The sequence below is a fragment of the Pyxicephalus adspersus genome, chromosome 3, assembly GCF_032062135.1.
Source record: "Pyxicephalus adspersus chromosome 3, UCB_Pads_2.0, whole genome shotgun sequence".
In the NCBI taxonomy this organism is placed as follows: Eukaryota; Metazoa; Chordata; class Amphibia; order Anura; family Pyxicephalidae; genus Pyxicephalus; species Pyxicephalus adspersus.
This window is the reverse complement of record NC_092860.1, coordinates 119,262,677-119,321,917: the sequence shown is the minus strand read 5'-3', so window position 1 is coordinate 119,321,917 and position 59,241 is coordinate 119,262,677. Positions and strand designations below refer to the sequence as shown.

Genomic DNA, 59,241 nt, shown 5'->3' with positions numbered 1-59,241 from the left:
TATATATATATATATATATATATATATATATATATATATAATCTATATCTGTTTAACTTTAGAGGTACCTTTTAGATCTACCAACAATTTTTGTTGTCTAAATGAAGTACACCTATCTTTTACGATAAAATGGCACATTTTTAAAGATCATAGAAATCCATATTCTGTCAGTTTAATTTATCTTTTGCTTTTTGTAGATAGGTATAAAAAAAAAAATAACATAACTGAAAATGCAAATTTTTGAGAGTATAAGCAATGACATTTGTGTAGTACATCTGTGAAGTTAGTGAAAAGATTAATGGGGAGTGTGTGTCACATTACCACTTTTTTGTCAGTGGCAGCCACCCGATAAGCTAAATAACAACTGTACCCAGCCATGACAGCCAGGGCAGTCTCTACTTCCTCACAACATATCATTAATAAGCAGTAGCAGAAGTTAATTTGTTGCTTAATCAGCATGGGAATTTAAATTCTGGGGCACAAACATCTATTTCGCCATATCTATCATCTGGGATAGTAGTGATTTTAATGTGGCATACTCAAGTGAAAAATTCCTAAATCATTTCAGTTTGTAATGTTCTTATAGGAAATAACACAAATAATATAACATCTGATGTCCTGAACTGAGAAACAGAAAACACAGAATAGGTACACCTTGCAGCTTTATAAATAGAAACATTGCAAGAGCAGTGTTACAAATGATGTCAGGTCCTATTTTAAGTTAGAGCATTGGAAACACTATTATAATTCCCACAAAAGGGGTAAAGTGTTGTGCTACAGTAATACAGCACAAACCAAGCTAAAGCTAAACGCTTGCTACATACTTCCATCAATTCTTGTGCTTGAGACTTAGGCAACCATATCAAGTAATTAGTTTAATTGTGATACTGAAGTTAAATGAAATGCAAACTATTTTTAAAACTGTTCTAAAGCACATACATGTCCACATTTCATACCAGTAAAAGTTCCTATAACTACATAGCCCCTTTAATGGCAGGGGCAAAAAATTGTAGGCCTAAGAAAGTATACAACACAATGTGAACCATAGTGCTGCATCAATTGTTGGGTATCAAGAAAGATGAATATTCATAAAGGCCATAGTATACCATGGCACTTTTTTTGACATTTTTGAACATCAGAATATTTTGTGCCTCATAACTGTAAAAGAAGTTCATGCTGCCGGACTTCCCTCTGCAATATACAAGCCTGAATGGGTATAAGGTAACATACTGTATAATGGGAACATTATATAAAGGCCTGTTTGGTTATATGTTTTAGGTATTCTTATGAAAGGTTTATCATCTATAACTGTTTATTTCGCCCGCCCACAATATAGGGTAAGGTAATCACTCTAGTTCCTATTTTTATGGCCACAAAAGCAGAGTTTGGGTTTATTCAGTATATTTTATTGCTCTATTTATAGGTTTTATTAATGCATATCCCGGGGGTGTGTGTTTTCTAAACATCCTCTTTTTGATGTGTTTCTTTAAGGCCAGAATGTTGGTATCTGCAGGTAAGTGATTTTTAGGTATGTAATGTTACATGTATATAGGATTTTGTTAATTGTGATAAAATTGCCTGCTTTCAACATATAATGTAATTTTGCACTAAAACCTAAGTTTGTTATATATTTTTCCAGCTGTACAGCCTGTGTTTCCATTCTCTTTACTATGTAGATAGGTAAGAAATGTGAGGTTACTTTTATTGAGAAGCATGTGTCATTGACAGTGGGTCCTAATCTGAATATTATCTGTATGATGAAATATCTTCAATTAGGATCACCAATGCAGATCCAGCTATGCCAAACTGGGATAGGAATTTGGAATTAGAGCAACATGAGTTCTGATCAAAAAATACTATACATATTATTGACAAGTTTAGTAGGGCTAAGCCACAATGGCCACCAGACATTAACAGTTGTTTAGTCTGACAGCTGGATTGGCTGAACCCTACTATACCAGTCAATGGCATATAGTGGTGTCCGATGAGAACTCAGATTGCTCAGAATTCTGATCCAAGTTTAGAAACCTAAGTACTAACAGGCCTATTATACCCATCAAACACTCCTGGTATAGACCAGCAGCCGGATTGGCTGAGCAGTACAATACCTGAGTAGAACAGCTGGAGACTGACAAGTATAGTATGGCTAATTAAAAAAAATGCACATTTTTAATTCAACTGAATTTTTCAATTCCATGCACTCCTATTTACCAGCCAAACATCTCTTAATAATACTAATCCAGGGACTAATGATCCTCTGTCTTCAGCCCACTCCTCCCTATCTAACAGTGCATCATTTTGTAACTTGATTCACTTTTATTTAAGGCCATATAACTTTACATTACAAAGATTTTAAGAGTTAAAAACAATTTGCTGCAGTAAACATCCTAACTGAAAACTGTAATGAAATGTACTTTTTATTGCTAACATAAAAGCATCCAAATGTAAAATGTGAGCAGTGACATTTTCAAAAGGTTTAAAAATGTCTTAAGTATAATATCCTATAGAAACAAGCACCTTCCTGTATATTATTATTTTTATTTGACTATAAAAAATACACCCATTCTACATTAGCACATCATCAAACACATTTTTCTAAATTTATATTGCTTAGTGTATGCCTGGTTTATAGTACAAAGTTAAATGACCCAGATAACTGCATTAAGTGCAGCAAAGTGTGGCTGCTCATGTCATGTGACCTCTGCGCTAGTCCGACATCTGGGAACTGACTTCCAACTCCCAAAAGGGAAAATACTTTGATAATGCAAAATGCCTTTGTTATTAGTTAAATATCTGGAACTGGCACTAAATCAGAAGGAAAATTACACTTTCTAGATATTCTTTAGAGATGAAACACCAAGGGGATATTTTTGTACCCTCAGCCTAGTGAGATCAAGCAATTAATTTCCCAGAGATAGGCTGATTTTCTGAAGTAGCTGAGTTTAAAAAATACCCGGAGAAGAGTGTTATCTTTTTAGATTTTATCAATATTAGGTATTCTAATTTTCCAAAGCAGATTGTACATTTTTTTATTTTTTTTTATTTTTACTAGAACACAATCTGTTGTATTTTGGAACACAGCAAAGAATTTATGATTCTTGCTACTTACTTCGGCTGCACCATCTATTACTCTTGCACACAATTTATGTCTGTGCTCCCTATTGTTCATTGTGCTGTTTCAAAGATCGCCAAACAGGAGATTAATATACTTTGTAACCAATAAACTTTATCCCACATTAAATTTTTTTTTTTTTTACCATAGAAGTATATAAGTAATATTTACTGTACACACACATATTTCTTGTCTTTTCAATTCTCTTTGTGAGCATGTTTTATCAATAGAGAAAGCAGAAATACTTCTAATAAGATGTTATTTCTGAAGATAAATCTCACCTGGAGATGTGTTACAAAAATCCTGACTAGTTCTGTGCCTGCTTACAATAAACTTTCAAGGCAAGGCACAATGCCCTTGAAAACTTCTGTATTTACCTTGATTGTGTCGGATAAATCAAGTACCCAAAGCACTCCAAATACAGGCAGACATATGTAGGAAGTCAGAAATTCTGTAGAGCAGTATTGGCATAAATATTCTTATATACAGTGGCAAAATGCACATATTTATCGTTTATTCAGACACTCATAGTGAGTGGACAAAATGTCCATCTAAGACAATTCATTTCTTGAGATGGTTAAATCAGGAATTCTTACTTTGGATGGTGGAACCTATGGAACATTGCAATACAGGTAGTCCCCAGGTTAAGGACATCCAACATACGAATGCCTCCTAGATACGAACGGGGCTCCAGTGCAGGACAGAGGCTTGAAGGGGGGCGGTTTGGATGTCTTTCAGTAGAATTATTTTGCTAAACACAGCTGAGGTTGTGGGTGATCTTAGAGGACTGAGCTTTTCTGCAACGTCTTGTAACTCTTTAACCTCCCTAGCGGTAACCCCAAGTGTGACTCAGGATAGAAAAAAGTGGCTAAAAGCGGTAACCCCGAGTCACACTCTGGTAGGTAATCCTATGGGAGGTAATAGTAGATACAGCCTTACCTTATCCACCCGCATCCCGCATCGTCCATCGCCTCTAACTCTATCTTCTTCCTTCCTCTTCCGGGGTCTTCTGCACACAAATTTATTTAATTTTATTTTTTGATCATATTTTCATATTTCAATCATGATTTTGTGTTTCAAACTTTATTATACTCCTACTATTATATTATACTGTAAAATAAATTTTTATGAAAAACATTGTACCGCTTTTAGACATAAAACTGGAAAGAAATGAACCGCTAGGGAGGTTAATGACCAAGACAAACTTTGCTGCTGTTTCTTTTTGCATTTCAAAGTACAACTTGCTACAGAAGTGAATGAATGTCTAGACTCCAGTCTAGATTTTATTTTTTGTTGCTTTGTTTGTGATTAGCTCACAGTGAGGATTTTATAAAGTAACTGACACCACACTGCCTAATAATATGTTGAGACAAACATCTGTCCTAATGGCATTTATTAATTTATTATTATATACCTGGTCAGACTTACATACAAATTCAACTTAAGAACAAACCTACGGTCCCTATCTCATATGTAACCCGGGGACTACTTGTAAACAGAATGATTCCACTGAATTAGTGGGATGAGGGGTGACATTAAAAAGGTTGGCAAAGACAACAGCTAGCTGTTAACTATATATAAATCCTGTTTATCAATAGTAATAATAATAATTGCTCAATGTTGTGATTGGCCTCCTCAATAGAAAATGTTGCCACTGCAACATTTATGTGAACCAACAGTGGAAAAAGCCAGGGACTTTTTATTTTTTCAGACAACTGGACTTATTACTGGGGCTGACAAGCAACTTGTCCTAAGATAAATACTCCCCTATGCTTTATGTCAGTTAGACATTATACTTACAATACCTCAATATTCATAACATTACCTCCTCTCTTTTGTTACAGCAATGTGATAATTGGAGGGGCGAGGGCTATTACCCAAGTATGCCAGAACAAAACACTAATGTGAGGATAGGGGGCTGCATTTTGATAGAGAGAAAGACATTTCTAGATCATACATCATCAAATTATTGGGTTCAGATCTATTGAGATACAAAGGTGTAAGAGTTCAACTGGACTTTAGGGAGAAAGCACTAATCGAGTAAAGTTTTGCAGGTTACACCAAAAGCTCTTGGAAAGCAGAGAACGTGGCGGAAAAACAAAACTGATGGAAAGCAAAAAAAAATTGCAGAAGGGAAAAACCTACTGAATATGCCCAAGTGTAAACCAATTTTTATTGCCTAAAAATGTCATAAGAAAGGATGTTGGTTTATACTCGGGTAACATCTGATGGCACATCTTAGAACTGTACTTCTCTCTAATTTGATAGATCAGTGCTGGCAAAGACAAGCTTTTGCAACAAACTTTCCTCAGGACACATCACCATCTACCTGTGGCCAACAATATCGGACAAAAGTTATTTTAATAACCAGTGATCCATTATAACCAACTCAAATGTACACAATACTTTACCCTGTAAAAAAAAAAAAAGATAGAGAAAAAGTTTTAAAAATAACTCACCATTAGTGTATTTATTCACATTCATTGCCATTTCTGTTAATTACTGTTTTAAATGTGAGCATTGACAACTGCCCTAGGTTTATACTCGAGTCAGTGTAGTTTACCTAACTTTTTCAGATACAAGTAGGTATCTCAGTTTATATTCGGGTCATCTTGTAGTTGAGCATAATCATTATATTGTTTTCATAAAACTAGAACCCCATTAATAATTGATGGAAATTGTAAGTAATCTCTTATTATTAATATTTCATTTTAACAGTAAAAACATAAAGCAATTTTGTCAGGGACATTTATCTGCTTTAATATTAAATAGCCAATGCAGCTTATAAAAATAAGGTACTAATATCACAAAACAAAAGGCCACATATTTACAGATCAAAGGGGGAAAGGCATAAATGTTCATTATTGCTTTGCTGCCTCATCTTAAATATCCCACTCCTCTGGCTGTCTATGGAGAGAACAGGTGAATCACTCCTCTGCAGCATATATTTGCAGCAATTACTCCTTTAGAGCCTGTTGTAAAATTCATTTTATCTGTACACGTTATCCTTTCAGTATTTTATACACATGGGAATATCTGAACATCTGAATTCATTCTGTGTAAACAAACGTATTCAGTCTATCAGGAAACATGAAAAACAATCATCTGAACTTGACAGGGGAAAAACAGAGACAAGAAGGAACAGCTGTAAACCCATCATATCTGTTAAAATTGTCTTTTAAAGTGTGATTCAACATGTGTGTTTAGCTTAGAGAATTCCATCCAGTTCTGTTCACATCATTTAGATTTTAATGCTAGATACAAAAATGTTCCAGGAGTCACTAGGACTGTAGTAGCATCATTCACCAGAAAAGGGACATAGGAGCAGCAATAATAGTAACAATAATAATCATAAAATGACAAACAATTACATTGCTTTTAACCTATGTTATTTTCCTTTTTATGTCTTTCAAATAACATTGAAAGTGTTTTGTTATATCTGTGCATTATATTATATGATATCCGCTGTGTAGCCTGTTATCAGTTACATTGTCTAAGTTCCATGAAATAAACACTACCCTATTTAATGGAGAAAAGGAGAGGATAACTTGTTACAAACTAAAAACTTTTCTTACTTGGGTGATAATACAGCACCTACATACCTACAGTCGGGTGAGTGAATATTGGTCCTCTAAAACTGGAAATGGTTTACTGGATCACCAGGTAAAAAAGAAATGTAATTAGGCCACACACCTAAGAACAAGTAAAGTGTAATATAATAAATTATTGTTCTTGTATTAAGATACACTTTAAGTATACATAGCTTCCATCTTTGTTGGGTGCATATACATACATGCACACACACAATGACAGACAAGTGCACAAAGACACACATTGTGAAACTGATATATTTGACTACAGTTCCTTTTAAAATTTTATTTATTCTATACCAATATATTCTTCAGCACTTTACAAAAAGCATTCAACCCTTAACTACACCTGCCTAGTGTAGTGTATGACAATGGTAATTAAATAATAAACATGGCTTCCTATATTTTCCAGCCAGGAAAGACTCTTATTGAATCATTTTCTGCACAAACAGGGATCGGTCATGCAATTGTAACAACATAACAGAACTGTGCAGTTTATTGTAGAACTGTGTTCGTTACCTACATTGAAATGATAACATATTCTTAACCTGCAAGTTCAAAATCTTTAAATATGCCCCTACTGATCTCTGTAGTTAGGGCCATTGTAAAACAATTCATCCTCAAGATTGACAAAGAAGGCAGTAAATGCCTTAATTTAGATTTCTTTTTTGCACTGTTTAGCATTATTTTTACCTGCTCTGTGTCTTTACTTGATAAGCAGACTTGAAGAGGGAGCTGAGCTACAGAGAGATGGCAAAAGTTAAACTAAATACCTGCTTGTAATTTTACTGATGAAATACTCCACAGTGGCTGACACTACAAAAGTCAGTGAGCACTTGCTTTAAATTGTATTTATTACTTTTAAAAATTGTGTACATATTTGAATGTCTTTAGCCTGACCACAGATCTACCAAAGTGTAGCTAAAAACAAAACTAAAAACTTTCTGTTTTTTATTGGTGTTGGAGCTTCTGCTTGGGAGATTCACCTTGTGTATTTGTCTTAGTGACAATTGTCACCAGGGCAGAAAGTATTTGCCAAAACCTTACAGTTGTCTCTGGAATAGGAGGTGAGGGAAAATCTTTTAATAAGCATACCTGTTAAAATTGTGGGACAGACAGTAATGAAAAATGTCCCGAATGGGACACAGACAGCAAAACAAAAATATTTCAACACATTTTTAAAAGAAAAAACACTTTCCTTAGTTAAACCAATATGCTGAAATTGAAGCAAATTTATAACATTATTTCAGCTATAAAGAGACCCCTTTTTAATAGACATATGCTTTTTTCGGTACCACAGTGGACTTTCAAACCTGTGACCCTTTCTGCCACACTTACTGCAGTTTCCATAGATATTACAGTTCATAGATATTGTGATTTCATACCCTTGATTTTCATCTCATTGTACGCAGGTGTGGAGATTGCATTAACTGATGATCTTTGTTCCCAATATGTAGTGCTTGGATTTTAGATAATTCAAAAGTTCTTTTAAGCTCTTGAAAACTACTAAGTGTTGGATAAGGTTCTCTAAGCATCCTGCTTCCTGAGTTCCTGAGAGGTACATTTCTCCATAAATTGATCTCTAATTATTTCTTCTCTTATTGTAAGATACACACAGAACTTTGCCAAAATGTTCTGTCTCACAATTGTATTTTTTTCCAACTCCTTGTAAAGCTTGTCTCAACACATCCCTTTACAAAGTATTTTTCTATAGTTCAAACTACTCTTGTTTAAAGGACAAGCTCACTATTTTTAAAGAGATAATCTGCCCAGCCCTCACCCTAGTCCCTTCATAATCGTGTCACAACTCCCTCACCCACCCCCTGCAAATTCTGACTGCCCCTTACAAAGGCTCTAAAGCATTTTGCACACTCTAGTACAAGTGTCAGCAAACTTCGGCCTTTAGCCCAGATACGGCCTAACGCCCCTGGTCGAACCGACCAGATTGGCCAGGGGGGGTTAGGAACTGCCGGAGCAGCCAGAGCTTCGGTGCCGCCTCCTTGCTGTTGCTCCCCTATTTATCGCAGCTGGCGTTGATACTTCCGCCGGGGCGGAAAATAGGAAAGGCTTCCTGAAGGGAAATCGCAATGCATACGGAGGAGAGGGATTTCACTTCAGGGTGCGTTCCCTGGTGGTGGGCAGAGCCATTAGGGCGGGACACAGAGTCCGGCCTAATGTACCCCCGCCCACCCCATAAATGGCCTAGTGGGCATAAAAGTTTGCCTACCCCCTGCTCTAGTACATTTATCAATTGCAGTGCCCCCTTAGTGCTGACAGGTTAAGGATTCAGTTGCTGCCCCATCTAGCATCATATCCTCCATACATTAGAATCTTATGCTTACTTTACTACACTTCACCTACTTCACTTACTACCACACCCCACCATCCTCACACAGGGACTTAACTTAAGCCCTCACTCATTACAAATTACTATTTACTGGGATCCTAAGCGCTGCAATCCAGCTTTGTTTACATTACCGTACCTTACGTCTTCTCTCTTTCCCATATCTGCACAGTACAGCCCCATACACTTCTGTAAGGTTCACCTACTCTCACCCACCTTATCAAGAAATACCCATAGAAGAGAAGACTTGTAGCAGGTGAATGCAAAAAAATGGGATCACAGCCCTTTGGATCACAGAAGGTAGGTACCTGTGGAGAGGGAGATGGTTTAGGTTAGGGCATTGTAAAAGAAGTTAGAGGATAAGTGCATGTTGTATAAAAAGTGCAGTTATCCTTCAAGTGAACCAGGTTGTATTAGTCTCATTAGTTTAGTTTTTTATGGGCAATGAACATTTTTGCATGTGCCTTTAGGCCCATTTTAATAGGCTATTAGATTACAGATAAATATCTTATCATGTGACAATTTAATGCTTGGCAAAGTGTTAGGCTGGGTGTAAATACAAGGCATAATTCAGAAGGCAAAATTCTCCTGAGAAACTTCCTAATTAAATCAATCACCAACTTACAGAGTAATTTGCTTAAACAGGATTTCTCTGCTGTTACACTTCACGTGTCCAAACTAGTTATCTGATCAGCAAGTTCAGTCACAACACTATAAATGGATTAGCACCTTTTTTCAGGAAACATCAACCCATTATGCTAATGCTTTATACAAAATAACATTATTAACAGTGCTGCATTAATTGAATTTGGAATTTTAATTCCATTGTTATTTTAATGCATCACTAATGCTTGTTGATGCATGTTAGCAAGCTACTCACAAAACATATCTTAATGAATTTGTCTCTCTTACTTTTTAATGTATTTATAGTGTATTGACAAATCACACAGAATGTTATATGATATATCCAACCATTTAGAGCAAAACCCTGCCGAAGCTGTATTCAACTCCAGTAAGTCTAACTCCAGGGTAAAAAAACGTACCCGTGCAGTGTGGTTACCCCCACACAGCAATAGTTAAATGAATGTTTAAGTCTAGGCAGGATGTGAAATTCACTTTTACTGACCTTACTAAACCTGCAGGCCTAACTTCTGTTTGCCCGGTCCCCCCCAGCCTCTTCTTTGAGGCATATCTTGCAAGTATGTCTTCATTACAATGCAGGGCAAGTATTGAGGGTTCATCCACAATTTATGATAAAGCTGGCAAATTTGGGCTCTCATAGATGGTATTAATATTATTCTTTATAATGCTTCTAAAAATCTTACTTTCTCCAGAATTCTACTCCACACTGGAAGCACAGCCTTCCTATCTTAATGACTTAATAGCCAAGCACCTACACCACTCTTCCCATATACCACCAACCAGGCCTCCTTCTACAGCTCCAGAGCCAGGCAAAGCATCATTACAGCCCAGCCACCATATTCCAAAAATCATGCAAGTGAAAGGTGTTATTGCAAAAAATAAAAGGTGGAGAAAGATCCAGGAGGCAGAAGGAGCTGGATGAAATGCAATAATTTCCTTATTAGCTGCATGAGTGGCAAATGGCTTGCTCCAATGTGCTTGCCTCAGGAGAAAAGGGGCATCCCTATTACTTGAGGAGCTATGTTTATATTTGCTTCAGGCTACTATGTGTGTATAAAGCACATCTCTTTGCTAGTTTCATTTGTGAGTAAACACTTTGTGCTATTTACCTTCTATCCCTGATATTGTTTTGCCCATTAATTTTGTTTTTCAAAGGTATCCCACCAATATCACTCTCCTAAAATCAGCACTTCCAGCTCAGTTTGTTAGTTACTAGAGACTTTGCTTAGTTCCACCATCTTCTTTGCATTTACATGCCCTCAGTTCTGACCCATAGCCCTATGATCCTGCACATGTGCACAAAGTATATAAAGTTTCTATTGCTGATACTTTAGCGTGCATGTAAAATTGTGCTAAGCCTGTGTCACATGTGCAGCCGACCCATCAGTTATACGCAGTACTGGGAATAGTTTCCACAACAGCAAGCCTTAAAATAGGAGGAGACACAAGCCATTTTCCAAGACCGAGGAGGGAAATGGATGAATTAATGCAAAAAGGCGATCCAAATTGTATATTGTATAATTGTATTTTTTTTAGTCCCCAAGTTAAGGACATCCAACATACAGACTACTTTTAGATAGGAACGGGGCTTCCCTGCTCGTGTGCCTGAGGTTGTGGGTGATCTTGAGGACAGAGCTCTTCTGCTTCACCTTGTAACTCTTTAATGATCAAGACAAACTCTGCAGTTGTTTCTTTTTTAATATCAAAGCACAACTTGCTCCAGAAGCTCCATCATTTTTTTTTTTGCTTTGTTTTTTTGCTTTGTTTGTGATAAACTCACAGTGAGGATTTTAAACAGTATGTTTAATAATGTATTCTTATTATTCTTATATGTCAATTTTGCACCCAGCAGTTTGAGATTTTCAACAAATACCAAGGACAGTTTCTGGGGGAGTCTAACTGCATGTTTTTGGTAGATGACCTCTAATAAACTACTGACTCCAGCTGATCAGAGTAAATACAATGATCAAACTATGATTTGTAACTTATTCTACTGCTTTTCTGCCAATCAACCTCAATCAGCAGCATTCATAGGTACTCCATACACATTACATTGTCAGAATCCAGCTGATAAGAGCCAGAATATCTATGAATACCTCTACTTAAAATCTCAAACACCCTCAAGAACACTATTCTTTGACAGCCTGCTGCTGTTAAAATAAAACAGCAATTCTCTACAAATCCACTTTGCATATCTGTTTTGTTCCCTGTGCAACGCTCACAGCTAACCGTATTGCAGGAGCCCTCTCTGTATATACGTATGTGTTTATATAAAGGCTAGGCAAATCGCTCAACTGGTGCACATCAGTGTAATCTGCCTTCTGAGCAGTTTTGTAAACAGCAGAACAACTGCAGCAAAGAGATGATAACGAAACATTAAAAAAAAATCCAATAAAACCAACTGGATAGCTAGATAATACAGCAAGATAATGTAGACAGCTATTGCAATATACCAGTTGGAAATCTAAGTCATTTACCAGTGACCAAACAAAATGATACACAGAACAGCAGCCACCAACCTCAGCATGTAATCAAGACAGTTCTATTATACGCAAAGCTTCTTTTCACCGCAGCAACTTGTATTTATTAACTTGAAGTGTATTTGAAACTTAATGCCAAATTGTTTTATTGCAAGAAGGTTAAAGAAAATTAAGGTTAGAACTATTAAAAAAGAAGTAATACATTAAAAGATATCTGCCACGAAAAGAACATCTAAAGGGGTTACCAATACTGACCTCTAAAAAAATGACCATTTTACCTGACTGTAATTCTGATCCTCTGTATAGGATGTTTAAGTGACTGGTAAACAGACACCTAATTTGCATTCTCATTCCAAGTAACTGATTTACAAAGCATGGTGGTCAGATGATCATCACTGCAACCAGAAAACAAGCATTGTTGTAGAAGTGGGGTAATCAAACTTTTTTGGCTACTAGGCCGTTTTAGGAGGTCAAGAAGGCACACTAGGCCAGACTCTCACTCTCTCGAGTCCTGCGCTGATGGCTCCATCCCCCACCAGGAACGCCCCTGAAAGGAAATCCTTCTCCTCCACAATGCATACAGAAGATAGGGAATGACCCTGAAAGGAAATCCCTCTCCTCTGCAATGCATACGGAGGAGAGGGAATGTTCCTGAAAGGAAATCCCTCTCCTCCCCAATGCATACGGAGGAGAGGGAATTTCCCCTTACCCCGGCGGTGGAAGTGTTAACACTGGCCCTGGTAAATAGGGAAGGGAGGCATACCAAGAAGGCTCAAGAGCCGGATGCAGCTCTGGAGCTGCAGGTTGCCGACCCCTGCGGGCCAGGATTAGGCCAGATGGACTAGGGGGTGTTAGGCCCGAACGGACTACTGGCTAGGCCTTATCTGGCCTAAAGACCAGAGTTTGCCTACCCCTGTCGTAGAAGATGGTCAAGATGGCAACTTCTGTATCTCCATCATAGTAGATGTGTTTGAAAGTGTATGTAAAGGACATATGAAAATGATAAAGCCCCTGTCAGATTATTTTCTGTTTGCCATTGGGGGGAATCATCTTTACTTCCTGCCCAAGTGATACAGAGTGGTGGGGGGGATCATTTAAAAGTAAGGTGATGTCACCAGGACTAGTGTCCCCATTGCAAGTGTTCCCATTGCAAGACTTCTTCTCCACTTCTTCACCACTGACAAATGTAACATTTTAGATTCCTAATCATTTGGGTCATTTGGGCTCCTCTGGGTATTTACCCCATTTGCTCAGTGTATCATATTAAGAAAAGGCAGAGGGCAGCTCCTAGAACATTTTCCTTTCTGCTGCTGCTGATAAGCTTGGTGTCATAAAGGCAGACAAAACCATGACTGCATATCATTTTATGAAGTACTCAATATAAAGACATACTCCAGTACACAAGTAACATTGCCCTGTACTTAATATTACATCCATATATAAAAAAAAGTATAAAACAAAATTAAGGGGGCGTGGCCGGCCGATGGCGGAGTAGAAAGCAGAAACGCACTGCTCCGTGCTCCGCGAGGAGGAAAAGCCGTTTCATTAGCACACAGGTGCCTCTCTAGCACACCCGATGGGCCCTAAGACAAAGGGGGGGCAGAAGAGCCGACCCGGTGGGGAAACCCCGGGATCCAGCAGTATCCCGGGCTTGTTTTCTGCAAGCCTCAGGGCCGCGAGTACACAGGCCGCAAAGCCGCGGCCTCAATTTCCGGAGGGAGCCCGATCGCGGGCCGATGCGGTCCGGAACAGCCCCACATCCACAGGACACTCACCTGAGCAGGTTAGAGTGCAAGCCTTGGACATGGGGACACGATCACCAGGTAGGGTAACTGGTTCCCCTGACCACACATCATTGCCTCCCAGTTCAGTATCTCCTATGGGGGAATCCTCCAAGGCCTTATTCTCCCCGGGATCAGAGGAAGATGAATGGAAAGCCCACTTGAGGGCGCTCCCAACATGCTCAGATCTTGATCACAGTATTGGGAGACTTGAAGCAAGCTGCAAAGCGGAATTTCTTCATATTCAACAGACCTTACAACAGGTCTCTAGTACTACTAGTGCTCTTCAGGGCACATGTGCGGAGCTTTCTTCTCAAATGGCGGCCCATGAGGCTATTTTAGAGTGCCAGGCGGCTCAAATTAGAATGTTGTACCTAATGCAGGATGACATGGAGAATCGCAATAGGCGCAACAATATACGTATCCGTGGATTGCCGGAAACAGTACCTAATTCTGAGTTATGCTGCGTACACAATGCTGCGTACACCATTTTTGCTCAGCTATTGGCGATTCCCCCGGATGTGGACATTGAAATTGATAGAGTGCACAGAACTTTAGGTCCTAAGGGAAGAGATCCACAACGTCCACAGGATGTGATATGTCGGGTTCATTTTTATAGAACCAAAGAGGACATTATGAGAAAAGCCAGGGCTACCAATACTATTGAATATGCTGGGGCTCAAATACAACTGATGCCGGATTTATCCAAACATACCCTGGACCTTCGAAGAGCTATCAGACCTTTGCTAGATGTGCTCCGTGATCGGAATATTCCATACCGCTGGAGGTACCCATTCCACCTTATTGCTAGATTGGGCGGTAAGAATCATTTCCTCAGAGGCCCAGAGGACTTACCACAGTTCTTATGGAATCTACAGCTTCCTGAAGTACAAATATCGCCGTGGCCCGAAGTACCACTGTCCTTACCTTTTGGATTCTTTAATCATCCAGATCAACGTCCAACAGCACCCTCTACCACTTCTTCGCCTGGAAGGCAGCAAGGTTCTAGATCAGGGACTGATTCTTCTAATCTCATGTCAACTCCACATCTTTGAATGACCTCCATACTTCAACTACTGCATGGTTGCAAGCCCCGCAGCCCATTTGAGATGGTCTCAGTCGTACAGTGATGAACTCTCCTTTAACATGCCTTGAACACCCGAATGGTGGACCCCCTATTTGGACATGTCTGTTCTCTGCTTTGTACTTGAGGTGGCCTTTATCTCTTGTCTTTTTAAATTGTTATCCTCACGAAGGCCTACGGCCGGGTCAGCCCACTGGTAATGTATGGAGTTTTTTCATAATCCTTATCTGAGACGGGTTACCAGTTTCCTGCTTTTATTATGATCTTTGGTTTAGATCAGAGGGCCTGCTATATTTGTTATAACCTGATAGTCTCATTAGTCTTATAGATCTGCTAGATTTGTTCTAGATCTGCCTGGAGCCCTATGGGTTTGATATAATTTTGGCTTTTCTTCCGTTTGGGTACGGATTTGAAAGTTATAGGTTGTTCTCCTATTGACCTGCCACATTCCCCCACATAGGAGAACCGCCGGTTTAGGCGGCACTTACGGTGTTACCGTTTAATTTAGATTTCCCCCTAGTCGCCTGGGATTCGGCCCGCCCCAGCTGACTGTTACTTCCCTCCCTTCCCTAAGTTATACCTACTTAAATCTCTCATTCCGACTGGCCTACTAAAGTAGTTTTACACGCTCACAGGTACTAACTAGCGAGTGGTACACTGTTTATATTTGCATCCGCTGGATTATCCAGTTGTAGACCTGCGAAGTACTTTCAGTTGCCCCTATGTCCACTACCCGCTCCCCCACTTCGCAAGGCTTGAAAGTCCGTACCCTCAATGCCAAAGGCCTTAATGGCCCCAATAAACGCTCCCAACTTTTGTATAATCAGCATAAAGCCAGGGTCCATATTTTAATGCTTCAGGAAACACATTTTCATTCCCAAAGGATTCCAGTATTACGCAACCGCTATTATACTACATGGATCCATAGTGCCAATCCTGAAGTTAAAACGAAGGGCGTGTCCATAGCTTTCCATAAATCAATTCCGACTCAGATATTGGACACCTGCATTGACGCTGGGACGCTTTGTGTTAGCAAAGATCTCCTTATGGGATAGGACTTATACGGTTGCCTCATTCTATTCCCCTAATCAACAGCCGACTTTAGCAGCGGTTCAGTTTTTAACCAAGCTTAGCACATTTGCAGAAGGTGCTGTGATACTTGGTGGAGATTTTAACCTCCCTCTTGACCCTAGGGTTGACACATCTACGGGTCATTCCTCTATCTCCTACTCCAAATTGAATGGGCTAAAGGCCAAATTAAATGAGCTACAGTTGATTGATGTCTGGTGGCTCCTGCACCCTGGCGACAAGGACTACACTTTTTATTCCAACCCCCACCATACTTACTCTCGCATTGACTATATTTTTATCAGCCATAGATTACTGGACTGGAAACCAGAAGCTCGTATTGAAAGCTGCCCTTGGTCAGACCACGCCTCAGTTTCCATCACTCTCCAGATCCCTGTTGGGGGGTTCGGAGGGTGGACTTGGAAATGTAATGATTCTCTTTTTAGGGACTCNGTCTGCGCAGGAGCAGTGTTGGATACCATAAGAAATTTTTTAAAAGATCACGAGTCTGACGAGACACCTTTACCTTTTCAATGGGAGGCTCTTAAAGCAGTGCTCCGGGGGGTTTTAATCCAGCAAGGTTCTAGACTTAAGAAAATCAGATCACAAGAGATTATACGTACGCTTGATAACATTAAGGAGTTGGAAAGGTTGCATAAAAGCAATATGTCCTCGGATGTATTTATTGAATTAACTTCCGCAAGAAGACATTTACTTGAACTCTATGATTTAGCACACCAAAAGTTTAGGGATAAATATCGCAAATCCTTTTATCTATATGGGGGGAAATGTGGTCGTCTCTTGGCGAGGGGGCTTCATCCCAGGCCGGCGGCTACCTCTATTCCACACGTACGGAACCATACAGGTGTTCCTACCTCCTTCCCGCAGGAAATATTGTCGGTGTTTCAAAAATATTATGCTGAGTTATATAATATTCAAGCCTCACCGCACTCTTCCATTTCCCTCCAAGATTATGTAGCTTCCACTGGATTGCCGGAATTAGACCCGGCAGTCTCAGCTAGCTTGGAATCTGAATTTACGGAAACCGAAGTGTCTGCGGTGATTAAGAATACTCCTGCGGGAAAGAGCCCAGGTCCAGATGGGTTTACGCCCAAATTTTATAAATTATATGTTGAGGCTTTGGCCCCGTTCATGACTAGGGTGTTTTCATCTATATCCAGTGAGAATATTTTCTCTGCTCAAAGTCTGGAGGTGCATATCACCGTCCTTCCCAAGCCAGGTAAGGACCATTCAGTGTGCTCAAACTATAGACCAATCTCTTTAATTAATGTAGATGCCAAACTCTTCTCTAAATTAATAGCCAATCGATTATCTCTATATTTACCGGATCTGATCCATATGGATAAGGTCGGTTTTATTCATGGAAGGGAGGCCAGAGACAATACACTTAAAACACTGCTAATTACTTTTGTGCCAAACTATCTAAGATTCCGGTATGTTTACTGTCGGTAGATGCAGAGAAAGCTTTTGACAGGGTAAACTGGGCATTTATGTACCAGGCATTATGCCAGATAGGATTAGGCCCCTTGATGGTGGCTAGAATAGCTGCACTGTACTCTGCCCCTACAGCCCGGGTGAGGGTTAATGGGGGCCTGTTGGAGCCGTTTTCTATTGTTAACGGTACTAGACAGGGTTGTCCATTGTCCCCCCTCTTATATGCTATAGTGATGGAACACCTAGCGGTGGCTCTGAGGGCAAATGAGAATATACAAGGGATAAAGATTGGACAACACCATTTTAAGCTGTCCCTATTTGCTGATGATCTCCTAATGTATATATCATCTCCACAAACTTCTATGCCGGCGATCTTAGAGGAGTTTGAAAAATTTGGGATGTTGAGTAATTTTAAAGTGAGTTTCGACAAATCTGAGATATTCAATATATCACTCTTTCCTCCCCAGGTTCAATACATTAAGACCCATACGCAGTTTAGGCTTTGTACCGAGAAGCTCAAATACCTAGGGGTCTTTATAACGGCTGATCCAGATAAACTGTTTAGCTATAATTATGAACATGAGCTGGATAAATTAAAAGTGGAGTTAGGGAGGTATAATCTCTTACCTCTATCTTGGTTCGCTAGGATCAATGCTCTTAAAATGGATATTTTACCTAAACTACTCTATGTCTTCCAGACGATTCCGATCTATCTATTCTTTTAGATAGATCGGCCTTCTTAGGTAAAATACAGCAGTTGTGCAGAAAGTTCTTGTGGACCTCGAAGCGCCCCAGAATAGCTCTTAAATATCTTACTAGACCTAAAACATTGGACGGGGCAGGAGTCCCCGATATCAGATGCTACTACAGAGCGGCCTTGTTGACCCGGGTGGTAGGTTTCATAACAAGGACCGGAAGAGCTGGGTCGGGTTGGAGTACATTTTATCTCCTGTTGACCTCCGCTCCTTATTGTGGATAGACAGGTCTAGGCTCCACACACTCTGTTCGCTCCCAAGGGTTATCCTTGATCTTTTAAGGGAGTGGGACGTTTTAGTTAGGGGGGGCCATGTGTCCTCTAAAACAGGGCCGATGACCCCCCTGTTTGATAATCCCTCATTTGATCCCGCAATGCATGTAGACAAATTTTTATCCTGGATGGCTGAGGAACATAGGCAGATATGTAGTGTATTACAGAATGGAAGGGTTCCGTCCCTCTCCTCCTTGGGCGCCGAGGTGCAGCAGATGCCGAATGCTTGGTTTTTATATCTCCAATTATCCTCTTTTGTGGCTCAGTTTCTAGCCTCTTATCCTACACAAAGGAACCTAACGGCATTTAAATTATTACTATGTTCTGAAAATAGGCCGACCCATGTTATCTCTCAGGTGTACGAGATATTAATCGGGTTATCTGCTACCAGGGTTTCCACCTTTACGAGTTATTGGGAGAAAGAATTGGGTGTAATTATCTCACCTCTGGAGTGGGAAAAGGCGTTTGTGCTGACTCATAAAATGGCTCTCCCTTGTAAGGCCCAAGAGACTAATTATAAAATTATTTCCATGTGGTATTTATGTCCCACAGATGTTCATCGGATCTCTTCCTCAATTTCTGGCAAGTGCTGGAGATGTGACTCTCACAGGGGTACGTTGTTACATATTTGGTGGGATTGCTCTGGCATTCGCAGGTTATGGGATCAAATAGCAGATATTTATAATAACGTGACAGGCTCTAATTTAAAGCTCACTCCTCAAATGTCCTTACTGTCCATTCTTCCTGGGTCCTTTAAGGAGTGTAAGAGGGATGTGCTTCGTCATTTCCTCACAGCGGCTAGAACAATTATACCTCGTAAATGGAAACAACCTCAGGCACCCACCACGAGAGATTGGTTGGTGGAAATGGAAAAAATTCAATATATGGAAAGATTAATAGCTGAGGATGAGGATAAGCTGGAGCAATACAAGCTGACATGGTTGGCTTGGGACTGGTTTAAGGAATCGCCTCAATTTAAATCAATGTGGTAATAAGCCTTGCGGAGTGTTGGAGCTGTAAATTTTGTTGGGAATAGGTTACACTGTACTTTAGACTTGTTTCTATGAAAGGCCAGTCGGATACTCCCCTCCCCTGCCCCTTGCCCTGCCCCATATCTGTCCCGGGGCTAAATGTTTTGCCTTAGTTTTTAGTTGGAATCAATGCTGGCATTCCCGGTTGCTACTGGAGCGGGATTTGAGAAGGGTCTGAAAGTCCCTGAAGGGTATTAGAGGTATTGATTTCCTGATATTTGATTGGGTTTCTATTTCAGGCAATACAAGAGGTTAAGTTATGGGATGTTCCCCTCCATGTTATTCTCTACCTTCCTTTTTTGCTTTGTTCACTTTTGCGGAGGATCCCACTTTACTTTTATTTTTGCTATGTTATAGTTAATTGTCATATGTTTTGTATTGGTATTTTACAATTGAGAGCCGTGAGGCTCTAGGTTTATGTCTGTGTTATTTTCTGTACAAGTTATGCTTTGTCTTAATACTCAATAAAAAAGGATTGTAACAAAAACAAAATTAAATTGACTTTTTGTCATAGTTTTGCAATACTTATACTGCAGAGCTCAGATTGGGAGAATGGAAATAGAACAATAAGTTGTTCAGAAATGTACATGTGCTGATAAAGAGCATACAGATAGGAAGAGAAAACAGAGTGACGGAGAAAAGAATTTGATCAATATTTTCTTTTCTTTTTACTGTCCAATCACAAGCCAAGAGGGAGAAAAGACCCATGGAAGGCCTTTGCTAACAGGCTTTTACTTTCTGTCGATGGCATTTGAGAACTTTAGAGATCATTCAGAGGTTAATGACTTCGCCTGCACAATTCGAGATCGGGTGACGTAGCCAGAAAAAAGAAGAAGACAGACGAAGATGGCAGCGTCCTGCGCTTCCTCAGCATCAGGAGGAAGGAGCATTCCAGGATGACGTGGGATTCAATCGAGGACATCTTCAGTGGGATTAAAGAAAACAATTTAGTTTTATTTAGTTTTATGCAGAATTAAACGTGAGTGACTTTTTTTTTCTTTTTTTCTGCTTTAACTGCTGGAGCCATAGCAGAGGAGAACTAGCATAAACTAGCATATAAAAACCTCTTTTTATATATTATATCTATTTTGGCTCATTTACATTATACAAGGAGCCAAATGCTTACAGGAGCAATACAAACACATGGAGACTGCAGTGTCAATACCTACATAAGCTGTTTTAGTACATATTCATTATAAAAGTAAAGCAAAGTAAATGCTGAGTGACTGCATGTCGTATTGTTTAGATGTTTGCAAAAACCAATAAAACTAAATTGTTTTCTTCGAGAATAAATAATTGTTGATTATACAAGACAGCAGAAGATCTTTTGACGAACAAACAAGTACTTTAAGAATTCTACCTGCCCACTTAAAGCCAGTATTAACAACAACAGTAAGGGTTGGACAAGAGCAAATTAGCAATATAAATTATACCTTTTAGATAAATAAGCACTGTGATAACGTAATGAGGGTCCACTCATTTCTCACTCCATTGGGGGTTGCTGGCATTTTCACATGGTCTAAAGCTACATCCAGACTGCAATATTTGTTGTTGGAAATTAACTATTAATGACCAATTGTTCGATAATTGTTAACAAAAAAAGGGGTCGGGCCAACGACACTGATGAACGAGGAATGACGCTGGAAATGAACCACCATCTTGGCGGATCCGTTTGGGCGGCAATAGTTTTTTGCTATCTATTGTGTGTATGGTTGTGTAGTTATTGTGGATAGTTCTACGGTACACTTTCTCAAAGACATGTCACTTCTTGCATCGCTAAAACGATCATATCTAGTGTGTGTACATTATTGGTGGATTATATTTGAAGGATCGTATTATTACAGCATATACAGAATCTTGCACTATACGATTGTTCACAATAATCCTGAATAATTGTTGATCTGTTGTTGGTCGTTTGTTTTCTAACAACAATTATTGCATGTGTGTACCTAGTCTTATTCTAAGTTCAGAATCTCCTGCCATCTTGATTGTCCAGGATGGAATGACATAACTCACATGCCCATGCTGGTTATGCCAGGTTTATACACTGAGCTGTACTTGTACAACTCACTGTACATTACAGAAAGATTTGAGAACAAGCAGGTAGGTTTGTTTTATTGTAGAACGAACATGGCCTGACCTTTCTGTAATAAACTACCTGTCTGGTCATAATTTTAATTTTTAATGTATTTGTTCTCTTTCAAGCTGAACTATAGTATTTAATTAACCCAGTTATACAAATTAACAAGATTATTTCATGTTTTCTATTGTCTGATAAGTGCAATACTTTACACCACTGTAAATTTTTTGTCCATTTGTGTGTGTGCCCATTTTATTATGTGTCCATTTAATGGAAACCTCTATTATGTTCCTGTTTTTGAGATACAGCATGAAGGAAATTTCTCAAAAAATACAACTCCCGGCCAAGACAGATGTCACTAGAGTATGCAACTTTAACAAATGTTTTATCTTCACTAGTCTAATTTCTGATTGGGGCAAAGTATGTTGGAACACTGCATCCTGTGTCTAGAATGTTGTGCATCCAGGGAGAAAATTGCTACCTTCTTATTGGAAAAAGTCCCAGCTAAGACTAAGGCATGCATTCACAAGTTTTCCTAAAATCAGGCAGAGCAGTGCATGTCTAAGTATGTGACTTTTCATACGTGCTTGTCAAGTCTAAGCAAGCATCTAGGCAGAGAAAACAATGACCGTGGATTGCCGGAGTCTTAGCAATCTGCAGTAAGCACCATAGGGACTGCATTTGACCTTCAGAAGGCAAGCTGGGCAATAAGTCAATAGACTCTGCACATAGGTTTGATAACCCGAGCCCATCTGCCATTGGTGATCTAGCCAGGCATATGGGGAAAAGCAGTATTTGTATTTTATCAAGGGAGAGGTTATTTTTTATCAAAATAAATATGTGATTTGAAAATCCTGACATGTAACCTATTAATTCATCTGAAGTAGTCATTTTCATGATAGGTTCTATGTAATATGAAAGTCCCCTGTACTTTTGAGTTGACAGGCAAAGACATCTTTCAATAAATGCCAAGAAGAAAAAAAAATAATAGAAAATGACATTTGAGTTAAAATGTCACCATTTATATATTATCGCTGTAGCACTATATATTTTTGTTAAAACATTTTATAATGGCTTTTAGCTTGTGATTTGTTTTCAAAAATTATTTATACACACACACACACACACATATACACTGCTCAAAAAATTAAGGGAAGGCAGGAAAGGCAACGACAAGATAACCCCAGAACCTTTCTGGAATAGTTTTACTAAAGACCATTTCTCTCTCCCTATTCTTCATGCCTTTTCATCAGTCTTGTTTTGCTATGGTCCTTGTACCTACTGGTACCATACAGTAACAAGGTGGCACCTACAACCAACTCAGGTTGCGCAGGAGGTGCAGATCCTCGAGGATAGCACATTAATAGGTCCCATTGCAAAACGGTTTGCTATGTCTCTCAGCACAGTTGTTAAAGAAAGGAGGAAATACCAAGAGATATGAGGTGCATAGGGAGAGCCAGACATGGCCTAAGTAGGACAATAACTCAGCAGTAGGGACAAAATCTGTGTATTTTGGGAGTAAGAGTACTGCCAGAGCCCTAGAAGATTAGCAGGCTGCTTGTGTGAAATGTCTGACCAAACTGCCAGAAACAGACTCTAGGACAGTGACATGTGGGCCTGATATCATATAGTGGGACCTATTTCAATCATCAAGATCTGATTGGATTTCAGTCTTCTCCTATTTTTTTTTCTGAGCAGTATTTATATATATATAGAAATTGTACAGTATACAGACTAATGTTAACTGATAAACTGACAATTGTTCTATACATGCATATAAAATTGCAGCTGAAGTTATGCGACTCTTTGTAGGTTACACAATGTTGAGAGAGGCCAGGTAAATATAAGGCTCACCATACATTCAGTAAAACAGATTAAGTTACCTTTTTAATAAGACTTTTTACATAAACATCATTTACCACTTTTTTTCGTGACAGTAGATAGACACCGAAGTCCACCTCCACGTATATAGCTTAAATGAGAGCCATAAGTCGAAAGATTTAGATTCACACAATTTATTTCCAATATTTTTATGTAAAGCCAAAAAATAAATTGGAAAGACTAGCTAAAATCTAAATGTGTCTTTGACAGAGTCATTCCAGTAACTTTGTCAGCAAGAACAAAGAACAAACTGAAACATTAGAACTTATATTTTAGGTTTGTACACTCAACTTATTCAGTGGATTATTATATTTACAATTATCTCTAGGATGGATTCAGAAAATATTTATATAAACTAATATTGCACTGAAAATGATTATCAAATTGCAGTAACCTATAGTGGTAAGCAGTTTGCCTGATGTTTAGCTTTTAAATAAGTAAATGTATCTCTTTTCCTTAATACAAATATGTTCAATGCATTCAGGAAAAATTCATTTTATCTGAAATACAAATGTATTCAGTAAAAAGGCTTAGTTCCTCTTACCAATATACCAAAAAAAGTAAGAAATAGGAAATTATGTTCTGCTTCTTTTTTAGCAGAAAACAACATTTGCTAGGTTAACAGCCACGTCGCTGCATATTATTTATATTTAAACTCTTAACTGCTGGCAACTTAAAGAAAAACTGAATAGTGGCAAATTTTGCTTCATCAAAAAGCACTTATTACCCACGGCATTGATTGTGTGGCACAGGGAAACAGAATGTTGCAGCAGAAAATGTTAGCACAATTTAAATGCTCTGAACAAATCAATAGTATGGACTGCAATCTAATAAGTTCACTCAGGTGACATCTGCTGAAATTGATTCTGGAATAGTTGTTTCACCATTATATTCCTTCAACACATTTGACTGCTGGGAAGTATAGATATAAAAACGAATGTACTATATTAACATTTTATGAAAACGTACGCATTGACTAAACATGTAAAAAAATAATTAAATGTATGCTTAATGACTCAAAAATAAAATAAGAATTCCATTCTTGTATTGCTTTCTTTATATTATTTATTATTATTATTACACGGTATTTATATAGCCTTGGTCATATGTTATTAATATAGTGTAAGGTCAATTTTTTGGGGGGTAGCCAATTACCTAACTGCATGTTTTTGGCATGTGGGAGGTAACCAAAGTACCCAGAGGAAACCCACACAAACACGAGGAGAGCCTGTAAACTGTAAATGCAGATGTGGGCAGCGCTGTGGCTCAGGGCTTAGCATTCCGGCCTTTGCAGCGCTAGTTCCCAGGTTCAAATCCCAGTCAGGACACTATCTGCATGGAGTTTGCAAATTCTGTCTGTGTGGGTTTCCTCCGGGTACTCCGTACATCCCAAAAACATGCCGTGAGGTTAAATGGCTTCCCCTAAAAAAAATTGACCTTAGACTACATTATTGACACATGACTATGATAGGGACATTTAATTGTGAGCCCCTCTGAGGGACAGATAATGGCATGACTTTGTACAGCATTGCATAATATGATGGTGCTATATAAATACTGTATAATGTTAATGCTGATAGGGTCCAGGCCAAGATTAGAACCTGAGACCTATCGCTGCAAAGACTTCTGAACTGCCCCTAAAAATATTTTATTACCTTTATTATTTTTAAACCAAAACTTGATTTTGCCATGTAAAGTATTTTTTTTCATTGTTTCATGGCTTTTTAATAGGTGTCACAAATTGTATGTATAATATTAGTAGACTTATAAAAGCGTTTATCCTGGTTGATTTAAAAATGCATACCTGACCACATGTTTACATGATGTTTAAAAAAGATAATAATAATTAATTGCTTTTTGTTAAAGGTCTTTGCTGTTGTATATGTGTCCTCAGTAGCTGAAAACACAGAGTATGTGACGCATGTAATCCTCACCAAAAATAAAACCCACAAAAAAGTAAGTTCTGTGCCAAATGTTTCAATGTATGTATCAATGTCAATGACTATCTGCATGTGACACTGTATACAGGGCAGACAGCAATTTGACAGCTGCCCCTGCTAGGTATTTCCAGCAATTTGACATCCAGTAATAGCGGACAGGCACTGGCAACAAAAGGAGAGTATCTAAACGGCAGAAACACCCTGAAATCTAAATCTAAATCCAGCTACATGCATACCAATCTGATACAATTTCTGAAAATCCGCCTTTATTTACTATGTAGTGTGACCTACCCAGTTTTTTCAAATTAGATCCAATAAAGTAGGCCTTTACTCTACATAACAAGTGGTAAGTCAAAGGAAGATTATAAGACCAATTGCCATTTGTGTACCCAGTTTTAGGGCCTGTGTCAGCTCCAAGTTTCATGGGTTTTGCATTACCATACAAATATATAGTATTTTCTAAACCAGCTCCAAGCAGGCCTGAGGTCAATGGCAGGTCACCTGTCAATGATTTCTAAATGATCTAAAAGGGCCATAAACTGATCCCAGTGGCACAAATCCAGGGCCTTAAGGGTGTTTTTACAGTTGAAGACTGTCTATGCCCAAAGAACATAGCCTACTTTTAAAAAAAAGTGATTATATTGTTCTGTGGTATTCTAAAATAGGTTTAAAGAAGATTGTAATTTTTACTAGAATTATGACACATTAGACTGAAGAGCATTTCCTGTTCAACAATGTTTGTGTTGAACTGTTATAAATGTCTTTTCCTATGTGCCAAAGTGGTTGTGCCTGTTATTGTAACCTAATGTGATGATAGTTACATAGAAAGTCAAATAATTACACAAACTTACATCTTTACACAGCTATGCAACTTCAAGGCTGTAATGCAGTTGCTTAGGGTTAAAACTATTAAAGGGTTAATGGGGAAATGGTTAAAACTATTAAGCAATGCAGACTGTGCTGCAGACACCCTGCATCCATGTTATACTTTCTGCAATATTTATACAAAAATAGTGACACAAGTAAGTATTACAACAGTTGTGAACAATGTATAACAGAAACTGGCTAGTAACAATGTTTGCTATTGTGCAGAAGAGGAAGTGCTGTATTGAAGTTGGCCTCAATGAGATCAATAATACATGTTTACAAAGTTCAACAAAATATTATGGAGACAAACATATTATCTGAATAAGCTATACATGCAACCAAACAAAGCATTACCTTGGGACTGTGAGACAGAGATTACAGGAATTTTAGTTGTCTCGGTTTTTCATTATATCTTATTGTAGTGCAAAGGGAGGTGGAATAGGTGATAGGAAGACAGAGAAACCATTTCTTGGACAATTAAAAAATAAAGAAGGGAGAGAAGAGAGATGACAGGAAAAAATAAAGAAAGAGGAAAGAGGAAGAGAAAGACTGGGATGTGTAGCATGCTCATTGACACCCAATGTGATGACGGACAGTTAATTCCTTAAATTAAGTGGAAAAGGGGAAAGGGGAAAAGTGGAGCTGGGGAGTCAGGAGGTTCCTATATATGCTGAAAAGGAACTTTTTTTTGGAGCTTGTGTTTCCTATTTTTGTGGTTTTGTTTTCAATTTCAAGCAAAATAAAAAAAAAAGTCACTTGCCTTTACTTTTGCAGATCCCTCTGAACCTGTCTTCCATGTGGTCCTATGTTGTCCTGGTTCCTTGCTCTGCACCAAGCATTGCTACCTTTTTCCTTCTTCTTCTTCTGTCCTCTGGTTATGTCACCCTATCTCGCCCCTGTGCAGATGTGAGATCGGGTGACGTAGCCTGCTGTAGTATTGAAAAGTGCTAATCGCACTGCCTATGCATTTGTTGACTGAAACACTCCAAAGACCGGGCATGCGCAGAGGGAGATGCCCGAAGCCTCCTGATTGGAATGGTGATGTATGTATACCTGGAGGCTCTGCGCTCCCAATAATTCTTTATCACCACAGTGGTAAAGACAGAAGGGGCTTAGCCTTTAAAAAAAACACAAGCAGTTATGAATGTTATGATAGATTTATTGTCTTTAAACTACAATAGGTCCTTATAATTAACATCTGACTTGTATGGTGATCAGTATGATGATGAGTTTTTAATACAATGTTTTAAATACAGTTTTTTGCCCATTAAAAAAATGGGTAAGGGGAAAATGAGCATTGGGTGGCTGGGCCACTGGGGCAGAGCATGGTCGTGAATGACCGCCACTGTCGGCTACACCCCTTTCAAATTATTCCCATTTGTTGCTTTGCAGTCTGAAAAGAACACACAAAACAATGTTTTTTTTCTAGCTATATTTACTCAATGCAACTTATAACATCTAAGTGTAAGATATAATAGCAACAGTTTAGACAAAGATACAAAATAAAAAAACAGAATCAATAAGAAGGATAAAGGATCACCCACCTCGTAAAAATTTACTCAGGTGTCACTAATCACCTTCTCCATTGCATACTGAGCTACTCAAATGACTTTTGGGTATTTTAATAATTTTGATTAGTTCAGCATAAAAACAGCTTTTCCTGGAGCATTTCAGTGCTTGGTAGTGTAACAAAGTGCATATGTGGATGGCAAGGCAATGTCAAAATATCACACGGATAAATCTGTGAAAAGGCAGGAGATATATACTAAAACTTTCAAAAGTTTTTCCAATGCTAGGGACCAGCATAAAATCTATAGTTAAAAAGTCAGAAGTTTTTGGTAAAACTAGGACCCTACCTGGATCAGGTAATGCTCAGATGAGACCAAAATTGACTTATTTGGCAAAAACTCCAAACAGTACATCTGGTGGAAAACCAAACATAAGTTCACTTTTCCACGTGACAATGTTCTAAAGCACACGGCAAATTGACCACACAGTGGCTGAAGGAGAGAAAAAAATGAATGCCCTTGCAAGACCTCGTCAGAGACACCCTAAAAAAATCTGTGAAATGACTTGGAGATTACAGTCCAGAAGTGGTCACCTTCCAATATTTCTGAACTAGAACAGTTCTTTAAAGACGAATGGGCAAATACTGCACGGCATTGATGTGCTAAGTTCAAAAAAGAGATATCCTAAAAGAATTCCAGCTGTTTTAAAGCACTACTGATCAGATATTATTGGTTTTTTTGTGTGTTTTTACCTGTTTTATTAGATTTTTCGCTTGGATGTTATAATGTGCATCCACTAAACACAGCTAGAAAAATTATTTGTGTTTGTGTCAATATTCAGAGGATGGTAAATCTTTTCTTTACCCACTTATAGTATATATATACACTTACCTAACAGACAAGGATCTTTTTCCTTGTTAATGCTTCTTCAGGAGTTTGTTGTCCTTATTTTATTTTTAATTCTCAAGTAAAAATACATTTGTCAGAAATGTGTTGGTTTAAAATATTTTATTTGATACATTGCATTCATTTAATGTTTTCATGTAGAACAATATAAATAATGATCTGAAAAAAGTTTTCTATGCAGTCTGTAAAGTATGCAGGTATAACAAAGTTTTATTAAATTGTGGTGACACACATTTAAACATTACTCTTTGTTTTAAGGTCTCTGAGATAATTACAGAGTAGACTGCTAGGTTTACTGGCCCTTATATTTTAGCTATTAAAATGAATCCGTTTCTGCTTCTTCTCAGTGATTGTGGGCACACCCAATGCTAATTGTCATTTTCTAAATACTGAACTAACCACAACACATGTTTCTGGGAATGTGTGGATTAATTCAATTTCTAAAAAGCTCTTTCACGCTATCAAAGCCATGCTGGGCTACCGGATAGTGAAAGCGGACATTTATTAAGAAGTGCAGGGAGTGTATTCAGAAAATGAGGCTCTATAAAAAAAGAGATTAGGACTTTATTTATTTTAATTAACAGACTCTGTTAGGCCTAAATTAATTAAAATAAAAAGATAGAAGGCAATGACAGACTATTGTCTAATAGCTGCAAAGATTCTTTGAATATGGACTGTCATAAAATAACTAGTTTGTGAGCCCCATGGAAAGCAATGTCTCCAGCATAATCTCTGTTTATTGTTAGTAAGTTTCCTGTTTCCAGTGAGACATTCTTTTCTAGCTCATTGTACAGTGTTCTCCTTCCAGGGCTTCTAAAATTCTGGCTGCATTGTGTGTGCTGAAGTATTAAAGTCTGAACACAATGAATTATTGTAATATACAGTAAGCAGGCACTATTCACCCATTGCGCTGAGAAATTGCACAAAAGGGAAAAAAATCGCTTGATGCCTTTAAAGGTCATCTTGCCATTTTTTTTTACTAAGAGCAAATGATCTGAGTCATGTAAAATGACTGCAAGACAATTTGGTTTACAATTTGAAAATACAAAATAGAAGCAGCATATGATAAATACAGTTACATCAGACAAAATACATGGAGCAGGTTACAGAGTATAATGTTTTAACTTAGCGGTAATCTTTTCATAAACAATAAAGAGCTATGTAAACCAACTTTTAAACTGTTAGCTTTTTGCAGACAGTTCTTGTTCCTGTTACTTTATATGCATGCATATCATTGTTAATCGGTGCTATTCTGCACTGACAAATTTATATTAGGTTACAACAATGACCGCAGATGCTGCTAAAAATAAAAGAAATAGAAAAGAAAAAAACTTTGCAGCTAACATATTGTACAGAAAATGCAGGGCTCCTGTAAACAAAACTAAATAATCTAAATCATTAAATTTCTACTTTTTGTGATAACATGAAAAGCTTGTCATAAATAAATATCAGTATGGTGACATGACTATATACTCTGTATAGCATATGTCAGTGCTACATAAATAAATGATGACAATATTAATAATCATAAAATATCTAAAAAATATTTCCAACATTAACCTACATTAAATCTCATTCATTGTACCTAAACATAATACTGTCTAAAACATTGCATTAAAAATAACTAAGAATGCATATATTTATATTACCGTATTTTTCGCCATATAAGACGCTCCGGAATATAGGACGCACCCAATTTTAAAGGAGGAAAATCTAGAAAAAAAAGATTCTGAAAGATTATTCCCCTTCTGATCACTCATGTGCCATTCATACCAGTATTCCCCTTCTGGTCACTCATGTGCCATTCAAATTCCCTTTCTGATCACTCTGTGCCTTTCAAATTCCCTTTCTGATCACTCTGTGTCATTCAAAATTCCCTTCTGATCACTCTGTGCTTTTTTTCCACTGTACGGCAGTTAGGACAGGGAACAGCAGGTGGCGCTGTGCCCGCTTCTTTCGCTCTGCTTTACAGACAGGAGAAGACACGATGCTGGCAGAGGAGAGAAGAGACAGATGCTGCATGCAGCCAGAGACACATGCAGGATCGGCAAAAAATATGGTATATATGTGTGTGTGTGTGTGTGCACAAAAAAAGAAGGTATCCTTAGGTTTGGTCCATTCATTAACATTTTTTACACAATATTTGCACATTTTTCTAATTGCAATGGGCCTGATTTATTAAAGCTCTCCAGGGCTGGAGAGGATACACTTTTTGTGAACCTGAGTGATTCAGCAAACCTGGAATCGATTTATTAAAAGTAATTGTAAGCTCCTTGGGGCAGGGTCCTTTCCTCCTCCTGTGTCACTGTCTGTATCTGTCTGTCATTTGCAACCTCTCCTTAATGTACAGCGCTGTGTAATATGTGGGCGCTATATAAATCTTGTTTGATAAAAATAATTATTTGCTTTTTGTTAGCAAGTGTTTTTAACCCTGGACCAGATCAACTCCAGGTTTGTTGGATCACCCAGGTTCACTGATGAAAGTGAATCATCTGCAGCATTGGAGAGCTTTAATAATGTGTAAATCTTCAGTGAAAAAATGTCATTTTTGTGTAAAAACATTTATATATAGTCCATGTGGAATGTTTTAAAGTGAAAGTCATGTATACAAATGTGGATATGTATACATCACACACATTGAAAGCAATAACAATAGCCATTATTTTACTTCAGTAAACATGTTTTATTTGTTGTAATGGGGAAAGTTGGAAGCTCACATTTTTATTCCTGTCTTGTTTCTCCTGCTGAGGTAATTCCAAGTTACTACCTAGTGATTGCTGTACCTCAAATGTCTCTGAAAGTTCTTCCTTCATCCTTAGACAGGAAGGTTAGAAATCATCTTAACACGGATACAGATGGCAATCCAACAAACTGTAAAAAATAACATTGTGCTAACCACAGGTGGATAGATATGCAAATCATAGGTTGCCAGCATACAAATAGTGAACATAAAATAAAATCAGTAAATAAATCTGCATTAAGCCAAGACACTTAATACTTGTTTCCACATTCATTCAAAAGAGCATTCATAACACACTTTTTCAGATTTGCCTACCAGTCTTCCTCTGTCTCTTAAAACCCTCACTACTTCCCATCACTGCATATCTTCCCTACTATTGTGTGAGACTTTCCCCACCTCATAGATTGTAAGCTCTTCGGGGCAGGGTCCTCTCCTCCTGTGTCACTATCTGTATTTGTCTGTCATTTGCAACCCCTATTTAATGTACAGCACTGCATAATATGTTGTCGCTATATAAATCCTGTTTAATTAAAATAAAAAAAATAAATAATAATAATCTAGCCCAAAACTAGGTAAATGTGCTGAATTGGTAGAGTCTGAAACAATAAATGTTTTCTGTGAATTCATACGAAGACTGGTAGTCTTCATTTTATACATTTATTTTTAAAGAAGCGTCTATTTTTTGCTAAATTATTTTAAATTATTGTATGCTGTCTGGATTTCTTTTATGTGTCTAAAGTTACATACAAATGTCCAATGGTTCTTGCCCGATAATCATCTCAGGGCTGATATTGGACGGGAATCTGGTGTGTGTACAGCGCCCAGCGTCCATCGATCAAATGACCCTCCTAGCTGATCCACAGACAATTACCGACGAACTATCCTAATGCGAGGGAAGGGGGGTGCCGCTCCGTCGTTCTCCCCCTCCCCTCTCCATAGAGCAGAATGATGCTGTATGTACATCACTCGTTCATGTATCATGCAGTCCTTTGTCGTTGGAAAGGATCGTGAAAGATCAATAATTGCACTTTACATTTGTCTGTTACCAATATTGCCATTTTGCAGGAGAATTGGCATAGAATCCTGGCCTAGGGAAATCAATTCTAGTTCTGTATTCATAGTGATCTGGCTTTATTTGTGATGATGGAAAAAAGGGCTAGTATTCAGCTAAGAGTTTACTGGAAAAGCAGATTGTTCTGCCTGGAGGTTCTGTCCTGTTATTGTAAGTTCTGTTCCCTTTGCCAAAGTTTTTACTTGTTTTGGTATCAACCAACCAAGAAGGATAAGGACACAGACTGCAAAATGTGATGTTCTAATTCATACCCATGTAATCCAATCCCTAACATAAACATTGTAACAGGAAGCACCAAGACCATGCATTAGTAGTCATTAGTATCAGCACTAAACTCCAGCAAATGAAAATGAGCACTGGTCTCAGAACAAAGGTTCAGAACTGAAACAAACTAAGGTATAACAGAATAAGGTCAGCAAAAAGAATCACTTAACCACAAATAAACTGAGCAGTTAGCAGCCCAGAATAGGATCAACAAAGAGCAAGAATCAACAGCAGACCAGCAGAGCAAGACCACTAGCAAGCAAGAGCAGGGTAGGCAAAAGGAGCAGGTTGCCAGGAAACAAGCTGGGTATTACTAGATCAGCGGACAGGATAAGGACTAATGTCGTTGTTTTAGTTCAGGTCAACAAAAAAATTCTTGGCGTTCAACCAAATTTCTGTTTTTAACACAGGCTCCACCACAAACCTCAAATTCACATTTCTTTGTGATCATTTTTGCAATAAAAATGCTTGTACAGTTGCACACAAGGAGTTTAATCTATGCAACAATACATTTCCATCACCGTTTCAAACCTCTTAAAAACTGCATTATATAGTAAATCTGATAATCCCTGATGGCAATCAATTAGTTTTATTGAATCACATAGACCTGGAGGTTTGACACAAGGAAATGTTTGAGGAAATGTCAGATTTCCTGTTTTATAAATTGTGTCAAATGTTGTCACAGTTATTTTGTGTCAATATTGCAAAATAATACAAAATTAAGGAGCTGACTGTTAGCACCTTCCTGTTTTAAATACCGAGCAACATTAGCAAAGTAAAAGGAAGGCAGTGGCACTAGGTAGGTTGGTAGGAGACAGAAGAAATTGGTTTCTCAGTTGGAAGACAAGCAAGCTGTAATGGGCCTTTCAGAGTGCAAAAGTACTGGCATGCCTAACATATTTTAAATGTGGTTCCCTGTCCCTTACAACTGCAGTAAATGGAATATGTCTTAGAGACATATGCCGGAACCTGCCCACTCAGACCATGGGAGAGCAGCCCAGTTGTGTCCAGAGACACAACCCACCCACCGCCCTGATACTGCAATGAGAGAGTAGGCGAATTGTGTTCATATGAGGGACATGATCCACGGCTCTTCTCCTGACCCTGCTGGGGGAAGCACTGGCCAGAGCCATGGACCACCAATATTTTCTCGCAGACCACCGTTTGGCGACTGCTGTCTTAGAGAGTTACTAAAACATTGCTCAACCTTTATCACTTCCTCCTCACCCCCGACACAAATCAGACAATTTACAGTCAGCCATAAACACCCATGCCCAATCCAACAATCTTTCTAAAGCAGTCTTCAATTATATCTAAGGCCTGTTAATGGAGGACTTGAAGTAAGCAGAGGACTTAAAGCAAGAAAATAAAAGCATTCCATGCACCAGTGTCCAAATTAGTTTACTCTGCGGAGGAGAACTGGCCAAGGGAGGAAGAGCAGGATATGCCAGTGTGTGCAGTCAGTCCTCCTTGGTTCCCCGAAATTCTTGCCCTTGTTTAAAATTTTGTCTGGACTCTATATGTTTGTGTGGGTGTTTTCCTAACTCTGGTAGGGATATATAATAGTAAATTGATCTGCTTTGGACTGTAAAGGACCATAAAATATATCTACATTTTATAAAAAAAATATAATAAACAATGTCATATTTCACATATGGAAAGTAGAATACATTTCTATATAATTTTGCTCTCCGAGGGTGGTCATGCATTGTGTTTAAATGAAATGGATAGTCTTAAACAAAATGTCCTATTCCACAATAGCTTTGCCAAGTTTGTGACTCACTACAAAATTTTATATTCCCTTCTTTCCGAGTATTTACTCTTCTGAATAACTGCTGTCAAATGAAATCTTTGTTTAAGTATGATAATATCATGCAACTCATCTTATTAATGCTATGCAGTATTCTAGACTTAACATTGAATTTCTGTATTGTAATCTCACTTCCAGAGCATGACATATATATTGCTGAACAAAAAAAAAGTTCAAGTGAAGTGCTTGAAAGGAGCAATGAAGTAATTTTTTAGTCTCACCACACAAGACGTTTTAATTGACTTATGACAGTAAAATTAGTATAGTCATCTACTGAAACCTTTGTTTTGTTACTGCTAACATTTTCTTGAAATGAAAAAATAAAAGAAGAAGCATTTGAAAACAAGACAGCTCACAAAAATGGCAATAATATTATTAATACTAAATTAATCCCTAGTTTCAGTTGGGTTCTGGACTGCTAAACTGCAATTCCAAAATTATTAGGGACTGTTAGGGATTACAGTTGGTTCATCTGGACTGACCCCAATGTACAGATTGGTTAGTAGCCCAACTTGAATCCCCTTTGTCAATAGCAAACGGATCAGCCAATCTGACTGGTTGATGATCACTTGAGTTTTACTCAGCCATACTATACCATACCTATCATTGAAAAGCATAGAACAGCTCAGATTATCTGTTAGAACAGATTGTGACAGATGTCATAGTCCACCAACCAGATTCACCAAGCCTAAAGCCTTTCAATTTTATATAAAACATCATGCCCCCCCCCCCCCCATATTAAAACCAGATCCTTTAATTGACTTGGGACCTTCATAGATTTAAATTGAGGCAGTGAGCATGTTTTCCCCTATACATAAAAGTCATTTTGGGAATCTGGTTTGCAAAAGACAAATGTGTATAGTATAGTTCAGCTAATTAGGCCAAATTGGCTCAGAGATGTTTTACTTGTCAGCTCCTGCTGAATCCAATCTCCGAACATTAGTGGTGTTCAGCTTTATTTGTTTCAGGCTAAATGACCAATGTAAGGTTGGTTTTTTTATACAGACTAGGACTGAGTACCTTTCTATTGAGATAACAAAGCTTTCTATATACATTTGTATTATTGGTAAATCTAAGGAAATTGTACAATCTGATTCTAAAATGTAAGACCATTTTAAGCCCGTAAGGTAAAGTTCAAACTGATGGGAATGGCCTTACAGTGCTGTGGAATTTTCCAGTACTATATAAATGAATAAAGTATATAAGTGAACTTATCGTTGTTTAGAAAATTAGAAGTGTCAAAACCTCTAAAAATATAGGTAGAAAAATTTAAGAAACAATAAATCCAAACAATGAAATGTCTCAGTAGAAAGAGCTTTGAACTACATTTATTGGTTAATTTGAAAAAGTTTCCCAGCCTTATCAGAGCTGATGAATGGATATTTCAGATATCACAAGAGTAAAGAGAAGTATTTGGAGGCTCACGGTAATAACCTCCCGACCAATAATTCAGCTGGAATACATTGTAGTCAGTTCCTCTCTAGCCTGCAATGGCTGGTAGAATAAAACAAGTCTGCAGTCCTCAATATACTCAGCTATGCAGCTAAATGAAAGCGCTGCACAGAGAAATGAGGAATATGCAGAGTGAATATTGCTTCTTCTATCCTAAGCAAAAAGCCAAGTTGGTTATTCAGAGCTGCCAAACAAATTTATTTTTGGTGCAGATGCATGAGATGTGTCAGGACTAGCCAATATTTTTCAGAAAAGGCCCAAAATATTGTAAATGTTTATCACCTATATCAGTGCCATCATTTTTGGGCAAACATGGCCCACTAAGTTATTGTGAGCTCTCACAACACCAATAGCAGTATAACATTACATATTCTATAAAGACAAAGCATGCCTACACCAATGCACTAGTACTATTATGTTTGACTGCACTTGACACAATCAGTACTGTACTAACACCACCAGAAATATGTCCACGGAGACAACACTGGTACTATACAGATACCACCGGAAACACATCTAATGTGAAAATCACTACTGACCACACCAGAAACATGTCCATAGACACAATCAGTACTGTAATGAATCCACCAAAACCACATCCACAGATACATTCTACTTCTCCGCACAATTTTTACCCCTAATTTCCCTCTCATTAGAGATACCTATTTCCTTTCCCTAATATCCACTTACTAATCTGATTTTGAGCATTTTTAAACAGCATCCCCTTAGATGTACAGATCAGGTAACAGACAGCAAGCTGCAAAAAGTGGACTGGAGGGCCAGCATTGACCTACTGTATGTTATATTAAAATTGATTCTTGTGCATATGATATTTCGACACAGAAATCATCTCAAAATCATAAAACAAATTTATTGACCCTAAATCTAAATCACCTCAAAGGACCACTATAGTTGAAAATGTTGTATTTTTGCATCTGTATGTGGTTTACCTGTAATGATAAGGAATATGAAAGATTTTAATGTAAGTAATGATTACTGGTGGTCACAATCCCTGTCAGTTCCCACAGAGGCCCCTGCTAACCCATCCTGCTGCATCCCACTCCTGTGTGCCCTGTCGAGTTGCCAAGCACAGCACTCAATCTCTGGCTTACAGAGCATGCAGCACTTCCTGTCTTGCTCACACTGAACTAGCCCAGTGAGAAGGAACAGAGGCCTCAGCAGTAATGGAGGCTGGTGCTGTGACTTTGCAACAGCTACCTTGATACCCTGCATTGTTTCTTTGTGATGTGACTGGAATCCGACCACGTTTTTGCCGCCTGCCCTGACTTGTGCCTGGACTCTGACCATGTCTGTCTGCCGCCTGCCCTGATCTGTGCCTGAACTCTGACCACGTCTGTCTGCTGCCTAGCTTGACCTGTGCCTAGACTCTGACCACGTCACGTCTTCAGATTGAGGCAGCTCCAGCTTTCCTCCTCAGGTAGGGTGACCCTACCGGGCCTGACCTGGTGACATTCAGCAGCAAAGAGCCCGGTGGCCTTTAAGCTAATTGCCCATCACCCTTTGCGGGTGCCCCAGTGAAGACCTGGTGTGGCTTAGCCTCCACGCCTCAGGTGATCTCACGCTACCTGCCTGTGGTTTCCTGACAGAAATTCACAGCCATAATGTCGGCTTTTGAAGACAGCTCAGCTTAAGGAATTGTGAAAGCAGATTGCTGAGCTTAAAATTTCTGTACAAGACGTTCAGAGAAGGTACTTCCAATTGGAAAGCCGTTTTGAAACCTTGTCTGCCCCACCAGCTCAACCACCAGCCCAGCCAGGACTCTCGGGACCCTTCCTTCTAGTCATATCTGAGCCCAAGATTCCATACCCGGAGCAGTTCTCTGGGGAACGGAGCCAATTCTGGGCCTTCCGCAATTTCTGCCAGTTTTATTTTTCACTGCAGCCTATTTCCTATTTCTTTTCCCTAATATCCACTTATTAAATTTAACAATGGAATGACGCCGCTCTCAAACATCAATTCTGCATTGGGTTGTCTGAATCTCTGAAAGGTGGGCTAGCCAGACTGGGTTTTCCAGACTCCCCAAATGATTTAATCAGGCTAGTAACCTAAATTGATAGAAGATTATGGGAGCGCAGGATGGAGAAGTCAGGAACCCCACGCAAGCCCTGGTCTTTCAATTTTTTCCTCCTCTTTTTCCATCAGTTTCTGCACCCACTCCCCTTCCTGCCACTACAGACTGCCCAGAACTAAGGTTAAGCCTAGCTAGGCCCTCACTGTCCACAGAGGAGAGCCGAAAGCAGTTTTAGGCCAATCTCTGGCTGTATTGTGGCTCACCTGGTCATCTGTTCCATAATTGCCCTGTAAGACCTGGGGGTAACCCTCACCTCCAGCCACGCCAACTCCTACATCCTCAGCTCACATTTATCTCTCTCTGTTCCTCCAGGGTCCTGACAGAACCATTGAAGTACAAGCTATTGATGATTCTAGGGCTTGCACCAGTTTCTTGGATGTCAAGGAGAAGGCAAGGAGTGCTGCCATCTTTATTCGTCTTTTCTTCTTCTGGCCACGTCACCTGATCTTGGACCAAGAGGCACAACACAGCCTGCTGTAAATGCGCAAGATTTGCATTTTTTTCCTACTGCAGGTAAAAGCCCATTCTCCACATTCCCATCATACAATATAAGGAGCAGCCAGAAACCTCCTGGGATACCTATGAAACGCTAGAAACAAAAGATAATTTTAAAACTTTATAAAAAAGGGTTATCTGTGCCTATTTTTTTTTTTAACTTCAGCAGCTGCTTAAAGTAAAACCTTTGTAAAAATGTACCAAGTTTCATAGAATGATGGCTGGAAGTAATACCAGTGACCATTCAAAAAAAGTCACTAACTGCAGCAGGTACTCTGCACTACAACACTCAGTGCACTGCACACTGCAGTTTGAGGGCGCCATATTATACAATAGCTGTTATAGCAAATGGTGAAAGCATTGCTGAGCCCAAAAATAAAAATATAATATATTACTATTGCATTCTAACATCCCTAGATATAGTGGTTGCATTAGTTTTCCTTTTACAGGGTAAGAATAAGTACAGAAATACCTAATATTCTTGACACAAATGCAGTGTTTTGTAGCTTCCTGTGAACCTAAAAGATAGCAAAAACAATCTTTTTTTTTTTTTTTTAGAAACTACTAATTCTGTTAATTAACCATATAATGGAGGCCGGCCTAGAGTGACATCCATGTCTCCCTCCATTGATATATTAGTGACTGAGAGTAGCCACTAAGGAAAAAATTGTTATTTGTAGAATTAGCTGTTGAAAATAAAGTGAAATTGTCTAAAAAAAGAAGAAGAAGCAGCCGCACATAGAGAATGGCATGTATTATTTTTTGTTTTTTGCTTTAAATATGCTGTAAGCTGAACTCCGATCATTATCCTTGTGATCTATGCTTACATTGAGCAAGGTCATAGGGAAGATGTTACATCATTTTTGTTTTGTAGGTTTAGGGGCCCTTTAATATAAAAAGAAAGTAAATAATTTTCCTTATAATTGGAATATGAAATGAGCAAGTCTAACATCTGGTCCAAGGGAATCTAAATTATAAAACCCAAAAGCTAGCTGAGATTTGTTGCATAGAATATGTAGCAGATAAAGTTCAAGGGGCTCAGCAAATGTATTTAAATTAGATTTAATGGAATCATATTATTTCTCTAATTCTTGAAGATACATTTCTATTTGCATTTCATAGGCCTACATTTATCCTCGCAAGTCTATCGTGAATTAAAGTGAATGAGAAGGAGCACTTTCCATCAAATCCCAACAAGGAACAGAAAAAGTAATTTACAGCTATGAAAGGAAAAGATTAATTATCTGAGAATTTGTTAAACCAAAAGTTCAAGAAACAGAGAGCAAATCATTCCTGTCCCACCTTGATTTGGGTTGAGTTTTTTCAGCCAATCATTATTGCCTAATAATGCAGAGGTGTGTGCCGACTGTATGCCAACAGCACAGACATGCATTCTTTGTTGGCATTCAGACAGTTACTATTGACAGAGGCAGAAATAGGGAGGTGCAAAGTGTGCCAAGGGACTAGGGCTCTTTACCGTCCTCAGCCAGAAGGGCCCCCCATGGGAGCCCCAAGTCATTTGGTTGAGAGGCCCCAAGTCAGTTCTACACAGGGGCCAACTCCTGGATATATCTATCACATACTTTTGACAAATACTTTGTTATGCCTGTTGCTGGACCTTACATGTTCACAAAATACCATAAACACATTTGGGTTTTTTGCAATCCATTTTTGTGTAGCTTACTGTCATTCAGTTATTTTGCTTTTTCCTAAAGGTCCTTCATTTCTGGGAGCAATCACACTGCATGGGATGGGTGCTGGACATGTGTGGCAGTGCCACTGTGGGTAGCTGTGTTCACACCTTCTGTTGTCAGAGAGCACCATGTTACACAGCACAGCTCATCTCTCTTTCTCAAGATTGAGAACTGCCCTGGTGCCTTGTTTGGAGTGAGCACAGGGGACCCTGAGATCAACCTTCAGAGAGAGGAAGCTGTGTTAACCCTGTCTTCCCAAAGAGATTTTAAGGTAGGCATAAGAGTTGTCAACTAAGAGACTTTGATATTCGAAGGGTACTAGATGGCAGCACGGTAGTTAGAAGCATTTACAGACGGTGTAAAAAAAGATATCAAAGAGGATCAAATAATTTTAATGTAATAACACAAAATATGGCCCATTTTATTCCTAATGTTCATTATATTTATAGGATCCAAAAAATTACGATACGTGGGATGAGTGATCCAAAAGGCAAAATATGCAGAAACCTGGGTCCTGGTGGATGTCCAGAAATAGGGGGCACTTAAGGCTACTTCAGCAAACAACAATACAACAACTGGTCATTGATGTGTACTTGTCCATCACTTCTCAAGAGAGAGTGTACTTATAGGTATTTGATGTAGATGGGACAGACTTGGAATGTAGTATTACATATAATGCACATGGGGCAACTTATTTGTGCTCATTAAAATCCTTGTAATTGTCAGTGAAAGGGATGGGTGGGCAAAGCTGATGCCTTGATTGAGGCCCCAATTTTCCCTAATTTATCTCTGTAGGGGAGGGTGAGAGGGTATGAAAGTTTGTCTGTTTTCAAAGGAATTTTACCAGAAAAAAATGTGCACAACTGCTTTAACTTCTTCGATCTTGAGATTAGTCAATAAGAATTTTATGATGACCTCAAATTAGCATTGCCTGCATTATGTAAAGGTGGACCTATTTCCATTTGAACAAATTATATAAACTTCCAGAATAGCAGGGCCATGACATAGTTTTTATCATAAAAGTTAGATCTTAAATTTGTACAAATATCTATTCCCTAGTGTCATTACTTAACTCTCTGCCTTTGATTTACACTTCTTCAGTACATGTGACAGGGTCAGGCTGGGTAAATGACTTTGTGTTCTGCAGTCTTGTATCATGTACTGAGAGTGCCTGAAGCTTTGCCTTGGGCGTTTTCTGCTTATCGACTTGTTTAAAGTTAAAAGTCCAAAGGATATGATAATGCAGGCAAGCTGAAAGCTAACTGTAGACGTAATATTATGAGCTGGAAATTACAATGGTTTGCATCATTATTCTTACTTGCTTATCTCATATGACCTAAACAGTATAAATAGTTAACAAATGTGCTCCAAATATTGGACGTGAGAACCTGGACTCATCATACATGTTCTGAGATTATACAAGGGTTTTCAGTGTTATATAATCTCCCTGAGAGTGTACAGCAGTATATCTGTGAACTACCAACCCGATATTGAAGGGATCAATATTAAGCACACCCTTTATTTTAATACAAGGTCCATTCAAAGGCAACACATCTGAGTGATATATGAAGGCTGTCGTCGCCAGAACTAGCATGCAGCAAGTACAATCTGATTTCTGATCTGCAAACTTAATTCAGGCCAGTTATTCAGAACACCTTGAATTGATGAAACCAGTAGAGCTGGGCAAATAACATTTTGTAAATAATAGCTCTCCTATGGACACCATTATATTTCTTTCAGTACAATTTTCTGTCAAAGCATGGATTTAAAGGCCAAATTTAACCTTCAATTTAAATCAGTTAAATATATTTAATTTACATCAAAACAACAAGTGCTTAGTGTCTTACATTCCATTTCCTTTTAAATGATTTGTTTTAAATTACACCAGTGCCTAAGTAGAAAATCATGTCACCTGCCAGCAGCTGCAGAATGGGAGCATTGCTATCAGTGGGGAAGTAGTCATCTGTTTGAAAAATTCAAGTTAAATTTATAGCTTTGAACTCAGACTTCTGCCACTGTATCCACATAGAGTATAGGTCCCTCTCTGGCAGCGGACAAGTAAAAAATTGCTTACATTTTGTTTTATTGTACATTGAAATGTAAGTAGTTAGTCTATACTGAACACTCATTTGAACTTTAAAGTATGTGGTTTTAATGTATTTAAGATTTTTCATAAAGGGAACCTGCTACATGAGAAATTAGAAGACTGACATACTAATTCTATGTAAGCAGAAAGTATTGAAGTCTTAGTTAAGAGGACAGCAAGACACCATTCTCTATTTATCGCCCTTCCTTTTACCTGCAGGCTATTCAAATCCACAGATGACTTATCTGATCATTCATTTTTAATTTTTGTTTTTTTTCGTGGCTTTCATTTGCTTCTATTAATAAAGTATATACAAACACAACCATCTAAATGTTGTATAGCCTTTGACATGTTAACCAAAGTTGTACTTGTAGTGGGTCTCCCTCTCCATTGTAAGGATTTATTGCTCGTTCTAGAGAAGCCATTCTTGACCTTTTTAACATGAGGCAACCCTTGAAATAACTTTCAGGTCTTATGGAACCCCTTCTATGGTTACTATAACAACTCCACAGTACATTAGTTTGGAGATCAGTGAAAAGAATGCCTCTAACATTGCTGGCCAGTGGGAAGCATGTCACCGCTACAGATAGGTAAAAAAAATCGTTGGTGTCACCTAAAATAATCAGAGGTACAAACTTCTCATTGCTCAAGGAAGCCAGAGGAACCTCACGATGAACCCTAGGGTCTCATTGAACCTTGTTTGAGAAATGCTTGTCTAGGGGATGATAAAAAGAGAGATACACTTACCTTATTCCATTCTTTCTCCACCCCATAAGATTGGACCTCCATAGTCTTCTTGGAAGCTTTACTGCCAAGCCGGTTGCAGCTGTACATCAACCTGTATGATGTGGGACCAACAGTTCTGCATTGTACAAGATGGCCTACTCACATTCCAGAGTGTTGGGCAGAAAAGGGGATCTCTGGGGTACAAGGGGTTTAATGTTTTTTCGTTTTTTTTCTCTTTTTTATCATCCCCTAGAAAAAATTAGAACATTGTGCTCCGCTATAATGCAATTTCAATAGGAAATACTATCATTTAAATAATATCTGGGGATCCTACTATAAAAGTACTTGGTGTGGGGGGACAACAGTTGTCTCTCTGTGCTTCTGTATTGCACTGTCACAGGGGTTTTCAGTAGAGACTGAGTGGTCATTTCAATACACATTATACAAGCACAGGTCATTCTTGTCACCATCAGGGCACCCACCCTGAGAAATGCCATGTAATAATCACTGCACTACATGGAAGTGAATGCAAAGAAGCTGCATGAGAATAAGAGCAATAAGATTCAAGAAAAGATGACAAAATGCTGAAAACAAGTATTTAATTCTCATCAAAAATATGTGTTGTTGATGACACAGACCTTCAGCAAACAATTTCTTTCAATGAGGTTTTACATCTACTTTAAACAGTTGGTCAGCATAACTCATACTAGCCCTCCGAACAAAAGCAGACCTGCATGATGGTTTCTTAAAATATTCCTGTCGAGAAGGCTTCATAAACGTTATTCATGGATATAATCATTTGATTAATAAAAATGATAGATTTCATCTCCTAGCAGAAACAATAAAAGAATAAAAATCCTTTCCAGAAGTCTATAGTGTGCATCACAGCAAGAATATCTTTTATATTATATTTAAGCAGTCCCTGACCGTGACATCTGATATTTGAGATTTATCTAATGGAATAAACAGCGTTGAGATAAATGGCTGGTGAGCCATCATATTTTTCTGTCTGCTGTTTGGTTCTCGCAGGGCTGCTGCAGTGCACCTGTGATTGTCTGACAGATGTTATTACTGCAAAATATATTTGGCTCTTTTCCTGCAGAGGAAGTAGGAGGAATACACCTGAATAGCTCTGCCAAAGAAAATATTTTTCTGTTGCCAGGAGGCATTGTGCTGTCTACTTTGGGGCTGTGAGATCACTGTGATGGACTCAGGTCACTGATTCCGGAAAGGAAATCTAATCCACCAATAACTTGTGGAATTCACAAGAAATGCTGTTGTCTCTTGTAATGACCACTATATGGCTTATGTTACAAGTTCTTTTCCTGGAGCTGCCCTATGTAGGCTGGTTATCTGGTTTAGACTCAATGACAGATCTTCCTAAGAAAAACAACATTTGCATGTCTGCACTTCTATTGCTTACTGCACAGGGTAATCTCAGTCCTGAGTCAGCATATGACAGGGTATTGATCCCTTTTCTGCAGAGACAAGAAGACTATTGGAGATTTGTTGCAACAATTTCCCTGCTCACCAGAAAAAAAAAACTGTGCAATACCAAGCATACCAGTCAGTTGCTTTAGTTATCATTCGGTTGTTAGCCCACACAAGGACAGGTTGTTGTAAATTCAGTTTAGTTTATAAACATTTTTATTAGTTAATTGCAAACTTATTTTAAAGTGTTTTTTTTCTTATGACATTGCTATTACTCTGAATTGCAACATTTTTTTAACTTATTCTCCTATTAACAATTTTTACTTTTTTAGATGAAATTGCTTTTATGTGTTTTGCAGCCTTCAAGCAACTGTGTGCTGTAGTACAGTGGTCCCCAACCTTTTGCAGGTCCCAGAACACTAAATGCACGGACTCGGGACCCCACATGCACGGGGAGCTATGTGTCAGTAAAAGAGCAAGAAACTTCCCCACAGAGTGACGTCATGATGCCAGAACCTGCCCAGGCTCAGACCTGGAATAGGGGACACAACCTGCCCACCACCCTGAGCCTACAATGTTTTCGGGAGACGTGGTCTGCAGCTCTGCTTGGTGTGCCCCCCAAGCAGGTGGGTGCACTGACCAGAGCCGTGGCCCACCGGAGTGGGAGGGGGTTGGGAAACTCTGCTGTAGTAGACTCATGAAAATAATTTCGCTTATGGCAAAGAAGACCATACTACAAAATTGGATAATACCAAATCCCCCACACTTTTACTGTTTGTGAAAAAATGTTGGTCTGTTTTCCAGGTGAAGGGGATTGAAACTTCCTTAGACAAGGAGACCTGAGTTATTGGGTTTTTTGAGGTCTGAGAATCATACATTGCTTTCCTTCCACAAAATACCAGAATAAGTATAGTTTTCACAGTTGAACAAACCGCATGGTACGCCTACTGTCTTCTAGATTATGATCCTCCGATTCTATGTTAATAATTATGGGAACCTCCCTTTTTCTGAATTCAATGCCAATTTAGATGGTAACTGATGATAACTTATCATTAATAAATTGTCCCTGAAGTGTAATAATAAAGGTTATTATCTTCGGGTGTGATGTAATGATGCCATTGTGCAAGCACTATGTTTCCCTCATATTGTATGACATATGTTGTTTTCATTTCCATCTCAAGTTTAGTTATTATATGATGAATCTGTATGATACTGTCATTTTATAGAAACTGATCAGTAATCCTTGAAAACCAATAAAAATATTAAAAAAAACAACTCTGTGCAGATAAATAGGAGTAAATACCTATAACGAAAAACGATAAATGATGGTCTGCTATCTATAAAGCCTGAAAAAAACCTTATCTATACAGCCCAGCTTCTGCTGTTGCTCCCCTACGTATCTCTCTATATATAATTCTTTTAGTCTTAAGCCCCAAACAAACATCAGGTTATCGTCAAAGAAAACAATCTATTTTATTCTTTATAGTTCTGTTCTATGGGAAGGGGGGGGGGGGGTAATATGTAGTAGAGAATGAATACTTAAAAGCTGTTGCAATGAAGGGCAACTAAGCTGAAAAGGGGCATGGAGGTTTGCATTTAGAGTTTTTTTGCAAAATAGGTTTCCAATAAATGGTAAGGTTTCATCACAGTAAGAGCTGTGAAAATGTAAAATTGACTTAATAGGTTCGAACTCTTTTTGCCCATTGTACAGTTGTGCTTTAATGTTAAGTTTCCATGTGGTTTGAATTGGGAAATAAATGTACATATTACACAGCCAGGCTGTAATAGACAAGCCACAGGTAACGGCTCATTCTTATATGTGTGGCTATATACATTTCATAAAGAATTTCTGCAGCGTACCCCGTCTGCTAAACCGACCACACCGGAGTCTACAATATCTGCTACCACCGCTCAGATTTCACACCCAGCCATTAGTATTACTTCACTATACTAGGAAAGAGAGATAAGGGATTTGTATCCAAACGAGACACGGCTATTTTAGACAAAGTGCTACAGGAAAATTGTATGTCTGGAACCAATTTATTCTAAATATATAAGAAACATCTCAGTACAGAAGCTTTTTTCTTTTTTTTATTCTTTCAGATGAAGGGGTATTTTAAAGCATTATATATATTCAGAAGAGGTTTTCTGAAATAAGAGACTAAAAACCTTCTGCGCAAACATTTGATGGTGTACAGTTTTCCATTATTACTCTGCTATGCCATCCATATAAAATGCTGTGGAAAGAATGCATGAAAATCCAAAATGATTGCAACCCATTCAATATTTAGGCTGGCCTTGTCATCACAAAGAACAAATGATTTTTGGAGTAAAAAGAATTTATATCTCCTGTAAAACATCTGTATGCTTCAATTGATGCTAAACAAGGTAAATACCCAAATTGCACATTAGACGTTAGACCTTTCTGTAACAAGACCAGGAAATAATTTGGCTGTCTGCAGGCCATCACAGAGCTCACAATTTAACTTATGTTGACCTCCATTAAAGGACAAATATGCTTATGTTTTTCTTCCACTCCTTAAAACCTTTTCAATAAAGGTGATACTAAATTCATAATGGTCGAACGATTTCTATTGTGCGGTCTTCCTGATACAGTGTCTACAAGAAATATTTGGAAACCCTTAATAAGGTACTTCCATGCTTACCACAGTCTTGTGCACCCTCACAGTTATTATTTTTGTAAAACTCCCAACTTACCTTAAAATGGAACTAAAGTCACATTTTGAAAATTTGTGATTCAGGCTGGTGTTTATTACAGATAAAGACAAGTGATGTCCCTTTTGCAATAACTATTCTTACCTGTAGGTTCTTTACCCAGATGTCACTTTGTTGTTAGGTTTACCCAGCAATCCTAGCTACCCTTGCATGTGCAATGACTGAGTGAACTCCTGAAGTCATCCAAGCTAAGATGGGTAAAGATCGGGATTCAGAGCGATGGAAGCGAAACAATGCATTAAAACAAGCCACAGGTGAGTACCAATGGGTTTAGTTCCACTATACTCATACACATGTTAACATTTACTATTACGCTAATTAACATGTATTGTGATAAGTCACCCTATTCATTTAAATGAGCTGTTAAGGCACCTAAACACAAATAAAATATATACCTGTGCATTGTGGTGCACTGTTAACCTGTGTGTCATAGTGTGCTTTGTAAATGTGTTTGCATAATCATTCAGAATGCAAAAAAGGACTTTCCTGGTGACATTATAGCTTGCAATTTACTGCTTGACTCTACAATGACCTACATTGGTTCTATCATACTGTTCTCAATGAGAATAGCAAAAAGAGGCAGGAAAGGGCAAGACAAAGAATGACCGTAATAAGGCTTGGTTTCTCTCACCTAGGTGAGCATTTTTCAAACCAAACAGTAAAATTATGGGTTTAGATGCCCTTTCCACAGGTGAGCATTGTCTTTTGTAGTAGTGCCATAAAGCCAAAGCAACTACAGCATGCCGTACATGCAAACAGCAACAGTTTTCTACACATTCTTACCATTTACCACTCTCCACTGCAGCTTGACCACCTCTTATAATATCATTATTATTCAGCTATGTTGTACCACCCTCTCCCACTCCTGCCTGGTATAAGTATCACACTTAAACAGAGATATCATAGCACCACTAAGTATCCTGATGGAGGAGAGGCTGAAGAAGATAATTTGTCCATTCTATGGTAATACACCTGGAATAGTAACCCATCCAAGTTTGCTAGGGGTTCTGTTTAGGTTTATGGATTCAGAGCAGAACAACTGTATGTGCACATTAGTTCAATCACTACTGCAAATAGCACATAGTTCTATCAATAAAATCATACAAACTGGGCAACAACAGCAACACTGAGAACCCAATGAGTCAGGTGAAATGTTTCAAACTATATATTACTGCCAGTAAGCAAGATACATTGTGTGTGCTCTCCTCACAACCTTGCCACCCTAGGCTTATATTAGCTATACATAACTACTGCCACCAATACTAGTTTGCATCAATTACCATGGTATTATCTATACAAGTGATTACTTCATTATAGGCCTTCTTGTTTGTGTAAAGCTGGCCATACACATGTCAAAATTTCTATTTGATCAAGTAGACCATTGGATAATTTCATAAAATCAACCAATAATTGATTCTTTATTTCTGAAGTTGATCGACCAAAAGTGATCAATAGTGAGTGTGGAATAAAAGAACCTTGATCAGTCAGGTTAGAAAATTTCTATTGATTGTACAAGTATCTGAAGAGTTTTGAGACCTTTGGATCTTTTTCTTTTAAGCTGATAAACTTAAGCACATACACTTTTCTTTATTGATTTATATAAATTATAGTGATTGATTTGCATCCTAGTTCATTCCAAAGAATTGTTAAAGACTGTGCATTGATTGCAGTGCCTGATTAATTTTTAATTAACAGTCAACATTTTTATTGAGTGGGTTAGGTGATGTATGGCCAGTTTAGGTTATCTTTAGGATGCTTTCTAGATGACCAGTAGTGGAAGGCATAAATGAGTTTTGCAGGATCCCTGGTTGGGAAGATTTAGCTACCTAACCAGCTTCTTTCAATCTGTATATATCATGTGTCATATATTGAAGCTGAAGATTAATCTTCATATGTTTTGACTTCTCTATCAACAGGTTAATGCAATATTTAAATAAAATATTGCTGTATTCATTGTATACTCTAATTTAGTCTCTGTGCGTCTTTATCTACCATGGGTAGATTATGGCTGGTGGAAGGGAATGTCAGGGTGCTGTAGCTTCCTGTATACATCACAGCACCCTACTTCTTTCAAGAGCCCTCAGTCTTGATGTGAGCAATGTGCTCTAGGAAAGATTTATACAAATGTTAAAATTGCAAGCACAAAAAAAAATAAATTGCAAGAATAGAAGATGCATCTGAACACAACTGAACTCACACATTTCCTTCATAATCATAATACATCACATAAAATAGTTTATTTTTATATATCAAACAAAAGTGTTATATTTTTCATTTCCAATGTCAAGAGCCATGCTTGTAAAAAAGAGCAGGTATTAAAGAAAATGCTGCAATTATTAAACTGACAGAAGAAGGTGCTTTTGGCTTTATGGCATAAAACTTTAACTCTGATCAGTAGACATTCTCATTATTTTTGTTCAATTTACTTCTTGTATTAAGCTTGTCTTGTAAAAGTGCCAGTTGGCTTTATCCTGCTCACATTTCTATTCACTTTCTGTGATTTGGTCATTATAAGCAGACATTGCTCTACAAGTAAAAAGTTAAAGAATATCACCTGTGCTTTAATTGTTTGTCATTCACTAAGTAAGGCATGTAGTTAGTTCTTCTCACACATATATAGGACATAAGATCAGTTGTCACTTGAATCCCACTCTTACACCCCCTTCTGCCCTTGTGATTATAGACAATATCCAGCACTTTTGTGACCAGGCAGGGAAATGCTAAAAATACCAGCGACATACTAACTAGCCTGGATGGTGTCTCCAAGGGCGCTGGGAAAGGTGTGATTTTTTTTTTCTTTTCAGATGTCAGGAGTCATGCTTGCTCTCAATAGAACAACACTAAAGAAACCGCCCTTTAACTGCATTTAATAAGCTGAAGGGAATCTTCGATGTGAATTCCATGCAGCACAAAGTGGCAGGAAGCCATATTATCTGGTTCAAATATTGCTTCCACAATATGCTGGCTGCTAAATCACTGGGCACTGCTGTCACCCCCGAAGCATGGAACAAATCTGCATTATGTGATTTTTAGCTGAGGGCACTTTTACTTCTATCCCCTAACAAAAAATGGAAGAAAACAAACAATTCAGGGATGAAATTTTAAATGAAAGTAATGTAGCAGCAAAAGAGTTTTATGTTACTGCTTTACAATCTGACAGTATTCCAACTGTACATGTACAGACATCCAGAACAGTGACTGTGGCGCCGTCTGTGTTTCACTGTTTCCCCAGTGCAGGATAGAATATTATTATTATTAACTTGTATTTATGTACTTTATATAGTGGCAAAATATTACATAGAGCTTTACAATGTCCATGTAACTAACTGTGCCACAAAAGGGCTCACAATCTAAAGTCCCTACCATAGTCATATGTCATTAACACATTCTAAGGACAACTTGGAAGGGAAGCCAAAAAACTTAACTGCATGTTTTTGCGATGTTGGAGGAAACCCAAGCAAACACAAGGAGAACATGAAAACTCCTTGCAGATTTTGTCCTGGCTGAGACTTGGGACCCAAAGTTGCAAAGACAAGAATGCTAGCCATTCATCCAACTATGCTTCCCAAAATATGTTATATAACCTGCAAAAATCAGATTGTGAGAAAAAAGGCCAATTGAAAAAAAAAATGCAGTGATGTGCTGACTGTGGCTAAAATGCACTAAATATTGGTAGTTGTAGGGTAACAAAATACATATTTTTTTGCACAACTACACATATAGCCTACACTGAGTATAGTATTCATATAGTATGCAGTTCTTATGCTCACAAAATACCCCTTTACTACTGTGCTATAAAAGTCCCACAGACACAACAAATTGTATTTCACTTGTACATTTTCCCTGGTTTTCCCTGGAAAGCCCTAGAATATATTTGAAGCAAGCAGATGGTATAGCACTTGGGTGGTGTTAGAGATCCACTATAGAATAGGCATAAGCAAAAGAGTTTTTCATCCCTCAAAATTTGGGTACAACTTCTTTTACCACCCTCATTATTCGCATTATTTTACATTTTTGTTTTAGAAAAAACAGACCATGAAAAATGTGGAAAAAAACAAAAATAAAAAAAGCTACACAAATAATTATTAATACATTAAAAAAAAAAATAAAGAAAATACAAACACAAATAACACCTATTGAAATAAACTAAACTTTTCAGAATACACCTACACACAAAAAATGAAAAAAAGATAAGCAATTCTTTGCACTCCACTTCCAGGAAAGTTCTCTCTTAGCTTGACCTTTTGACACTTCTGCTGGCCAACATGGCACAGGCAAAGCACACCAATTAATATTGCTATGGTGCTTCCAGCCTCCCTGGGATTCAACAGTGTCTCTGCCCTGACAATTGTTACATTTTCATCAAAATAGGATCCCATAAATCTCACTGATGTTTATTGCGTTTATGTTTGAAAACTATGGGTAGGTTGCTCCTTTTAGCTCATAGAGAAATTGCTTAGGTTTGGAGTTCACCATTGGTTCCGCCTACTGTATATTTTTGGATTGCAGCCGTCAGTCAGAATATACCTGTTGTCTGTTTTTTGGAGTTATATATATGTTGAGTACAGTATTTATATTTCTATATAGTGATGTAGAGACGAAAATTGTTGTTTTTTAAAAAAATAAATCTCAATCATTGTACTACAGAGGTAATACATGCTAAATAAAAGCTTATGAAGGATTCAGAAGGGATAAAGAGAATTTTGTAGTTATTGGTTTTTATTCTCTAATTCAGGGGTGTCAAACTCTGGCCCGCAGGCCATATCTGGCCCGCAATGTCCTTTAGTTTGGTCTCCAAATGAATTCATAATATGAATTGCAACTGGCCTGCCGCTGCATTGAAATGGCGCTGCTACTACATATCCCAGCATCACTTGCCGGCGGGCTCTCTGCCTACGCATGGCCCCGCATTGGACTGTTTTCTTGACACAGGGAATTGTAGTAGCGGTGCTATTTCAGATTCAAGTTTGGTCCGTGACTTTGTCTAAGTTTTTTTTTTGGCCCACTGTGTATTTAGGTTTGACAACCCTGCTCTAACTCATAGAAAACTGCTGGAAAACTCTTCATGCTGTTGGGAGTTGGCTTACTGAAGAGCTGGTATACAAAGAAAAAGCCTGTATGTCCAGTTGTTTCCTATAAAGGTACTAAGGAGGGTATGTAAGGAGGGTTAGGTAACCCCTGTGTTAAGGACTGTATAGTACTATACTGAGTATTTGGCTAGCTTGGATACAGAGCTACCTGAACATACATAAAGTCTGTGATACAATACATTTCATCTGCTCACAATAGAAATAGATCTTTTTGAAAATGCTGTGTCTACAGGTATTTTGTATTTTTCTGCACAGTATTCCCAGCTCCGCCTGAACATACCATTTTCCCTTTGAAGTGTTCAGTAAAGCTGCTGCCGTCTACCAATGTGTCTTGTCATACATATAACAACCTCCAGTAGCAAGTAATACCTTATTACATTGATACCAATTACTGTGTCCTGACCCATTTCATTGCATGTAAAAAAAATCTGAAGAGTTGCTTAGAAGATGAAAAAGAAGGAAAAGCTACAGCTTACAGATATTTTGAAACCACACAATTTCTTAATTGTGCAAAGCAGAAAACAAAACTAGCAAATGCTTTCACAGCTAGAAGCAAACTGAGAGGTAGCATAGTTTTAACTCTTTGTCATCAGCTTTTTTTTAGTGGGAAGGGATATTTGCCTGTTTCCAGGTAGCAGAGTTCCCATACAGGGAAAAGAAGAAATAGCTTGATATTTGTCTAAATCAATCGTGACTTGGCTCGTATTCATCACAGTTATCTTGACAATCAGAACTGCTTGTATCCGAATTAGAAAGCTGGCTCCGAGTCAAAATGTTCCTTGTTTATTTTAAAGAAGCTGATTGCAGAAGCAGTTTACAGTGAGTTTCAGACTGTCATTGTGAAACAGAAAGTACAGGGCCATCCATACATTTGCTGAAAGCTACAATAAAGTTTTAGTACCTTACATGTTTCTGAAAATTTAGCATTTCCCACATTTATGAATAGAACTAAGACTGGAATACCTAGTTACCTGCTACCCAAAACTATCAGTAATGGGGTGGATAAGTGAATATAAGAGTGTTAGGTTAGATACACAAGTGCAATGGTTCTCATCCGATAATTGGCTCACGGCTACTGGACAAGATTCTGGCGTGTGTACAGTGCTTGTCGTCCATTGTCCGAACAACCGTCCTGGCAGATCCAAAGACAATGGACAACAAACTATCGTAATGCAAGTGAAGGAGAAAGAGCGCAACGAGGTGCCGCTCCGTCGCTCACCCCCTCCCCCCACATAGAGCAGAATGGCGCTGTATGTACAGCACTTATTCATTCATTGTACAGTCGTTTGTCATTGGAAAGGATGTGGCTGTAAAATCCCTGTTATGGAAACAAATACATCATTTTCTAGTCCAAGCACTAATGAGAGGGCTGCAAGATTAGTGCATTGTTCATCTCACCTTCATTATTCAACATCAAAAGAGAAAACCAACAACACAATCCCTACAGACTACACAGCTCAGATTTAAGGTGTATCTATAATAACAATTGTAAAATAAATCTTTCTAATACCATGCTGAGCAAAGTGTTCCAGGCTCCCTTCAACTGCTATCTACAAGATATTACACCTAGAAATCTGATCATCATGAAAGAGAGGTTCACAAGTATCAACAATGCAGAAGTGAGGTGTTTGTTCATATAACACTTTGCTAAAAGAAAAAAAAATGGCCTCTAATACGAAAATAATATTGTAACAAAATTGTAATAAAAAAAAGCTGAACAATGCGAAAAAATTACAAAAAAACAACCAGGGAAATTAGAAGCAATAAACATTTAGGAGTGTACTGGAGGTAAGGACAGCTTGAATCTGCAATATAATTAGAAAAATCTGACTCTTTGAGTGTGATCTCAGTTCCACTACAATTTGACTCCATGTTGCTAATCCTGTTGCTACCAAATAGAATTTAGGATTTTGCTTTATATCAAGTTTACTATGTGCAAATAGATTATGCAAACGAATCTCATGAGAGGCTCAATGTAATTCTTCAGATTATGTGATTGTAAATTGTGTTGCCACTAATTATATATAAATCTGTTGGATCTGTTGGATTACTATAAATTCTACATTGTATTTTCAAACTGCGGTTTCTGTTATCTTACAAATCTAGTAATTTTAAAAATGTTAAAAAATAAAAGTTAGGTAGCCAAAGTAAAATGTTGTAGCCCCAGCATTTTTTGTAGGCTTTCACAAGCTACTGCTACAGAGTAACCCTGTGTTTTCAACAAAATCCCTTTCTATATATATCAGAATTTAAGAATATCTATCCAAGCTAACCAGGTGAGTAGTATGTTTTCCACTGTTCTCACACCCCTCCTACCGTGTTTCCCCGAAAATAACACACTAGGTCTTATTTTCAGGGGATGTCTTATTTTTCCATGAAGAAGACTACAGTACACATTTATTGTTGAAAGTCACTCATGTTTACAAAATAGTGCTAGGTCTTACTTTCGGGGTAGGTCTTATTTTCGGGGTAGGTCTTATATTAGGGCAGGTTTACAAAATAGTGCTAGGTCTTACTTTCGGGGTAGGTCTTATTTTCGGGGAAACACGGTAGGTGCTAATATTCTCCTTCACACCACACTGGGCACTATTGTTTATTTACCACCCAACCAAGGTTGCTATTTTTCTACCACCCCAGTTCCTGCCTGACACTACTATACTATTCTTAAACCCACTGGCAAATATTTGTTCCCACCCCTACTTGGGGCAATATTATTTAGCGTCACTCCTTGTTAGGCACTAAGGTTCCTTGTAGCCCTGTGTAGGCACTATTGCTTTTCACTGCCCCCTGCTGGACAACAATGTTTTCTCCCACTCTCTTTGGGCATTTTTGCTGCTCTGCCACCCCCTGATTAGTACTATTGTTTCCCTCCACTCCCTACTAGACAACTTTGTTGCCCCCCACTACCTCCACCCTCATTGGGTACTATCGTTTCATCCTTGCCCCCTCTAGGCACTACTGTTTCCCAGCATATCTTGCTGGACAGTTTTGTTCCCTCCACCCCCCCTGGATATTATAGTTTCTCTATCCTTCACTGCTGTTCCTCGCATACTTCCAGAACATTCTTCCTTCCACTAACATCAGCAATTTTCCTCCCAATGGCCACTGACACAGGTCAAATTGTGTAAAATGTGTACAGTATGTTGTTTCAGATGTTACTTAACCATGCATATTTAAGTCATACAAAATACGAATTACAACCTAGCCAGACATTTTCTGTAAGATGTCACTGCAGTGCTGACGTATAAAAGTATAGAAGAATTGTGTACAGCAAATAATGAGACAATTTGCATTTGAGTGGCAGATAGCTGGTATAGGCAGACCATTATATTTCCTATTACTCCTAATATATTTCAGTGTTCTTGGGTATATAAAGGCATCTACAAAAGCAATGGCACCTCTGGAAGTCATACTGGAGCTATGACATGGTTGTATTTCAGTTTGTCAAATATTCTGGTTGGAAGACTCTGAGCTGTTAGATACAAAACCTCTGTGGTCTGTGCGCCATGAAATACATTGAAATAAGGTTTCTATTGATTCATATGTTGGTTTAGTACTGGTTAAAACCTCCTCAGATAGTTTTATTAATTCAATTAATTGTCTCGAAGGTTACAAGCAATTCCCTATAAATCCATGTTTCTTGCAGCAGCACTAATTAAATACCTATTGAGTTGCTGTCTAAAATATTATGATCTAAAGTAAGATATATACTGTACTGGCTTTGTGGGTATCTCAATGTCATAACAACAAAAACAAATGATTTCATAACTTGCAACAGGATAATAACCTTTGTGGTCTTATTTATTGATCAGCACCAAAATATACTATATATATCAATTTTGTGCCACTTGAGTGTAATAACCTGAACAATAACATGAACAGAAATAATGAAACTATATTCTAATAGAAAAACACTGCTTTTTAAACTGCATTATTTGTATTTAACCATATGTAGAAATATTCTCAGCAAGCAATTTACTGGAACCATATTATTAATAGGTAGGGACTCTGTTCCTAAATCTGCCTCAAGTCTTTGTATCATTGATTCGGCACTGCACAAACACTATTATGATATTCTGGTGCAAGTTGCCATAATTGTGATATGCAATATCTTCAGATTTGTCAGCTGCACAATGTGCTATGTATCTCTTGCTCAACCTCATCCCATAGGTGTTTTATTGAATTCAGATCCAGTGACCAGCCTACCATCTGTGTGCGTCTGCGGAAATCAAGACCAGGCTACATTTTACAGCTTTCAGCTATCCAGTTTTAGTGATCCTCTTCCCTTCCCAAAGAAGCATAAGTGTTCTGTTTGTAGATAAAACGAGTGTAACCCATCATGGACTTTTGCTGGTAACGTCTATCTGTCTTACAGCTTTATGTGTTGTGCACTCTGAGATGTACTTTCTTTCAACTTCAACAAACGTGGTCCCAAACTCTTCTCCAATCACAAAGCTCTTTGCTTCACTGATTTGATAGAGCCCCACGATTGGACATGTGACTTTAAAAAGTAACTAAACCCAAACTACTTACCTATCCCTAAAATATTTCAGTGTGCTTCCATCTTCCTTCTTTTCTTCTTCCTCTTCAGCCATTTTAATTACCCATGTCAGTATGACGTTCATTCAGGATTTCCCCATGCACAGCTCAGCAAAATTTGACAGGGGAGCAGTGATCAAGCAGGTAGGAACAGTTATTTCTGCAATACCCACCTGCCTGATCATGCATTTTTAAATGTGGAATCCAAATTAATTTTTTAACCATAAAAGCAAATGGGACAACTGCCCTAAAACTTGTTGATTCACATATCCAATTATTAGACTCTTTTAGTAACATCCTGAGTTGGCATGGACTACGTTTAGTGTCCAACTGTGTTGGATAAGCAACTGTTTGTGAAACAATCCTACTGTATAAGCCTGAGTGTTAAAAGAAGAGAAATAATACATCCCAAGCAACAGATATTCAAAGAAAATTCCCCTATTAACTGATTCGAGTTTTGCCAAGGACTTCTCACAGAGGTATTTATCATCTCAGTCACACCTCAAATACCTAGAATCTGAGTCATCCATCCAACTGCGCTTCTTAGAGCCAATGTCAATGTAATAGGATATGTGAGTAAAATGTCTTCACTAATATATTAAGATGTCTGTATAACTTATGTAGACTCAAAAAGAAACACAGAGACTAGTAAAATGTTCACAGTTGAATATTCTGGGATGTAAATGATCATTTAACAGTCAAATAATATTACCTAGGGACACAAAGCATATTCATTTTTATGCATAGGCATATGACCTCTAATATAGATACCCAGGGTTTGATATTGTTTTGGGAAAAGTGGTTCAGTAAAAATAGCTGATTATTTATGGAAAACAAAGATTTTTTCAGACATATTTTACATACATTTGTACCTCACTGTATAGCACTGCAATCATTAAAATTGTCAGAATTAGCAAACTACTGCAGACTACATAATACATGGAGCTGTTACCATTTCCTAGACACTGAAAAATATGTTAGCACACCTTCTGGTTTTTATCTTATCAATGCTAACAAAACAGATTATTTGGTAGAATGAATGGACAAAGGGAATGTGGGCTGCTCAGAGACATTTTAATGCCCCAGGCAACAAACCCTGGTTGATCACCCAACCAGCATACCTTACCTGAGCAATTAAGACCAAGGTTTTGTTTAGTTCAGTTGCCTTAAGAATCGTTGTTGTCCTTGAGAATGTATCAATTGCAATCACTTGAAAAAAAATGCTTGCAAATGCATACAAACACTTACGTACCTGTTAGCAAACAGATCCAACACAACTCTATGGAGATGGCAGGGGCTGCAAGCCCCTATCAGATTAGCAGCTGTCAGAGAAATGCTATGCACCATCTAACTAATGGCTCTGATTGCAGTTCTGTAATGCACCTCATTGTGATGTAAAGCTTGTAAACACGCTGCCTAAACACAGAACAATTTGGAGTCTCCTATGTGCATCTTATACAAATGTGATGTATTCAGGACACTTTATTAGGTACACCTGGTGGTGCTCAGACTTCTTTTTACCTTCCGGTCTACCATAATGCTTTGGGGTAAAGATTTACCAAGGTGCTGGAAACATTCCCCAGGGAATTCGGTCCATATTACCATGATAACAGTACACAGTAGCTCAAGATTTGTCAGCTGCACATCCATGAAGGGAATCTACCAAACAAACATTGTAACTGGGAAGATGAGTGGTAGCAAGGTAGAAGGTTTGATTCAGTGCACAGTCTGCCATATGTATTCACAAATGGAGCAAAAGCTCCTAGGTGAATACTGCTGTGACAGATGTGAGCAATTTTCCCTTCTGGTATCTCACATTGGAGAGCTGGAGAAGCGCATTGCAACACTGAGATCAGTCGATCACCTTGAGGGGGGTCTCTCTCTCATTGAGCAGGCAGTTAATGGCTTAGATGTGGAGGGTAGAGGTTAGACAGGATGAACATGTAGGTAGTTGGGTACTGTATCTAGAGGGAGTGGTAGGGGCTCCCAGAAAAGGAAGGCCAACCCTGTTTTTGAGCACCCCAACATATTTGCAAAGTTATGTGAAGACATGCAGGTGGCAGACCCAGTGGTGGCAACTCTAAATGTTACAGCTACCCCTAAAAGCCGGGAGAGCAGCACATCTAGTAGTGGTGGGGAGGGAAACACGGGAAGGAAAAGACAAATGGTTGTCATAGGGGATTCTATGATCAGGAGGACGGATAGAATAGTTTGTCGC

General features: G+C 38.3%; 1 long non-coding RNA gene across 3 annotated transcripts; it reads left to right on the top strand.

Annotated features, from left to right (window-relative positions):
* The first annotated feature begins 20,187 nt into the window (after positions 1–20,187).
* Positions 20,188–45,933, top strand: LOC140327029 (uncharacterized). 3 transcript variants are annotated; one of them, XR_011919966.1, is made up of 6 exons: positions 20,188–20,593; positions 25,442–25,531; positions 30,713–30,855; positions 38,539–38,739; positions 40,437–40,686; positions 45,018–45,933. It is a non-coding gene; the product is annotated as an uncharacterized lncRNA (long non-coding RNA). The 3 variants fall into 3 exon arrangements; XR_011919965.1 differs by lacking the exon at positions 30,713–30,855 and having other exon boundaries at positions 20,197–20,593; XR_011919967.1 differs by lacking the exons at positions 30,713–30,855; positions 40,437–40,686 and having other exon boundaries at positions 20,207–20,593.
* The last annotated feature ends 13,308 nt before the right edge of the window (positions 45,934–59,241 follow it).